General features: G+C 35.0%; 2 protein-coding genes and 1 pseudogene across 2 annotated transcripts; 2 read left to right on the forward strand and 1 right to left on the reverse strand.

Annotated features, from left to right (window-relative positions):
• Window positions 1-2,567: 2,567 nt before the first annotated feature.
• LOC122292121 (protein SMAX1-LIKE 7) lies at window positions 2,568-8,900 on the forward strand. Its single transcript, XM_043100348.1, has 3 exons — window positions 2,568-4,371; window positions 5,960-6,203; window positions 6,822-8,900. Exons 1-3 carry the CDS (start codon window positions 3,191-3,193, stop codon window positions 8,676-8,678), a joined length of 3,282 nt encoding a protein of 1,093 aa, XP_042956282.1. The 5' UTR covers window positions 2,568-3,190; the 3' UTR covers window positions 8,679-8,900.
• A 116-nt stretch (window positions 8,901-9,016) lies between these two features.
• Window positions 9,017-11,803, forward strand: LOC122292132 (annotated as a pseudogene).
• Window positions 11,804-24,491: 12,688 nt separating this feature from the next.
• Window positions 24,492-27,461, reverse strand: LOC122292141 (jasmonate-induced oxygenase 2-like). Its single transcript, XM_043100364.1, has 3 exons — window positions 26,538-27,461; window positions 25,919-26,249; window positions 24,492-24,958 (listed from the first exon to the last, which is right to left on the reverse strand). Exons 1-3 carry the CDS (start codon window positions 27,056-27,058, stop codon window positions 24,686-24,688), a joined length of 1,125 nt encoding a protein of 374 aa, XP_042956298.1. The 5' UTR covers window positions 27,059-27,461; the 3' UTR covers window positions 24,492-24,685.
• Between the last annotated feature and the right edge of the window lie 35,890 nt (window positions 27,462-63,351).

The following is a 63,351-nucleotide window of genomic DNA, read 5'->3' on the forward strand; positions in this document are numbered from 1 at the left end:
CAAATCTTCCCTAAAGGGACTTTTGGAAACAATTTTCATCACATCTCATTTCATTCTTAAATATCATTCAAATACAAATACTTTTAAACTAATCGTTACAACTTTTTAAAACTAATTGTTACAATTTTTTCCAAGCTTTCAAACAAAAAATAATTCAACTTTTTTAAATTTCAAAACAAAAATAATATTAATAAATAATATATTAACAAGATTTTAACTTTATAATATTTTTATTGAATTTTCTCTATCTCATTTCCCAAAACTCAATAAATACTCAATTCAAATTATTTTACTACTATTTACAAACCATCTTACTACTATTTACAAAATGGTAATGATAGGCCTAATACCATATCACTACCCATTTACTACTTATAAGGTATTAGGAATTTTTAATTTTTTTAACATTTTCTTTTAAGTGTTTTTTTAACATCCTTGGCCATTAAGAGAAAATTAAAAAAATATATAATTTTATTAATAGTCACTTCTTTAATCATTAAGTAAAATTTAAAAAAAAATCAAATACAAGATGAGTAGTAAATAGGTAGTAAAATAGTAGTAATCCTATTATTTTCTTTTACATTTTAAATTATCATCTCATCTCATTTTTCAACTATTCCTTAAAAGTGTTTTAGAGACATTATACTATAATGTAAAAAATAAAAGAAAGTGTTGCAAACTTGCAGACGAACACTTTCCATGTTAGTAGCAAGATAATAATAAATGAAAAATGATATTTGCAGTCGTAAAATACGTAAGTATCATGCAATTCATTTAAAAAATAGTTCTTCTACACAACCACCTATTATTATTCAACCTCCGCATACCAGCTTACGTGGCATTGATTTATTTATTTTAGATATGAAACCTGCGTTTTGACCAAGGAATGGAGGTAGGTTACACTTTCACGTTCTCATCCTTCATGAGTTCTCCTTCCTCTGTTTGAACTTCACACAGACTCTCTTCACATGGCGAACCCTAGTTCTAGGGTTGTAAGACAGCTTCGTTGGCCCAATAAACCTATTTCCATTTTCTCCCATCTCTACCACCATTGTCAATACCCAAAAAGCTCTAGTCTCTCTTTTTCTCTCTCTTTGTTCATAACTTTTGTTTCATCGCTGGCCTCTTCCATGCTGTAAGAACCATATCTCATTCCCCTTTCCCTCTCCTCTGAGCTACTAAAAATCCTTGACTTGGATTGGCCTCCAATCTCCCAAAAACTCCACTTAAGCTTCTCACACATCAAGCCAATACCTTCCTTGATCATCTCCACACTCACTGCCCCAATGACGGCCATACGGTCCTGGGGCTTAATCTCTTGCTTATCTCCAACCCTAGTTCCACTCACACCAATGAAACCATGTCCTACTTCGTTAATAACTTTGGTCGATGCAAGGATTTCAAGGTGATCCACAAAGTTCTTGTGAATGGAGTTGGACTCGTTGGGCCTAAAACCCTGGAATCTGCCATTGATAGGTTCATCCATGCGGGGAGGCCAATTAATGCTGTGTCATTTTTATAGAGGATAAAGGTTGATTATGAACTCAAGCGAGACTAAGAATCACTTTTAATGGTAATGGAGAAGCTTTGCGGTAATGGGTATGCGAGTTACACTGAACGAATGGTGAAAAATTTGGCAAAAGAATTTTTCCTCAATAAGAGAATTTGCGATTTGTTGGTGAAATGTTGGTGCGTGGATGGGAAGCTTGGCAAGGCCAAGAGATTGGCTGAGGAGATGTACATGGGAGGGTTTGAGATTGGGACAATGGCGTACAACGCAATTCTTGATTGTATTTGTAAGATTTGTAGGGAGAATGATCCGTTTTGGCCCGCTACTATTTGCTTCCATCACAGAGGGATATGAGAGGAGCGGAGAAATTGAACCGTGACATGGTCAATCAAACTGGTTGATTACATAAGATGTGTGGTGTGAGTTTCATTAAACCGAAAATTGAGTAGATTATTTTTTTAAAAAAAATAAGTAAATACGAAATTTATATAAAATAACAATTTTTTAATTATAAACTTTATTCTTTTTCAAAAAATTTCGCAACCTTTTGTATCTAACCTTACTAATTATGAGAAATCTTTCAAAAAGAAAACAAAGGTTGTTTTTGACCACCGAGTCAACCGTGTCGGAGGATGGGTAAGCTTGGCCGGATAGGTCATAGCCGAGGGCGGACTGTGTTTGGTATTTTGGCGGAAAAAGGCAGCTGAAAAGGTAGGCAAAAGTGAACAAAGAAGGTAGGAACAAAAAAAACACATCAAATCAAACACTTTTTTAACCCCCCCTCACCCCTTTTGAATCTCTCTCCTCTTTCAGAGACTCTCGTGCATGTGCTTGATGAATAGTTTGTGTGGGAGGAAGGAAGAAAACCTTTCGATGGACGAGGCCCCCACATTCTCCAACAAGATTCAACAACATATGCTTTCAGAGACTCCAATATGATGATGAATGGTATGTGTGCGGGAGAGGTTGTGGGGTTACTTCTCTCCCTGTCACTCTCAACCTTTACAAATTCAATTTGGTTCTTCAACTCGTCCGGCTCCAAACCATGGCAGCTCCAACTCGGTTGATTTTGACAGCTCTTGCATTTCCATGTCAAAAGCTCTCAGCTTTATTTGCTTCATAGGCAACGAATCCGAGTGAAGTTGTCCTGACCCAGTACCGAGTCAACTCATTCATGTCAACTCAGCAGATTCTCGCACCACGCTCCAAGAGAAACGATCAAATTACATGAAAGCACAGATAGTGACGCTGACTGTCATTGTTGCCCCACTCAAACTATGAAGTGGACGCAGCATATATGATATCTCTCTCTCTCTCTCTCTCAGAGAGAAAAGCATATGACGATGATGATGATCTTAGTCATAATACTCGAGTCCAAGAAATAGAAGAAAAAATGTATATATCCGTGATGTAAAGAATCTATTCTCACCGCCTGTTTCTTCCCAGGTAGGACCCATCCTCGTCCTCACCAGGCCCCCACCTCACACCACCACAGCTCTCTCTTCCGTCGCTCTGCCAATAAATAAATTGAGAACCCCTACAAGAAACATAAATTTATGCCCCAAAACTTTAAAAAGTACATTTTTTTCGCTTTTATATATTGTTGTGTGTGGAGTTAATAAACTACAAAACATATATAAATATATATAGATATATAAGTATTTTATATCTTCGCCGGAGATGCCTACGCCGGTTAATGTTGCCAGGCAATGCTTAACGCCAGAGGCAGCCCATGCGCTCGACGAGGCGGTGGCAGTCGCTCGCAGGCGTGGACACGGCCAAACGACGTCGCTTCACGCTGTGTCTGCCCTCCTTTCCCACCCCTCGTCCACCCTACGCGATGCCTGCGCGCGTGCACGTAGCTCCGCTTACTCGCCCCGCCTCCAATTCAAGGCTCTGGAGCTGTGCCTGAGCGTCTCCCTCGACCGAGTACCCTCGACCCAACTTGCCGACGACCCGCCTGTCTCGAACTCGCTCATGGCCGCGATAAAGCGCTCGCAAGCCAACCAAAGAAGACAACCCGAGAATTTCCATCTCTACCATCAGATTCCGCAGCAGTCTTCGATTTCCTGCGTGAAAGTGGAGCTCCAGCATTTGCTGCTATCGATTCTCGATGACCCGGTAGTGAGCCGGGTTTTCGGTGAAGCGGGCTTTCGGAGCTCCGAAATCAAGCTCGCCATCGTTCGACCACTCCCTAACCTCAGATACTCGCGCTCCAGAGGTCCACCTTTGTTTCTCTGCAATTTGAGCGAGTATTCGGACCCGGGGCGTCACGGCTTCACTTTTCCTTTCTCGGGTTTCCCCGGGTTTTGCGGCGGAGACGAGAATTGTAGACGGATTGCGGAGGTTATGGACAGGAATAAGGGAAGGAATCCTCTGCTTGTGGGTGTATGTGCTTACAGTGCACTCCAAAGCTTCACAGAAGTAATAGAGAAAAGAAAGGACAGCGTTTTGCCAGTGGAACTCTCTGGGTTGAGTACAATTTGCATTGAAAATGATGTCTCAGAGTTCGTTACCGAGAATTTTGATAAAGGGTCTCTGAGTTTGAAGTTTGAGGAGGTGAGCTTGAAGGTGGAGCAGAGTTTGGGACCTGGGTTGGTGGTGAATTTCGGAGACTTGAACGCATTTGTAGGTGGTGACGATGCCGCGGGTGAAGCAGCAGGCTATGTCGTTGACCAACTCACTAGGTTATTGGAGCTTCATGCGGGGAGAGTGTGGTTGATTGGTGCCGCCGCGAGTGACGAGTCGTATAGGAAGTTTTTGCGTAAATTTCCATCAGTCGAGAAGGACTGGGACTTGCAGCTTCTGCCAATCACTTCTCTCAGGCCGTCTTCCATGTCTGAATCATACCCCAAGTCCAGGTAAAGTGCTCTGGTTTTAGTATCGGCAGGGTACTTCTAGTTTTGTGTTGTATTATTATACTAGGGTTCTTTTATTTATTTATTTTTTGTGTTAATGTGAGCGTAATGTCTTTGTTTGCGTCTGAAATTAATATCGTATAATCTTGGTGGTAGTACAATACTAAATTTAGAATTGTTATTCTGAAGGACCACGGGCACTATTTCATCGAACTTCTAAATACAGAACATATTCGATTACTTCTTATAATTGGTAATCGTCACCTTGCCTGCCGTCGCTCGTAATTCCTAACATTTTCTTTTTCATAATCACAATCTTCGGAGGAACGGGATTACACGCCAAATAGTTGAATTAGCGAATGTTGTACTATGCGTTTCAGTTTTTTTTTTTTTTTTTTTTTTTTTTTTTTTTTTTTAAATTTTATTTATTTATATTTTATTATTATTATAGAGAATTATCCTTATCTCGCATGTGTAAAAAATTTGTGGGTTTTTTTTTTTTTTTCACTCGTGTCTGCACATAAATTTTGGTTTATTAGTTTAGTAGTAAGTATCGGATTATCTAATCCATCTTGTTTTGGATTTATGGGATCCTGTGTTCTACATCATTTAGAGTTGGTTACCCGGCTATGTAGTTAATCAAGGATGCACGGGTTAGGGTATTTTACATTAAGAACGGTGAATTCTGGGATTTCAAGGGTATTCAGAGCTAAGTTGAGCTTGGGTTTAATTTCTTTCTCCAGTTGAGCTTGGGTTTAATTTCTTTCTCCAGTTAGCGTTCATATTCAGTGTGGCATGTATATGAAGCGGTCCAAGATTGCCGGCCCGAAATCATGCATGAGCAGCAGTAGTTTAGATGTTAGGGTATTAGATGGTCGTGTCCCTCAAAGGATCAACCTGGTTTAATTCATAAGTAGATGTAGATTGATGCCATAATCATAATTTATCAATTCCCATGGCTCTCTCTCTCTCTCTCAGTTTTTTTGTGCCGTTAAGTGTTGATGAAATACTTTAATATTTTGGGTTTACAAGCTTCTTGAGATGGAGGCCTAAGGTAATTTCTACCGAGAAATGTTTTAGCCACAAAAAGATCTCACAAACTGACGTGACTTGATGTGATACATTAGATTGTAAAGTTACTTTTATTGTAAAATAGATCTAACGTATCATATGAAAATATGTCCGTTTATGTGTTTATTTTTATAGAATCTCTATATTTCTGTAACACTTTTCATTCCTATATCACCTATAGCTAGCCCTTCTCTTGGCTGCAGATCCATGACCATGTCCCCAACTTAACCCAATCCAAGCATGAAGTTTGCTATCTAAGATTGTAAAATATCTGTTAAGGCATCCTTTTACTGTTTGCTTACTTGCTCATACCCCACCATGCATGCTCAATCAAGAAAAGTTGACCACGGTAGCAACTGGCAAGGGGCTTAGCAACTTGTTAGGACTATGTTCAGTTTTGGATTTGAGGAATACGCTAGTGTTTGGACCAACCATCTGTGCTCTCCCTTGCCTTAAAATTTGACTCAGATTCCTGTGTGCCCATAGATTTAATAGCGATGTGGTTTTGATATCCATACAGCTTGCTGGGGTCATTTGTTCCATTTGGTGGGTTCTTTTCAACACCTTCTGACTCAAAGGTTCCATTGAGTAGCTCATATCGATGTGTTCCCCGCAGTCTTCAGTGCAATGAAAAATGTAAGCCGGAAGTAATTGCTGTTTCAAAGGGATGTTGCACTACTTCAGTTGCAGATCAATACAAATCTAGCTCACCTTCTTGGTTGCAGATGACTGAACTTGGCTCTAACATGGGACTGGATATGAAGGTGTGTATTCCTTTCGCATAATTCTTCAAAAACCAGTAAAGATTCACCTTATGATGACTTTAATCTATTCTCCTGTTTGTCAAGTGGTGTCTGCTGGGGTGGAACCAAGGCTTCTTTTTCTCTTCCTCTCTTGGGCAGGGGATTTGGGACTAGGGTTTAATTGGTGATATGTACAATATGCCTCTGCCATTAGGACATTTCATAAAATTATTGTAACTTAACTTCTTATGTTGCTGTGCCCCTCCTAGTAGTTCATGCAGATGCCCATTCACTGATATAAGATGTCATCTTGTTACCACGTGAACCTTTTCAATAGGTTTATTGGTGCAAAGAAAATTATGATTTCCCAAAAATAGTTTCAAGTATCCTATAGAAGTACATTATGGGATGAGATTTATGTTGTTAAAAATGGGGTGACTATCCAAGATGACATATTTGATGGGGGTCATAAACTTATGCAGTGCTATGCTTTTTGTATAACGCTTATAGTCCACTTTCTGTTGTGCTTTGATTCCATAACCAGGTCATGCTCTTTCAGTTGTGTAAACAACGAAAGCTTCACTTCAAGAATATTCTACATAATTGTGTAAAAGCTAGTTTATTATCTCTTCAGTGCAGATCAAAGATGATGGAGCGGTATTGAATGCCAACATCATCGGAGTGCAGAAGAAAGGGGACAATATATGCCAGCATCTCCAACAAACTCAACTATTCCCTGAAGCAAACAAGTTTCCAACTGTCTTGGGCTTTCGATTTGTTGAAGACCAGAAGGAAAACACTGATAATCACAGTAGCAATAATACCGATGCAGCTTCAAATGAAACAAACAGCGTGAAAGTGGATTCATGCATGTCCATGGATGTTCTAAAAATTGCTACATTACAATCAAGCAATCCTTTTCCTGTGGTTAGCAAGGCTAAGAATGAGTGTTTGCTATCAGAACAATGCAAACCACCTTCAAAAACTGAAGATCTTGAGTCAGGTGGTTTCTATTCTCTTCCTTGCAGTTTATCCAATTCAAGTGTGGGTGATGGTAGTCGAACCTCTCCCACATCTGCAACTTCTGTCACAACTGATTTAGGACTGGGAATATGCTTTTCTCCCATTAATAATAAGCCAAAGAAATGTATGCAGAAAAATGTAATAAATATTTCACGGGACATCTCAGGGAACATCTCTAATCATCCCACTCAATCTTCCTGCTGCTCAAGTCCTGACTATGGGGGGCAGTTTGACCCAAGAAATCTCAAGATGCTATTAAGAGAATTGACTGAGAGGATTGGCTGGCAAGATGAAGCCCTAGCCTGCTGCCGAGCAATTACTGAAAAACGGCATAGAGAAAGTCTGAGGACGAATATATGGCTCCATTTTATTGGACCTGACAGATTTGGTAAGAAGAAAATTGCTCTTGCCCTTGCTGAGATATTTTATGGAAGCCGGGAACAATTTATTTGTGTCGATCTGAGTCCCCTTGATGGGATAATCTATACAAACACAAACTTTGATTGCCAAGAAATGAATGGTTATGATATAAAATTCAGGGGGAAGACTCTTCTTGACCATCTTGCGGTGGAGTTACGGAAGAAACCCTTGTCTGTAGTCTTCCTTGAAAATGTAGATAAAGCTGATGTGATGGCTAGGAATAGTTTGTCTCAGGCCATTCGGACTGGTAAACTTTCGGACTCACATGGAAGAGAAATCAGCATTAATAATGCGATATTTGTGACAACTTCAACATCCTCGAAGGGAACTAGTCTTGGCAGAATCAGGAAAAAACCCTCAAACTACTCTGAGGAAAGAATTTTTGGAGCAAAATGCTGGCCGATGCAGATAAGAATTGAACAAACCTACGTAGATACCACAAAAAACCAAAACATGAATGCATTGGATACAATGAGAAAAGAAGTATCCAATCCAATCTTTGTGAACAAAAGGAAGCTTATTGGTGGCAATGAATCTCTGGAGCAGTCAGAAATTTCAGAGATGGCCAAACGGGTGCAAAAGGGATCAAGTAGGTACCTAGATTTGAACCTTCCAGCTGAAGAGTATGAAGCTTGTGATTCTGATGAGTGGAACTCGGAGGATTCCATCATTGAGAATTCCAATGCTTGGTTACAAGATTTTTGTGATCAGGTGGATGAAACCGTGGTTTTCAAGCCATTTGATTTTGTTGCACTTACTGAGAAAGTATCTAGGGAGATAAAGAAGTGCTTCTCCAAGATTGTTGGCTGTGACTGTTTGCTAGAGATTGACTCTAAAGTCATGGATCAATTGCTTGCAGCTGCGTACATATCAGATGGGAGCAGTGTGGTGGAGCATTGGGTGGAGCGAGTCCTCAGCAGGGCATTTGCAGAAGTTCCCAAAAGATACAGCCTCACTGCTCATTCTGTTGTGAAACTAGCTTCTTGTGAGGGACTTTGTTTTGAGGAGCTAGCACTTGGAGTTTGCCTTCCTCCAAGAATTATTCTTAATTGATGTATCACAAAAAGCTTATTAGTGTAAGTAGATGTATAGGTGTAACCATTTAGCATTTAGTAGCCTTTGTTTAGCCTGTTAATCCCATAATTTTGTTGGGTCCTTTTTTTTGTGTTTCTTTTCTCCAGGTTATGGTTGTGTGTGATATGTAATCTGAGGCTTGTGCTTTTGGGGTTATATTATATGTACTAGATTCAGTTGTCTCGTTTCCCCTGTGCTAAATTTTGATTCTCAATTTGGGTTTCTAAGTTTCACAATGGTTTGGGAAATATTAATGTTTGAACCTGACTGAGCCTCCTTGAAGCCACCGATGCTGGTGGTGCTGGGGTAAATCCTTGGTCACTGACCTAAAACCCAGGTTGATCCCCCTGTAAATTGTTTGTATTTAAGCAAAATGACTTCCTTTCTTCGTAGTTCTCGCTCCGTTGAAGAGATCTTCAAGGACTCAGCGCTTTCTGCCCTTATTCGGGCCCTAATCCCTGGTCCCTACCTACCTACCTCTGTGTGTGTGTGTGTAAATCCTTCTGTGTTTTTCACTGCTACATTCATCATCTGTTTGTTTATATGAAAGGTGATTTCATTTGATGTTTATTTTTTGTTTTCTTTTGTGTGCTCTCCCAGATATGGATCAATTCATTTCGCACTGCGATCCAGGTCTGTACATTTTCACTTTTTTATTTTCTTTTTAGCTTTTTTTGACCTTCTGTTTGGGTGCCCAGAAAATGAGGAGGATGAATGGTTAGAAATTTTTTAATTTCTTTTTTTGGGGTGCTATTTTTGTTTAGCAAAGAGGAAAAGATACTTACAAGTGAGAGTAGTAATCAAAATGGGTTAGAGTTGAGTGGAACGTTGAATAGCCTAGAATTTTGATTGTTGCTATTTTTTGCTTCCCACTTTTTCTCACAAACAAAACAGTGCATTAGCGGTAATTCCAGGGCTTTTTAGTTAGAATTTTAGTTTTGTTTTTTTGTTTGTGCCATTCAGTCTGCATTTAGGTTGCTTTACAAAATTAGTGCTTCTTTTTCGTTTTATCTCAATTGCAATTTATATGAGATTCAGAGAAGGAGAATTTGTGTTTGTACGGACATCCAAATGAGACGTGGGAGGTGACTGCTAGCAGAGGAAGTTCTGCCTGAGCTTCCAGAGCCAGCTCTGGGCATCATTTTCGCAAGAGATGGAATGAGGCGTACAGATTGGCTTTCATTGGTTGCCATGGCCCTTGCATAGTGATTGTTGGTTGCTCTATGTGGCTTTCTACTTTGGTGCTTGTCAATGAGAGGTACACTCTTCTTTCTTGCCTCAAATTCCAGTCATTTTGTCCCAGGCAAGCATTTTGCAGAGCTTCAGTTTCCCTATATCTTGAGAGCAAGAGCACCCCCAATGTGCCACCTACATCCGTGCCAATAATTGTATCTCCATATTGCCCAAGCATCTTCTTTTCAATTCTTGCATTTTCTTTTACCGCAAAGCATTAAACATAGAGGCACATAGACACACAGTCACAACTGGCTAAGTTACATGTGCAGTGCTAATTAGATGTGTTAATAACTGAAGGAAGATGCAAATGTCTTTGGAAGTTATTTGGCCAAAAGGTAAGATATGTCGTGTGTTAGAGGTAGGCATTTTGAGTCCCCTTGCACCTACACTTGTCAGAGTTAAGAACTCTTCTGTTTAGCCACATTACTATCCACATTATCTAGTGATGTGTCATGTCATATGTAATCATGGACTAACTAAAGTAAAGGGTTAGCCAGTTAAATGGTTCGTATATGCAGTGCATCCAAAATCTGTGGACCCCGATGTAGAAACGTAAACTTTGGATCATGCTACGGGGCCATCCCATTTGACAACCAAATTTGACTACTTCCAATAATATATATATATATATATATATATATCATTTTTTCAGTTTTATTTATTTTCCTGAATCTTCTTAAATGAAAAGTCAAATGGGGTTCTAAGTGGCATTTTCCTTCAAACTTTTACCCAAAATCTTCTGTTTTTAGTGCTAAATTTTTATTGAATGAAAAGGTAATAACATTGGCATGTATATGGACTTTATTAAGTTTATTTAAAGATTTGGCTAAAGCAATGATTTTGAGAAGCTGCAGGTGCCAGGGTCACTCTGCCAGAAGCACATTAGTGCGGTGCACTTCTAATGGAAGAAGTTGGCGTCATGTTGATGATATCCTAAATTTCCGTTGGACATTGCATGCAACAACATGAGTACCATCTCGTCCGTACCGAATGCATGGTTGATATGATGTGACATTGCTTTTATGTGGAATCAATGCATGCAATCATGCATTTGGAATGAACGCCTTGTCTGTCCAATCTGCCTTTATTTTTAGAAGCACAAGTTTAGATACCTTCCTCCCTACCTATTTTCTATGTTTCCACTCTCTTTTCTCCCTTCTAATTTAATTTTTTTTTATCTTCTAGTATCATTAAGTTGGATGGTATGGGAAGCCACCACAGCTAGCAGTCATTGGTTTTGATATACAATGTCTTTCTACTTTGAAGCCTATTTGTTTTGGACATCATGCTTCTTTGTTTTCAATGATATGTCCTGGGGACCATAATTAAGTGGTTTATTATGCCTTTTACTCAACAGAAACGTCTATTTAGCCTGATAAATGATCTGCCCATTGTCTTCGAAGTTGTAACTGGAAGGAAGCCAACCAAAGACAAGCCCAGTGTGGATAGTGGAACCAAATCCAGCCTCCAGGAATAGCGCAAAGGTAAAAAAATTTCTGTGTTATATCTATCAGTTGAGCACAGTGAAACCCTTTGCAGGAGCTATGGGGGTTAATTATAATGCTGATGAGTTTTGGATTGGTTGTAATATCTGCAAGAGGTGGTTCCATGGGAAGTGCGTGAAGATAACCCCAGCCCGGGCCGAAAAGGTGTCAAGCGGTACAGATGGCCTTCTTGAAGCACCAAGAGTGGCAGGCAGTAGTATCCAATGTAAAGCTTTTTGAGAGGTGAACCTCATTGTTTTGGTTGCAGATACTGTTGTAATGAGCGATTGTGCATGTATTAGACTTTGGGAACTATAATGTTTATCCATAAGTATAATTCTTCGGCCTCCGTTGAAGATCGAGGGTCAAGAGCCCTTCCTCCCATTGTAGATCTAAAACCAGTTTGATTTCTTCTCTCAATTTATCTCATTTTAACATTTAAATACTATTTAACCACGAATATTTTTAAATTTTAAATTTATTTATCAGAATTTTTACAAACTTCTAAACAAAAAAAAAAAAAAAAAAATCAACTTTTTCAAATTTCAAAATGAAAATTATATTTATAATATTTTTATTTAGCTTTTTTTTTTCTCTCAATTTTCCAACTTCATAAAACATCTTAATTCAAATTATTTTACTATTATTCACATATTTTTCATTTCTTACGTGCCATATCTTTTCAAATATTATATATATATATATATATTTATTTTAATAATTTTATATTTATATTACAAACTTAGGGTAATTAAAATAAAAATACTACTCATTTAAAAACCAACAATTACATTCCTTGATAGAAGGAAGCAACACTTACAAAACAGTGGATAAGGGTCTTGGCCCATCTATATATAAAAAGCATGCAATTCTCCATTAGTTACATTCATTGATGTAAATAAAGATAGGTGGAAAATTTTACCAAATACTCTCCATATAGAAAAATATGAGGGTTTCACAACTAAAAACAATCAGTTTCTGCGAATACTTAATCAACGATGGCTAGAGATAAATGTTCTAACAATTATTTTATTATTAAATATTCTCTAAAAAATAATACTACATACAATTATAGAATATACAAATGTCATGTAGTCGTTTTGAAAAAGAATGTGATTTATTATTAAAAAAATAATTTTTTCTATATAGGTTTTGTATGTAATCATTTTGATATATGTACTCACTTTTATCAAAATGATTACATAATATTTGTATACTCAATATTATAACTATCATTTCTCTTCTCTCAAATCTCACTGTTTGTACCATATGGTTAAACAATATTTTTTTTTCTACCCGCAATTCAAAGTAGACGTACATTAATGTTCTGTGGAAAGGAATATAAAGATTACTTCCATTTTTTATTTGTTGTTTCTTTCGCGATTTTGTTACAATTTTCTCAATTTATATACGCAATACGGGGTGAGGGAGGGAACCGAGCCTCGTAGTCGCCATTCTTTTTGGGATAATGTTATCTATAAATTTTAAATAGATTAATTTTATATAAATTATTTATAAAAGATTGAAAATAAATTTTTTTATAATTTTTTAAAATAAGGATTATTTTTTTAACAAAAATTTATGTATGACTTACTTATTTAAAACTTCTATAAATTATTTATCATTTTGCTGCTCTGGCCACAGAAAATATTAGGTGACATCTGTCAACAACCTAACTGAACATGCATTTTCCTGGTACACCCAATACCCATTCTTCGACCGACTACTCTGCCGACATCTCTAGCAGTAGTAGCTCAGACAAAAATGCGGGTTTTTGTGCGCACATGTTACTTGACATTCTTGCTTGCGGTGCAGACTGACGTCAGACACTTTTCTTAGCCCAAATTCTTTTCCCGAATTCGCTTTCTTTAAACAAAAAAAAAAAAAAACCTATGTCATTCGAGACTTATCGCTGTAATTACCGTTCGGTAACTTATTTTTTATTTTACTTAATAATTAAGAAAGTTGGTTTAAATATATTAATATATTATTTTTATTTTTTAAAATTATTTAAATATATTAAAAAAATTCTCAAATGTAAAAAACAGTAACAATGAGCTATACTACCAAGAGGCTCCTTTTATAATATAAAACAAATAAAAAAAATTTATTTCTTTTTATCAGTAATTTTATATAATATTAGAATAAGGTCTCATTTAGTTATGCAGTTGAGATGAGACGAAATATTTTAAATAATAATAAAAATTTTTATTTAAGATAAAATAAAATACTTTATAAAAAAATGTGTATTTAAATAATGAAATAAGATAAGATAATTTTTATTTTTTTAAGATTTAAAAAAACTGAGTCCCACGGTTTGGAGAGACTAGATTTTATACTATTAATTTACTGTTAACTTATTGTTCATTGTCAGTTTGACATTATTCATTTACTGTTTTGCACCAATTACTATTTTTGTCAGTTTTGCACTATTTATTTTACCGTTGTGTACCGTTTACTATTTTACTTGCTGTTTATTTCCGTGAATGTTTTCAAAACTTATATATGAAATAAAACGATTGGATAGGCAAAACATCATTACCTAATAGAAAAGACGAAAATATCTCATCTAGCTAATCAAATTGGGCCTAAAAGTTCTTAATTCAAATCTCGACTCTACACTCTATTTTATTTAATTAAATATTTTACGTGTTGGACCATCCATTGAGAGAGTCTGATCCAAATACGAGGAAAGTGTTAAAATATAAAATAAATAATAAAATCTATCTCTTCCTATCAACATAAACTTTTGAAACAAATAGCGATTTTACATTTTTTACCTTTATAAATAAATAAATAAATGTGTTTACAATATATGCTCTTGGTTTATTCAAGTTGGATTTCAATACTTCATTTTATGACTTTTTAACTGAAAAGGTTGTGTTTGTTGTAAAATAACATTGTAAAATTGTATGACCACCTTGAGCTAGCCGTCAAATGCACAGTGTATAGTGCCAGCATAGTACTGCATAGTAACTGGCATAATAAATGGCCGACATCGCACAGTGTGCATAGTGCTAGCATAGTACTGCATAGTAACTGGCATAGTAAATGGCCGACATCGCACAGTGCATAGTGCCAGCATAGTACTGCATAGTAACTGGCATAGTACATATGCACAGTACCAGCATAGTACTGCATAGTAACTGGCATAGTTCCCTTTGTACGCCTATATATATCGTTGAATTCTTTAAGAAATTCATAAGTTTCATAACTTCTCTGAGTTCTATCTCTCTCTCTCTCTCTCCTTTCGATAGTTTTATAACACGTTATCAGAACGAAAGTTCTGACGATCTTGAAGCTAATAGTCCTCTACTTCAAGTAAGTTTTTCAATATATTTTTATATTCTTGATTTATATATGTAAAAAATGTCAAATCTTACAAAATTAGAATTCGTTGCTCTTGACATTTCTGGGAAAAATTATTTATCTTGGATCCTTGATGCTGAGATCCATCTGGATGCGATGAACCTGGGAGATACAATTAAAGAAGGAAATCAAGGGTCCCTGCAGGACCGTGCTAAGGCAATGATTTTCCTTCGGCACCATCTTCATGAAGAATTAAAAACTGAGTATCTAACGGTGAAAGATCCACTTATTTTGTGGAATGATTTAAGGGAGAGATATGAACACCAGAAAACTGTAATCCTCCCAAAAGCTCGTCATGATTGGATGCACCTGAGGTTGCAAGACTTCAAGAGTGTTAGTGAGTATAACTCTGCACTCTTTAAAATTAGCTCGCTATTGAAATTATGTGGTGAAAAAGTCACTGATGATGACTTGTTAGAGAAGACATATACTACTTTTCATGCCTCGAATGTGCTCCTGCAGCAGCAGTATCGAGAGCGAAAGTTCAAGAAATATTCTGAACTTATATCTTGTCTTCTATTAGCTGAGCAAAATAATGAGCTTTTATTAAGAAATCACCAGTCACGTCCTACTGGTTTTATATCATTCCCTGAAGTGAATGGTACTAGATTTACATCATTCTCAGAAGCGAATGGTGCATCTTTTCAAAGAAAAAGAGGGCGTGGACATGGTAAGAAAAACTATAGAAGTGGAGGTCCTAGAAGTGACCACACTAAAGGGAAAATAATAGATATACACCGTACCACCAGAAGTGGTTCAACTCAGAAAAGGGCAAAGGTCCTCAAAATAAATTTGTAAAGAAATATGAAGATGAATGCCATAGATGTGGTATGACTGGACATTGGTCTCGTACCTGTCGTACAGCTAAACACTTGGTTGACTTATATCAATCTCCATAAAAGAAAAAACAAAGAAATTTGAAACAAATTTTGCTGAACCATCATATGCTTTAAATTCTATAGATGGAGAAGATATTACAAGTCTTGATGTTTCTGATTTCTTTGAGGATTCTAGTGGTAGAGTTGATCATGGAAGTGTTCCTTTTTAATTAATGTATTTCCTTTATATTATTGTAAAATATTTTTATTCTGTAATGTTTTTTTTAGTAATGAAAGTTTTATATATTTTGTAGAATCATGAGTCTTATTGATGAACTTTCTATCTCCGAGATGAATAATAAAGATGTATGTCTGGCTAACAGTGCTACAACTCACACAATTCTTAAGGATAAAAAAATATTTTCAAAATCTAACATTGAGTAAAGCCTATGTTCATACCATCTCCGGTTCATCGAATCTAATTGAAGGCTCCAGAAGAGCTTATATTGTGTTGCCTAATGGCACCAAATTTTGCATTAATGATGCTCTATTTTCTTCACAATCCAGAAGAAATTTATTAAGTTTTAAAGATATACGTCGTAATGGTTGTCATATTGAAACCATTAACGAAGACGATAAAGAGCATCTTCTCATTACTAAAATAATTTCGAACCATAAGCTCGTATTAGAAAAACTGTCTGCCCTCTCATCTGGATTGTATTATACAAAAATGAGAACAATTGAATCACATGTTGTAATGCACCAGAAGTGCATTGATCCCAAAATATTTATGACTTGGCATGATCGCCTTGGACATCCTGGATCAATAATGATGAGACGAATAATTGATAATTCGTATGGGCATCCCTTAAAGAATCAGAAAATTATCTTACCCAATGAATATCCATGCTCTGCATGTTCTCAAGGTAAATTGATTATCAAACCATCTATCTCAAAGGTTGGTTTTGAATCTCCATTTTTTTTACAAAGGATTCATGAAGATATATGTGGGCCTATTCAACCATCAAGTGGACCGTTCAGATATTTTATGGTTTTAATTCATGCATCAAGTCGATGGTCACATGTTTGTTTACTTTCCACTAGAAATGCTGCATTTGCTAAACTTCTTGCACAAATAATTAAGCTACGAGCACAATTCCCTGACTATCCAATTAAAAGTATTCGATTGGATAATGCAGGAGAATTTACATCTCAAGCTTTTGATAATTATTGCATGTCAATAGGAATAGATGTTGAACATCCAGTTGCCCACACACATACTCAAAATGGTTTAGCTGAATCATTGATTAAAAGGCTTCAGCTAATCGCTAGGCCTTTACTCATGAAATCAAATCTTCCTATTTCTGCTTGGGGACATGCTATAATTCATGCAGCATCATTAATTCGAGTTAGACCATCAGCATATCACAAATATTCACCATTACAGCTTGCATTTGGTCAGCAACCAAATATTTCTCATCTTCGTACTTTTGGATGTACTGTATATGTTCCAATTGCACCTCCACAACGTACAAAGATGGGCCCTCAACGTAGACTTGGGATATATGTTGGGTTTGATTCTCCATCTATTATCAGATACCTTGAGCCTCTTACAGGGGATATGTTTAAGGCACGTTTTGAGGATTGTCATTTTGACGAATCCATTTTTCCAACAATGGGTAATGAGAAGTCGGTGCCTGAAGCACGACAAACATTGTGTAATGAGAAGTCGGTGCCTGAAGCACGACAAGAAATTACTTGGGAAAATAAAACTCTTTCCCAATTTGATCCTCGTACAAAAGAATGTAATCTAGAGGTTCAAAAGATTATTCATTTGCAAAGTGTTGCAAACCAATTACCAGATGTATTTACTGACACTAAAGGTATGGTAAAATCATATATTCCTGCTGTTAATGTTCCAGCAAGGATTGCAGTCCCTGAAGGACAAATTGCCAAAATAGCAATAGGCGAGTCTAAGATACGCATGAAGCGTGGACGGCCTATTGGTGCTAAGGACAAAATTCCTCGGAAGAGGAAAATACAAAATGAATTTGGTACTCCTGAATAGTCCATACCAACACAGGCCATAAGAGTAATTGATGCTCATGAAGAGAGTAAATCTCCTGAGAAAGAACTTCCTGAAGAGGTATTTCATGAAATGTCTTCCCTTGAAGAGGGACAGGTACCTGAAAATAACGAGATCTCGATACATTTCATGAATACAGGAGAAATTTTGAATAGAAATAAAACTGTTGTCGACAACATATTTTCATATAAAATGGCTCTTGACATTACCAGAAGTAATGAAGAAATTGAGCTAAGAACTGTCGAAGAATGTCGACGTAGAGATGACTGGCCAAAATGGAAATCAGCTATTGAAGCTGAATTAAACTCGCTAGCAAAGCGAGAGGTCTTTGGACCAATTATACAAACACCAAAGGGTGTAATGCCCGTTGGATATAAATGGGTATTTATACGTAAACGTAATGAAAGTAATGAAATTGTGCGATATAAAGCACGACTTGTTGCACAAGGTTTCCTGCAGAAACCGGGGATTGATTATGAGGAAACATACTCTCCTGTTATGGATGCAATCACATTCAGATATTTGATTAGTTTGGCAGTTATAAAAAGATTGGATATGCAGTTGATGGATGTGGTCACCGCATATTTATATGGATCATTAGATCATGACATATATATGAAAATCCCTGAAGGATATAAAATGCCTGAAACTTCTAATCTGAGTACATCCAGAAGTATGTATTCTATTAAGCTTCAAAGATCTTTATATGGGTTAAAACAATCCGGACGCATGTGGTATAAACGCCTTAGCGAATATCTATTGAAAGAAGGATTTGAGAATAATCCAATATGCCCATGTGTTTTTATTAAGAAATCAGACTCCGGATTTGTTATTATTGCGGTTTATGTTGATGATCTAAATCTTGTTGGAACTCCTGAAGAGATCAGAAGAACCGCTACATATTTAAAGAATGAATTTGAAATGAAAGATCTTGGCAAAACGAAATTTTGTCTCGGCCTGCAGCTCGAGCATTTGCCAAATGGAATTCTCATTCATCAGTCAAATTATACAGAGAAAGTCTTGAAACACTTTTACATGGACAAAGCTCATCCCCTGAGTACTACAATGGTTGTTCGATCACTTGATGTGCAGAAGGATCCATTTCGTCCTTATGAAGACAATGAAGAAATTCTTGGTTCTGAAATACCTTATCTCAGTGCAATTGGAGCCCTGATGTATCTTGCAAATTGCACTCGGCCTGATATTGCATTTTCAGTTAATTTACTTACAAGATATAGTTCCGCACCAACTCGAAGACATTGGAATGGCATTAAACATATCCTTCGATACCTTCGAGGTACGGTTGATATGGGATTATTTTATCAATATGGTTCAAGTCTACAATTAGTTGGATATGCAGATGCAGGTTATCTTTCAGATCCACACAGAGGTAGATCTCAGACTGGATATGTATTTACTTATGAAAATTCTGCTATATCATGGAGATCTGTCAAACAAACACTATCTGCTACATCTTCAAATCACTCAGAGATCATTGCAATTCATGAAACAAGTCGAGAATGCATTTGGCTAAGATCAATGATCCAACATATTCAAGAAAAGTGTGGTCTTCCAGTGATTAATGATAGTCCAACAACTTTATACGAAGATAATGCTGCTTGTATTGCTCAAATTAGAGGAGGATGTATCAAAGGTGATAGAACCAAACATATTTCACCTAAATTCTTTTATACTCATGAACTTCAAGAAAAAGGTGAAATTAAAGTCAAGCAGATACGATCAAGTGATAATCTGGCAGATTTATTCACAAAAGCATTACCAACTGCAACATTTAAGAAGATTGTGCAGAACATTGAAATGTGGAGACTTGAAGACCTTTTATCATGCACTTTTCAGGGGGAGTAACGTCTTGAAGATGTAACAGCCCGCTAGAAATTTAATTGTGAAATTCTATTAACTTTAGGAATCTCGTGAAAAACCCATAAGTTTTCACGAATCCATTAATCGTATAGGTTTTTGTCTAACTACATAGTTAGTGTTATTATTTACTATGGTATCAGAAGTGTATTTTTTGATTATTGGAGATAGTTAGAAGTGTCAAAATGTATTATGGTTTGTGCCATTAGATTCGGAAGGTTATTTAAAGTCTTATGGCGCAATAACATTTTTTTCATATTTTCGGACAAAACGTCTGTTCAAAACTGTAGATATTATTGGATAAAAAGAAATATCTTGAGGTAATTTTCGTGAATATTATTGGGTAAAAATATTTTGAGTTGATTTTTATAGATATTATTAGATAAAAATATCTTAAGTTGATTTTTGTAGATATTATTGGATAGAATATTATGAGATAATCTTTTATAGATATTTTGGGTAGGAGAAAACCACACTTAACTCTCAACTCTAGCCTTATCACCTCCCTTATCTCGTCCATAAATGTGTCCAGCCAGCACCCATGAACTTATCTTCAATTACTCCTTCTAATAAAAGATTATCAAACACTCTCTCTCGGACAGATTTTAGGAGATCTTTTGCATGCCCATTTCGAAGCTGTTGTAAGTGTTTTATCATAAAGTCTCCTTCATATAAGTTGTTCCTTTTTGAGTCTAGTTTACATGGATATCTTATTTGCCCCATTTGAAGATCATTTGGTCAGTCAAATATTGTGTAAACTATAGAAAGGTCATTCTGGGAGATAAACTGGAGAATATGTTATAGTTTGGAGTTTTTGACCAAGCTAATGGATAGATATTGGTCCGAAATTTTTATGGAGTATTGTTAACATGTATATGTGACTATTGGTTGAGGATTTTTGCATGATTAAAGGTTTTGATGAAAAATGTTCTTAGATTTAGAAACTTAGAAACTGGAAGAGGAAAAACAGTTTCTGTTTTGAGAAAGTTTAACTCTTTGGTGGTCTAAACCTATTCTAATGACTTTGATAATTTTATTGGAGGATCCTAAACATCTTATATACATGTTATATTATTATTTTGAAGATATTTGATATTAGTTTCAAAGATATGAAATTTTATGCAAAGAGATATTCAAATAAGTCAAAGTGTGGATATTCTTGGCTAAATTTATGTTTTGGTTAATTTCTAACCATATGATCTTGAATTAGAAGCTTATATATATTTTAGGACATCTTTTTAAACCATGTGATGGTTTGGTTTGAAGATCATATATTTATAAGTTATAGATCAAGAGATTTATCAAAACTAGTTGAGGGAAAAGTTTATGTTTTTGGACTAAGTGTAAAACCAAAAACTCCAAATGTTATTTTGTGATTTTGGTGACTTTAGTTTGATGATTTAAAGCATGGTTGATGTTAGGATGATATTATGAATATGTTAGAAGTAAGATTTGATTTTTTGAAATTCTTGGAGATGTTTTGATTTAAGGTTAAAACTTGTGATTCAAGTGCTTGGATCTTTTTACAAAAAAAGTTTGGTGTTGATTATTAGCTTTTTCTAAATGGATGTTTTAAGTATTGGGATATTTTCAGTTTGGTGCATATTATTGCTAAAAAAAAAATTATCCGCTGCGAATATTGCATAATGTTAGATGCATGTTAGGATTATTGCATCTTATATGTCATGAACGGGGGCAGGTAACCTTGTGTTGCATGTCTCGAAACTTCAAATGTCCGTCCGATCCCAAACGGAATTTAGGGGCGTCACAGAAGACTTATGTTGATTGTACTCTTTTTCCTTCGCTAAGGTTTTATCCCACTGGGTTTTCCTTCGCAAGGTTTTAATGAGGCAATCTTAAAGCATTTTATGGTACACATGAATATTGTACTCTTTTTCCTTCGCCATTGGTTTTTTCCCACATGGTTTTTCCTTGGCAAGGTTTTAACGAGGCATATTCATTATATGTGGTCATCCAAAGGGGGAGTGTTGTAAAATAACATTGTAAAATTGTATGACCACCTTGAGCTAGCCGTCAAATGCACAGTGCATAGTGCCAGCATAGTACTGCATAGTAACTGGCATAATAAATGGCCGACATCACACAGTGTGCATAGTGTCAGCATAGTACTGCATAGTAACTGGCATAATAAATGGCCGACATCGCACAGTGCGCATAGTGCCAGTATAGTACTGCATAGTAACTGGCATAGTAAATGGCCGACATCGCACAGTGCGCCAGCATAGTACTGCATAGTAACTGGCATAGTTCCCTTTGTACGCCTATATATATCGTTGAATTCTTTAAGAAATTCATAAGTTTCATAACTTCTCTGAGTTCTATCTCTCTCTCTCCTTTCGATAGTTTTATAACAGTGTTTATATATATATATATATATATATATATATATATATATATAAATATATTGCCCTTTAATTTTTAATTTTAATTTTTTAAACTTATGCCTTTAAACTTGTCTCCTCTCATTTCCCTCTTCTTGTTCCTTTAATTTCCTCCTCTCCACGATGATTATGAAACTACACCTCCACGCGCAGTGGACCGGACGTAAGTTGTCATAGCCATTGAGGTGAAGCCCCAGTGCTTGCCCGGGGTTTATTATTAAAATATATATATCTATATAAATTTTATATTTATATTTTATTTTAAAATGAGATTGTAAAATTTACACAATCTAAAATTATAAATATTATTTATCTTTATCAAATATATCGTCACTAACCTTTTTTGTTTTGACCCAAGAAACTAATCATGCCATGAATGAATTCATTTAAAAAAAAAAAAGGAAGGAAGGAACTTTAGGACTGCTTGCTAAATAAAATGTAAGGAAGGAAAAGGAGAGAGGAGGTGGAGAAGGAGAAATTAGTAATTAAATAAAAGAGTACTTGTAACTTGTTATCGCTTGGAAATAGTCATGTAAAGATCAATCATGACTCATTTTAGTGGAAGCTGATAATTACTTAATTATTAAATATTGACACCTTTCAATAGAAAATAAAACCCGTAGAGGCTCGATCGAGTCACTGACATTAAGCAATGCCTAATTATACGATACGTGGCATTACGTGCATATATACCACAAATAAAAGTACCAATGTAATTTATCTAATCGATCCCAAGAAAAATTTAAGATATTTTAAATAAATTCTATTTCCAATTTGAGAAAATACATATGAAAAGGTAAAAAAAAAATTGATTTTATTTTTTATATATATATATTTTCTTATATACAAAATATTATTTTAGAAAGAGGGCGTGGTACCAATCGATTAAAGTATTGACAACATGAGTAGATCAGTACTACTTTTGCGGGCCGGGGCAAGTGGGATTTAGATAAAAATTAAAATAGCCAAAGGCAAGGTTGTCCTGATCTTGGATTTTGTTTTGGTCGTCATGATGATCATCAAGCAGCATATTATATATGTAGGCTCTTTGACACATCATCATCAATTGTCCACCACCAGAAGGTTGCTGGCCTGGCTTCCTTCTGGAATAATATTTGTAATATTAAAAGCCATTAATTCTAAGGCTCTAAAATTCAAACCACCTAAACCGCCCTTACGTCAAAGTGAAACTTAAACCATTATATTTTCAAATCGTTACGATTAAATATTAATATAATTAATACATGATGAGTATGTGATCATAATTAACTTTCCTTTATATATGTATTAAACAATGACTACGAGCTATATATATTGAATTTAGTATCTTAAAGCTGGTCATTAACAAAGCATGAATGGAGTACTACTATACATGAGTTAAAAACATGTGATTTATTTTGCTGGAGATAGAATTATTATTTTGACAAGATCATCCTTAATATATAGTTCATTATTTGACTAATTTAACGATGACTGGTGTATTAGAAAATGGAGCAAAAATGAAGAAAAATCAAAGCAACAAATTAAGATAGACTACGTGTGATTATAATTATAATTTATATATATAATATCATCAATTTCTCATGTGTTAGTGCCGGTCCGTTGTTTGGATATATAATGTTCTCTATACAATGGTGCTGATATAATTAATATAATAATTATATATAATCCTCCATTTTTAGTCGATCTGTACGTATTCATGAGTTGACATGAGCTAGATCATGAAAATGATCGATCATCTGTATTAATATAATAATTATATATAATAAATTACCAGCTCATGATCTAATCCAATGTCAGTAAATATTCTCTCTCGTAGGAAATATCCCTATATATACATCCCACCAACCAGTCAAAGTTGCAATATTGTAAATCATAAAAAATTCTCCATTATTGGCAAATGTAGATCAACCTCATTCAATTCTCTCTCCTTTGCTTTAAATTCTTGATGTCTTCTTCATCAGATATAGTTTGGTCCTTCAAAATTATTATGAACCACAGAACTTCTTCTTCCAGAACTATATATATGCATATACATATGTGTATGATCTCATTTACGGCCACCCTCTTTTACTAAATCTATGATATTATACAAATCAAATTAATCTCTTTGCAACTTAGAAGAATGAAAAAGAAAAACTGTTAATTAATGTGGCTTTCAAAATAAAAGGCAGTTAGAAAATGTTGATGAAGAGCGCGCGCGCACATATATATATATATATGTAGCAAAGGATAATCATCTTACCCTTACACATCATTAATTTATTACTGTCGTACGACCTAATTAACTTTTTTTTTTAATTTTTAAAATTTTTTATTTGAATTTAGATTAAAAGTATGTTCTAACATGACTTTGTTACATCATTTTAAAAAAAAAAAATCAATCAACCAACATAATTATATAATAAAATTAAATGATTTAAGTCGCAGGGAATATTAATTATTTTATCAGCTATTTGTTGCCACGGGTTGTGGAAAAGTACTGGGAAAAGGCCATAGAGAAGAAGAAACTCAGGACCTTGGATTGTGGAACCTGCAAATATTCGTGATAACTCAATTAAATGTGGAGACGGCCAATCAATCCCGAAACTTTCGGTATTCCGTTCAAATCCTATCTCCATTTTTTTTTTCCCCGATTCAAAGGAATCGGCCTTCAGGATTACAAGATCATGTACAATTAAATCACTGGCCAAAGAAGGGGATGTTCTACATGTCATTTACATGAACAAAACTCGTATGTATTTTGCGATCTGAGTGACTCCACTTGGGATTTTCCCCGAGGACCCCTTAATCTTATGAAAAGCCTATATTCATCGAATGTCATAGGTGGGTATAGAGCAGGTCTGTCGTGTGCCACAAGCTCCTTTGCTGGCTCTATGGGTATGTCACTCTTTGGATTGTAGAAAAAGGCAAGAGAGACACGCTCTTGGCCTGAATTTACTATCACTCTATGCTCCACGCTCTTGTAGATTGCATTGCTTAGAACCTGGTGATCATCATCATCCATTATCAATTAAAACATACGACAACTGATCAAATATTGAAGGTCATTATGGCGAGAGACGATCATGATCTAATACGTCAAGTCATTATATATATATATAATTACCATCAATCAAGGGGGTGAAAATAATTTATGTTTATATTGGGGGGACATCCAGTACGTACTAGCTAGGGTCAAGGCCGTGTCCCCATCAATTTCAAGTTTTAGTTAACATGTTAAAAATGTGGCTTTGCTTTAGCACTAAACGCTACTAAAAGTCATGAATCGTAAGATAGCAAAAAAATGAGAGCATATCACAAATACTATTTGGAACGTCGGCAGCTTGGAGGGAAAAAGAGTGAAATGGACATCTAGTGTAAAATAACACTAAATTGTGAGAAAAATAACAATGAGATGATTGCTTAATTGTGGATTTTACTGATCAGTTAAAGTTCAAAGAAAAATAATAATGGAGAGATGATTGTTTGTGAGGGGAGACTGCATGCAATTATCCTTAAAATTTTTGTGCGAAGACCTTATCCATGGCGCTCAGAACGTACGTATGTGATGTTATCCGGCTGAGTTGTGTTTGTAGGTCGCATCATTTTCAGAAGAATTTATAATAAAATTGTTTGTATCAAAGCTCTCCTTTAAAAAAAGAAATAAAAAGAAGAGTTGAACAGAAAAGTTGAATCAGAAGGCCAAATTGAATCATTCGCAAAGAAAAATTCAAAACTCACTCCTCCTCACCAAGAAAAAAAATATTAAAAGAAGAAGGAAAGAAAGGAAAAAGACAAGATCTAGCTAGTGGCTTTTCAAGTGGACCAAAAGTTACTGGAGCGCCCATCAGAACACGACCATACCATGTGCCTATATATGGTTCATGAATTCTAGCCAAACACTTCACATCGCATAGATAATATTGGATATAAAGGAAGGAAAAAAAAATGTATATATAGTTACCTGAATTTGATCACCAATATTGACGATAAAAGCGTGGCGAGCCGGTTTGACAGTAATCCAATTATTTTCTCTCCGGACTTGAAGACCGGGGACTTGGTCATCTGGAAGGAGCAGTGTCATGCCACCTGGGTCCGAATGGGATGACAAACCAAGGGTCAGGTCAGGCTGTGGACACTTTGGATAAAAGTTCACCCTCAGACAGGCCCCTATGTTTTGGCCGCCAAATGCGTTTTGAAGAATATCCTCTTCCAATCCAAGGTTTAAAGACAAGAGTTTCATTAACCTCCCGCATAGGTTCACTAGCTCTTTCCCATACTCATCGAGCACTTCCCTAAATTAAGTTGCAAAACCCATTCCTTCAAGTCAATTTACTTAAATATACAAGTAAACAGAGTATCATATTATATAGTTAATACATATCATGCTAAGCCAGCTGGCGGCCTAAAAAGATATGGATCAGTACCATAGGTGACCGGCCATTATATATATATATATAGCATATGCCATATTGCATGATCTTTGAAAACAAAGAATAAGCAATTGGGAAAAATCATTATTAATATAGGAAGAATTTTAATGAAAAGAAGAAAAAAACTTGTTAATATGGCTAAATAACAACCTGCAATCAGCCGGGAGCGCAGGCCATTTGTTGTAGTCCTTCAACGACAATGGAAGGTAGTGAAGAAAATAATAATCACTCCAATCAAGAATGGCACCTTTTTCGACCCCTAGCCGGCTACCATAACCTTCGTAAGTTTTTGGGGAGTTAGCATAAGGTTGCTTCATCTCCAGGGGAAGGTGAAAGAACTCGCGCCAAACCTCCCGGGCACGGTCCATGAGTTGGGGACAGACTCCATGGTTGAGAATCTGGAAGAAACCCCACTCTCGGCAAGCTTCAGATATTTGACCAAGTATGGTGGTACGAAGATTATCATCGTCTCCATATAAGCCTTGAAGATCGATGATTGGGATGTTAACATCGTCGCGAGGCGCATCAGCAGTAGTAGTAGTAGTAGTGCTGTTAATTGTTGGCCTTTCAAGTGGCGGCTTGATATATCGGTCAGGAATCACTGGTACTTCACTTTCGGATAAGGATTGGACGCGAACTATGGGCTCGGGCCAATCTACTGGGCTATTCATGATGTTAATTTAACAAGTATAGAGCCTATCTATATAGCTTGGTTTGGCTACCAAGCTCGATCCTATATATATGCCCTTAAATAAAACAAAGCTATTGATCAGTAAAACCAATTAACGAGTCCCAAAGTTTCAAGTAATCCGGAGAGAGAGAGAGAGAGAGAGAGAGAGAGAGAGAGAGAGAGAGAGAGAGAGAGAGAGAGAGAGGTTGGGGTCTGGATGGGGGAGTTTGAGAGTGGTAGTTAAAGGAGGGGCATGCAAGGTGGAGAGGTAGGAGATGAAATGGACGTAAAAGAGAAACGTGAAATATATGGGGGATTTTTAAAAAGTTGTGTGGGGAGGGAAGGGAGTGACCGTAAGAAAGTGGAAGGTCGTGTTAATGGCTGTTTGTTTGTCCAACATGACTAGCAATTTGTGTGGATTGTATATATAGGAGCCGGTACTCATGAGTGTCAAGTCCGCGTCTTATTATTCATGATGAGGTTGACAGGCCAACATTCAGCGAAGATACGTATAAATATAATAATGTGTATATATATAGATAAATATAAAATAAGTGAAATCAATTTAGCCATTTATAACTCATGTCTAATGACCCTAGAGAAGGATCTGTCCCCATTTCGGCGCCGTGCAGCACTTGGTTTCCTTTATTTTGTTCAATCTATATGTGCCACACATTATTATTGATAAGGAAAAGTAAAACGGCACCCAACTATCTATCTGTTTGACTGTTAGGAACTTGCAGGCTGCAGATATGATTAATGAAATATTACAAGAGTGGGCCTCCGACTGCCATCATAAACGTACAGGACATTTTGCATTATATATACCCGCTCACAAAGTATAACAACAAAGGAACAGGTAAAATGTTAAAAAAAAAAAAATGTACTGCAAATTAAGCTGACGAAAAAATCAGAATAATCAAAAGAAATAGATCGAGTCATTTGGAATTGAGTCATTTATATATCCATAAATTAAATCTTATACGAATCAAAATGCAAAACGATTTTTATGCGCTCAACATGTCAGAAAAAAAAAAAAAAAAAAAAAAGAGGTTCTCCAAACATGAGATCAGCCTCAAGTGATGCAGATCAGTACATATCAAGTATTCGTTTAATTGGAAGCTGGATACACCCGTGAGATTGTTCAAATCATGTCTGTTTCCGCATCGTGTATTTGCATATGGTTATAATCTCTGTGACACTTTAACTGGAAGGATATATTCAATATAATATGGTATCTGCCAACAATATATTTATACGTACGTGGTATCGCATATATACATACATGTATATATATATTGATTCTAATTTATTAATAGAATAAAGATTAAAGCTGGTTTTCTTAACAGCTTATAAATTCATTCAATGGGTTATAATTAATGTAGTTCATGTGCTAATTGTTATATATCGGTTTAATTATTATATATAGCTTAGAGTACTCGATCGGGCATTATAATTACTGATCCGGCTTCTTTCCTATATACCAGCTTCTCCTCCAAAACCCATTTAATTAATCCCTAGTCTTTTATTAATTACCATATCAATATATAATTTGAACTGCATGCAAAAGAACAAATTAAAAGTAGTGTACTACTGAAACTCTAATCTTTACGTTAATCTTGGTTAATATTAATCTGCTCGCATTGAAAGCAATCGTGAAGAACTAAATATTATGATCTGTTATTGGCTAGCGTGGCATCATCTGCAACTTGGAAATCTCGCTGTACGTACGTAGTACCCTAAGCGGACCCGGGGTTCTGCATGCCGGACCAGGACTAGTACGTCATCATCAGTACATGATCAAGAAAACACATATATCGATCAGGTCATGGACATTTACGATCCTTTAGGAAGCGTGTGAGAAATGTCATCACAATTTCTCGGCGTACGTGCTATATGTGTGTATGTGTGTGTGTGTGTGTGTGTGTGTGTGTGTGAGAGAGAGAGAGAGATAAGACGTTATTCAAGCTATGCATATAACGCGGTTTTTCGTATGGAATGTACGTAGGTATATATATCTCATAAACGTGGACGCCAAAGGACAGGCGATTTGATGGCTTTAGCGACAAAACGATCTTCTTCTCAAAGAAAAAGGAAATAGAGATATTACAGAGCTAGGGCAAAATAAAAATCCAGCTTAAAGGAGAGTGTATAATCATCATGGTAGTTAGAATATTAGAGGTGAGAGATAAGTGAAAAAGGGGAACCACCCCACCCCCCGGGCCTCCCGATGCTCCGAAGAGATTGAAAAGACGAGTCCTACCTATGTTTAATTAATTGCTACCTCAACATGTCCATCTTTTATTGTTAGTCAAATCTTATATCCAACTCTCTTTTTTTGTAGTACTGTTAAACCATAACACTTTCATTTCACCAAAGATTTGACCCAACTCTCTTTTTTTGTAGTACTGTTAAACCATAACACTTTCATTTCACCAAAAAAGGTTGCATACATACAATGAATATATATACATGAGAGAAACAATATTGGATCGAACACATGATCATATCATGACCAATTAAGGACATCATCAACAAGCAGTACTCCACTAACATTTACCTTAATTAATTATTAACGCCCTTTCCTTCACCTCTCTTCTCTTTCCAGCTCTCTCATACATCATGCATACGCGGAGAGATCTAGATCTAAATCCAGAGCGTCCGATCAAACAGAGCATTAATTGATCAGAAAATGTCATTATTAGAATCTCATTAAAAGTACCTAATTATTATAAAAAGGTACAAGCAATAATTTCAAATAACAAGTCTTAACGGCATCCATGCAAATTAAACGACCGCATACAAATAATTATATGCTGCATGCATGCGTTTTGGCGATCGAGGACACCTGCAGATGCATGCAGGATGGAGCTTGGGAAAGCTATCAACCTCCACGTACAACTTGCATAATTCCCTCTTATTACAAACTGAGAGATGAAACTTCCAGAACTTAGGAAAACTAAAGATGATCTTATTCAGTCAGTTATAAAAAATTACACGAAACACTATTTATATAGACAAGCTCGATCTAAAGAAAAAGAACTGAAAAATAACTAACTGACTAGTGCCAGCTTAGTTGTACAATGAATAGAAAGTGTAATAGTCCCCTTCAAGATGGACTATAGATATTCAAAATACCCATCTTGGATAACAAAGCATAAAACAAAGGAAAACTTATAGCGTTAGTTAGTAAATCTGACACTTGATGATCTGAAGAGACATGTAGTGTCCGAATAGAACTAGCTTGAATCTTATCACGAATCAAATGACAATAAAGTTCAATCTGCTTAGTGCACTCGTGAAAAACAAGGTTGGTAGCAATGTGGAGGGCTACTTGGCTATCATGAAACAATAATGTAGCTTGATCATGCTTTACCTGCAAATCCTAAAATAAGTATCCAATCCATGTGAGCTCACAAAAAACAAAAGCCATAGACCTATATTCGGCTTCAGCAAAAGATTGAGAAATAGTCAATTATTTTTTAAACTTTCATGAAATCAAAGAATTGCCAATGAAAACACAATATATGGCCAGAAACTGATCTCCTTGTATCAAGACAACTTGTCCAATCAAAATCAGCAAACGCCTTTAAATATAAAGGAGACAAAGTTGGAAAAAAAATAAACATTGTCTAGGTGTGCTTTTAAGATAACGTAAAATGTGATGCGCAACTTAAAGATGAGGCTCCCAAGGACTGGCTAAGAACTGACTAAGGTGATGCACTGAATAAGTAAATTCAGGTCTTGTATGGGTTAGATACAACAACATGACAATCAGTCTTCTATAAGAAGTGGGATCAGACAGAAGAGTTCCATCAAACTTGTTCAGCTTCAAATGAGAATCCATTGGAGTTGAAACAAGTTTGGAACCAGGAAAATTTGTGTAAGATAATATTTCTAGGGCATATTTACATTGACTAATGGAAATATCTTGCTTAGAATAAGCTACTTTCATGCCCAAAAAATATTTAAGTTGGCCCAAGTCCTTAAGTTTGAACTAATGATGCAGCTAAGCTTTGGATAGAGTAATCGAATCCAAATTATTACTAGCTATCAAAATATCATCCGCATAAACTAGTAATGCAATAAAGGAAGAGCCTTGCATTCTAGTAAATAAGGAGTAATCAGATTTTGGCTTAGTAAAACCATGAGTGAGAAGAGCAGCTATAAACTTATTATTCTGCTACCTAGAGGTTTGTTTCAAACCATATAGAAATTTCTGCAACTTACAAACACGAGTGTCCCTTTTCTACCATAATCAAGAGGCAATTTCATATAGACTTCTTCATTTGAAAAACTCTATGAAGAAAAGCATTATTAACATTTAAGTGAATCAAGTGCCATTTAAACATAGCTACCAAAGCAATAATACACCTCACAGCCACCATTTTTGTTATGGGAGAAAAGGTTTCAAAGTAATCTAATCCTTCCTACTGTGTATACCCCTTAGCTACCAAGCGTGCCTTATATCTTTCAATAAAGCCATTAGCATTTTATTTTATCTTATACACCCACTTACATCCAATGATAGTTTTATGAGAAGGAAGATCAATAAGGACCCAAGTGTTATTAGCTTCTAAAGCAGCTAACTCATCAGCCATAACATCTCGCCAATGAAAATGCTTAATAGTTTGATGATAGAACTTGGGTTCAACATGTGAAGAAATGGCCAAACTAAAAGCACAATGAGTAGAAGACAAATTGGTATATGAAAGAAAATCAGAAATGTTATATTATTTACTTGATGTAAAAACTTCAAAACTGGTGGAACGTGTAGAAGATGATGAAACAGTAGAAGGAGCAAGAAAACAATGGTAATTTTGCAAGTAGCCGGGAACCTTGTGACTTCTGTTGGATCTTCGAAGAGGAGGGAATTGACTTCAATCATGTAAATCAGGGAGATTCGAAATAGAAACAAAATCTGTATTTGAAGATGGAGCAGATGAACTAAGAGGAATAGAAATATCACTGACAGGTTTAGGTTGGAATAAATTTTCAGAATTTTCTGAATAAGATGGAATAGACAATGTATGAGAAGAATTACAATGGAATGGAGAAATAGACTTGTGGAAGATAACATGTCTAGACACAAACAAAGAATTTGTGACTAAATCAAACAATTTGTAACCTTTGGTACCATAAGAGTAACCCAAGAAGATACATTTGCGAGCTTGCGCAACAAATTTTGATATGTTATGAGTGGAGGTGGAAGCATAGCATAAGCATCCAAAAGCTCTAAGATGATTGTATCTGGATGGACTATGATATAGGAGCTCATGAGGAGATTTATTGGACAATCAAGGATATGGAATTTGTTTATGAGATAAGCAGCTGTTAAGATACAATCTTCCCATAAAAGAAGTGGAAAATTGGATTGAAATCTAAGAACTCTCGCCATATAAGAAATATTTGTAACATAATGAGAAGAATAATGAGAAGAATTGTCATTGGAGACAGATGGCTTAATATTGAGTAAAGCTAATAACTTCTGACATTATTTGTGAAGAATTGAGAATTGTGTATTTAGATCTAAGGGAGTACTAGCACAAAGTGCAGAGAACACTTGATTGGCAAGTGACTTTTTTCCTTTCATCTTATACCCAAGTGGAAATCCGTGAAACTTGTAACATTTATCTATCATATAATTTGCAAGCCCACAACGTGTACAAACAGGCCTATTTTTATGAAAATGTTGTTTGTTCAAGTTAGACTTATAAGTTTCCTTGGCAAGAAAGCTTATTGATGGATAGAAGAGGATCCATGAGTAAGATTTGTCCACGTACACGTGAAAACCTTCATTTAACCCCATAAGCAAATGCATAACATGTTGGCGTTGCCGATACGCAAGTAAAACTCGTAAAGTACCACATGAACAAGAAGGTACATGATTATAGTACATGAACTCATCCTACAAAGACCTTTAAATCCTGTACAATATGCACTAACCAAATAATTTTCTAGTGAAATAGATAAAAAATCCTTTTCAATTTGATAAATACGAAGCCCATTACTCTAGGAAAAATGCTCATGAAGATCATGCCACATCTCCTACGTTGGAATGGCATAAATGATATTAGATGCAATTTCTTTAGAAATAGAGTTGAGGATCCAAGATAAAACCATGTTAGTGTAGCGGAGCCAAGTAGGGTAATGACGATCAGAAGTATCATAAGGTTGTGAAATCGAACCATTCACAAAACCGATCTTGTTCTTGACAACCATTGGCATTTCAATGGAACGAGATCACTAGGCAGGGCGGAACCAGAAAATCTGGTTTGGGGGGCAAGTTACAAAGAAATAATTTTAGAGGAGTCAAATACTAATTTTTATATAATTTACTTTATAAAAACACCTTTAAAATTGTAATTTTTATATGATTTTAAAAAAATTTCGGAGGGGAGGCCTTGGCGCCCTTATTAGTTCCGTCCATGAGACCAGGTAGGGTAATTATCTCCCAACAGTAATCGCAATATAACCAAAAGAGATATAAGAGAATCACCATTTTGGAATGATATAGACTTGCATAATCCTCTTCCAAAAGAGATCCAAGAGAATCACCATTTTGAAATTCGACTGATGCCATATTACAAACTGAGAGATGAAACTTCCAGAACTTGGAAAAAACTAAAGTTGATCTTATTCAGCCAGTACTTAAGAATTACACGAAACAGAACTGTTTATATAGACAAGTAAAGAAAAAGAACTAAAAAAATGACTAACTGAATGGTGCCAGCTAGGGCTGCTGAGCTGCACTACATAAAGTGTAATGCCTCTCATTACTGATCTTCACGCGTGCGCAGATCGTATATATGTTTAAATTACTTGGGAAAGCTGTCAACCTCCACGTACAACTACAACGTCATACATTATTATTATTCCAATTTCGGTTTAATATTCAGTTTCCATCGTTTCTGCACCTAAAAATATCAATAATATTTATTTTGTGGTGATCATTCATGATTAGTACGTACGCTTGCACGATCGAAATCATGACACAGTACTGACGTGCATGCACGGAACAAATATATTGAATTTCACTTTTTATTTTTTATTTTTAGAACGTTAATTTCTTTAATCACAAAAAATTTTATAAAAATAGATTTATAAATTAATATAATTTAATATGATAGAGTATTATATTTATTTTATAATAAAAATAATTTTATAATCTAACGTATTATATATGTCAATATATATATTAGAAATTTATAACTTTATTTTTATATCATCTCTTTATAATTATAACTTTTTTATTTTATTATTACTCTTACTTTATATTGAATTATAGAAACTAATTGATTGGACGCACCCAATTGTGTGTACGTACGTATACAGTATAGACATTTAATGTATATTTGAGATCGCGTTGAGAAATATAATTTATAATTTTAAGATTTATAATTTAAATAATAAATTCTACATTTTAAAAATTGTTTACTATTTGATAAATATGTATCTAAAATATTTTTATAATTAGTTACATTAATTTTTTTAAAATATACAGTTATTAGCATAAGCTTCTCGATAAATGCTTTAATTTTATGCTTTTTAAAAATGTAGACTTTTAACTTTTTTTCAATAATTAAAACTCTTTTTATAAATTTATCAAACATATTTTCTATTTTTTTAAAGAGTTTTTAAACTGTTAAAAGTATTTTTTAAATTTTCAAAGTCAATCCCAAATCAGAAATTATGCAAGTGAACGGCCTGACCGAATTAATTAAACCAGCTTAATTGTAACCTGCAGTGGGGAAGCCGTCTTCTCCGATCTCTGCTCATTCCTTTACCTGGCCTCCGGTTCCCCGTATCTTCCTGGAAAACGTATCTTCCAAAGATTTCCTTAAATATTGATCCTGATCTCAAAAGCAAAGGCACTGAATTGGGACGACCTACCTCACCACCCGATGATCACTTTCAAAGAAAAGTCTCAAAGCATTAAGCATATCTTATCGAGAAATTAAAATCATCAGCATTATTAAAATAAAAAAAAAATAAAACTAAATCTCAAAACACAGTCTCAATCCGGAAATTCGCTATTTGCGTGTTATCGCCATTCGCCACAACATTTCTCTCTCTCTCTCTCTCTCTCTCTCTCTCTCTCTCTCTCTCTCTCTCTCTCTCTCTCTCTCTCTCTCTATACGTAAATTTCAAACCATCATGAATGACATATTAAATTCTTGCTGAACTTGATCATGATCATCAAAAGATCGTGGAACTTACGGTATTTAATTGGCGCCACTCCCAGGATGTCACATGCAGGAACAATTAACCTACACTCCTGCATGTACAAAGAATACTAGCTTTGCATTGATCATGTACAGTATACCTACCAGTATAACTTGTCCTTCTAGCTATAGCTAGCCGCCTCGCCTCTAGCCACAAAACCTAGTTATACTTATTATGTAACAAGTTATTGATCTAAAAGGGGATTCCTACATTATTTTTAATAAAAACATATTATACCCTAATTTTATTTATTATCAGGAACACCATAATATATATATACACAGTCGTAAAAGCAACTCTCTAATATTTAATTAAGCTGGTATGATAAGCTCTGCATAAAGAGATCGAGCTGTTACCTCAACACAGATTAGCTGATCACCCTCGTCATTTAAGCTATTAATTAATGCCTGATGTCGCGAGCGTACGTAGTAAAAACTCTGGAATATTCAAAGTGCTAATTGTTTCGGCATTGAGGCCTGCTGGAATATTTAGACCCTTCAATGAGTTGCAGATCAACCCCTGCTATTCTAACGTCTAAGTACTACTAGAAATCCCGACACGAGGCCGGGTAAAAACCGTCTGATAATTAGCAGTCCTCGAGTGCCATTAACTACGTCCAACGTATTCTCTCAATTCAGTATATGAAAAATGAATATTTATGATTAATTATTTACAATAAGAATGATTATTAATGATGAAAACAGATTCATTTTAATAATAAATAATATTTTTATAGAAAATAACTCGTTAGAAATAAACAATTTAATTTGAGTGATTTGAGGGAATCTTTTCCCGCCTCACGATTCTATTTTAACGTACGTATTAGCTAGCATAGAAAAACTCATAAACCTACAATATTTAATGGATCGAGGTGGTGCCAGCCATGCCACCTGTAGCCTAACTTAGCCATGCCATGAACCCATCCATGCATGCATGCGTCTTCAGACTTACCCGGCCCAATTTTAACGCCGATTATCTCCAAACTCAATGGCTATTAATTAGTTGTTATAGTTAACCGGCCTTCTCACGAAGTTTTACATCAGCATTACGTACGATCAGAAATATAATGTCATCCCATAGATAATAAATCAGTAGCGTGATGGTAGCAATAAAGATTCCTAGCTTGTTCTCTTTCTTTTGATAGAGGCAGGAAACTAGCTAGCTAGATTCGTGCAAGATGGATCACCTTAACCACCACTTCTTTTTTAGGCACCATCATTTCGGATATAACTGCTCTGTTATCTTTTAATGAATCAACAATCTTTTAATTTGTCACTTCATCATCTCCTTTGATGATCTAAGCATACATGCATGCATGGGAAGCATCGATCATGAATAGCTAGCTGTTGGACTTTGATAGATTTAGACTAGTTCCGTAAGTTACTATTGATTAGATGATGATCATGCAGTATCTAGAGATTAATAATTATCATGGTTTGATATTGCATATATCTATATATCTCTATTAGCTCGATCGTTAACCATGTAGTCGACAATGCGTGCAGACGTGTGTGCATGTATCATGTATATGTTGTATGCAAGATTCCAATGAGAATGATATTGTCCCTTTACCGCCACGCAGAATAATGAAAATTCCATGGCCTGAAATCCCATCGCCTGTCTCATACCGTTATTTTTAATATGACCGAAGTTTGATGTCCATTGAAGGCGTAATATAAGCGTTAAAGTCAAAGCTTGATCTCTATTATTCATTTGAACAATTTCTGCTTGCACAGCATGTGAGTGTTGTTTTGTTTGTTTGCTTTGGGAACAAATTACTTGAAACGTCGCATTAACCATTATTAAAGAAAAAAGAGGAGTTTAAGAAAACATAACCTTTGACTTTAATGATTTAATATGCTTTTTACACCTTTCGTTGGGACCATCCCAGTTGGTGCATGCATAGCGCCAGTTTGAGATAAACAATGGGAGAGATAATGTTGATTTTAATACCATTAATTAATATCCCAAGATGATTTCTTGTGGATGGCTCGATCTCATCATGTGAAATTAGGCACAGTTGCTTGCGTTGTGCTCCACTTGAGCTCCGTGATGGAGACTTGACAACTTCTGAACAGACGTGCAACTTTTTTCCTTTTAGTTTTAGCTGTCGACAACGTTAATTTGGAGTTAGGACTCTAAACATAAAGAATGAATTAATTGGCACATGTTTTTTCTGCACAAAGTCGGAAGTATTGGACTGAGTTTTCATTGAATAATTCAATTGAAAGGGAATCAAAACCAGATGTGCTTTTGCTGATTGTGTGCAGAATTATTGAACCTTTAGCCATCCTATGTTTGTTGAATGCTTGTATTTTTAGCTAACTTTGCGGAGTAGATGTGAAGCAAATCAGATTTTTTTTTTTAAAAAAAAATCTTTAATAGTTCAACCATAAACTCCCCCAATTATTTTATTATCAACTCTAACATGGGGATTCTTTGTCAGATATGGAAAAGAACGAAGAATTTATTCCAACGCTTCTTTTTCCAAAAGTATCCAAAGGGTAATCCCTTTTGGTATGGTGTAAATTATTTTGGGTTTTTTTTTTTTTTTCCAAATTCTATTAGGCATTTTTCTTGGTTATACTACTCTAATTTCTAAGGTCTAATTTAGTTAGTCAGATGATATGTGATAAAAATTAAAAATTTAATAGAATATTATTAAAATTAGGAGTGCTACCTATATATGCCCGCGCATCCCGAGAGAGGGGGCCGGTAACCCCTTTCCCGCACCCCACATATGCGGGAGTTGGCGAACATCCATCTGCCTCGTCCCCTGCCCACTTTAATGACATATTGTAGATTAAAATTTATATATATAACAATAATTTAAAAAAATTGATAATATAAAAATTATATTATCTATTTTTACAAGAGTGTTAGGCTTGTAAACAAGAGTGTGGGGCTCAAGTAAGACTCTTGTATAGCCTTACAGTTCTATATAAGGCTAGTCTAGGAAGCCAATGCAATGCACACTCACAAGTCTAACAAATTGTAATATATATTAATATATACAATTTGTAAAATATAAATATATATTTATAAATGTAAAAATATAAGTGAGGTGTGAGGCGGGAGAAATGTTAATGCAGTTGGGTCTTGCCCGCTCCCTACCCCTACTATGGCCTCACCACCTGCATCTGGTGGAAATTGGGAGTTCTCTGCCCACTTGTAGTTATTATTTTTATTTTGATATTTGAAAAAATTAAATTATTTATTATATTTTATATGAAAATTTGAAAAAATTATAATAATTATATTAGATAAGATAAGATAAGATGATTAAACCAGGCCTAAAATTAACATACTAGCTTCTTTAGTAATGGAAAGAGAAAGGAACTTATTCCCCTTCCCTGAAATTCGAAAAAAAAAAATATATATATATATATATATATAGTCCAGCACCCACAATTATGATGGGCCCAATGGGGAAACCCAGCAAAGTCCCGACTAAGCAGGTTTGAGTAAGTTAATTGTTTTCCTGCCCTCTATTTAAGTATTGTAATAAGCCTTCTAAGCCCAGCTAGATAAGGTGGATCAAGGTCTGCCCAAGACAGGAAACTTCATATTATCTAACCTCACCCAGTACCAAACCATCCCTGTATGGTCTAACTCGGGCAAGCTTAACTGCATTAACATCATTTAGGGCCGGAAGCCCAGAACTTGAAAACGAACAACAAGGTAAGAAAATGTTAATTACTTGGTACAGTTTCGACCAATATTACACGGTGTTAAAAACATTATTGTTGAAACGAAACTCTCCATCCTCTACTATTTTAATTATTATAAATTTAATCTTTTTTAAAAAAAACTAGTTCTTATAAATGTATGTCAATTAAAATTAAATGATTTGTTGATTAGTAGTCCAACACTCAGATCAAATTTGTTTATACGTGCGTTGGCTAGGTGTCACGCATCCTTGGCTGAAAACAAAAATAAAAAATCTATCTGTTTATACATTAGTTAGTCGTTACCTGTCAATGACTTGAACGTTATGTACTATATATCTGTAAAATCAAATATAATTCTCACGAGAAGCCAACAAACGTACGAGGACATCAGTTATTATATATATATATATATATCTATACTAATATATAAAGTGCGAATCGCTTAAGAACAGGATTTTCGTCTAATATTTTTATTTCTAATTTTGCCCTTAGTTTTATTTGACAATTACAGTTATTTGCATTCTACTTTTATTCTACCGATAGTTCTTTTGGTCTTTCTCTATTCTCACAAACTGATTTAGCTTTTCCTATTTTATTTTCAGTTTTGCCCCTTAATTTTATTGTCCAGTTTGTTGTCTTTGGTGTCGTTTTGATTCGCCGACTTGATTTTAATGTCTTTTTACAGTTAAAGCTTATCACTTTGTCTGATAAAATGCAATCGGATTGAAATTTAAATGTCAATATTTCTTTCATTCCGTATCTTCAGTTATCTATTCTCCGTATTCTAACCTTTAAAAAAAAATATCCTCGACGAAGTTAATCGTGAATCTCAACAATTGTAGGTATGTTCTTGTTGTTTCTCTCATTATTGCAAGGATGAATTGTATTGTATGAATGTTGTTACAGTGTGTAATTAGATAATTTGCATATGCATATGTCGTGATTTCTTCTGATTTCTTTATATGTTCTGAGAACATAAAAAAAAAAACACAGTTAAGAGTGAAAAAAAAAAACACAGTTGTTCCTCACCTTGAGAGCCAATAAACAACAGATCCAACCGAAAAACTAAAAAATAACCATAAGAAAAAAAAGTTCCTCCACCAAAGAACAGATCCAACCGAGAAACCCAATAATATGCCATTAGAAAAAAAAAAAGAAAAAAAAAAAAACCCAAACAGTCAACAGAGTTCCTTAATACACACGAGATAGTGAAATAAACTCACCCAAGCAACAAATGCAACCAAGAAAGTCAAAAAAAAAAAAACTCCCTTTCAACAAAAAAAAAAAAAAAACTCATTCAAAAATAAAATTTCAAAAATAAAACTCTCATCTGGTCTTATCTGGTCTCTTTCACCACCAAGTGCTTCCTCCTCCCCAAGCCCGAGGCCTGTAGTCCCTTTCTCTTCCCTCGCACAGATGGTCTCTCTCTTTACATCTCTTTCCTCTCATTTGTCCCTCAGATCTGCCATCGACGGCAGCTCGCAGTCATGCACGTGCACACCCACTACGTTACTATTTTAGATAAAATATTATATAATATATATTATCATCATCTCACCCACTCCGTTACTATTTTAGATAAAATATTATATAATATATTTTATCATCTCACCCACTCCGTTACTATTTTAGATAAAATGTTATATAATATATATTATCATCATCTCACTCACTCCTGTCTATAATAAATAAATAAATAAATAGATACTGAATCCAACAACTCCAGCAACTTTCACCCACCAACTCCCACTCCTGTCGGGAAAGAATTCAAAATTAATTGCCGTGCACACCCACTACGTTACTATTTTAGATAAAATATTATATAATATATACTATCATCATCTCACCCACTCCTGTCTATAATAAATAAATAAATAAATAAATAGATACTGAATCTACCAACTCCAGCGATTCTCACCCACCAATTCCCACTCCTGTCGGGAAAGAATCCAAAACTGATTACCGTGCTGTCTAACCACGATGCACCCAACCATACGGTGATGTCGTGTGACCTTGACGTGGTGGCGGCAAGGGGGCCATAGGGTCACAACCCAACAAAAGAAACAGGACCTAGGGGCAAACAACAGAGAAAACAAACACATACCCAACAAACAACAGAAACCCCAACTGCGATGCATCCCAACTAGACGCTTACATTGTTTAGCTTCGGCGTCCTCGCTGCATGTGGGGGTCAATAGCCCTAGGTGGCCCAATCATGATGCAACCCATGGTGACTAAACCGACGATGATTCTGTTGTGGGTGTGGCCATGGTGAGAAAGAACCCACGGTGACTAAAAGAGAAGAGGGGAAGAAGAAAAATGGAGAAGGGTTGTGGCAGGTGCTATGGGACGACAATGGGAAGAGAGGGATGAGAGTCTGAGTTGAGAAAGCGAAGAAAGTTTGCTTTGCTTCCCGTACTAAAACAATCATCCAACTTTTCATAAAGGAGTACTCATATTTATCATTCTCGAAAGTCCTTTTGCTGAAGTAAATTAAAATATATATTAGGCATGCATAATGGTTGATTAATATAGAATAAAGAAGACGACTTGACGTGTGTCACAAACTATATATAATTGTAGTGTTATTTTGCGTGCATTAACGTCACAACATCAATGAAAAGCAATTCCACAAAGTAGTCATGATCAAACCCACCTAACTTGTATTGGAAGCCAATCATCTCCATGTACCAATTGTCAAAAAGTTATCAATCCATAACTACTTTTCCAAATGAAACTAAGAAATTGAGAAATATTGTTTTTTTTTTAATTTTTCATCTCGAATCATATCAACTAATAATTGATCATGTATTATATTTTAAGGGATATATAAATATTATAAGTTAATTACTTAACGATTAATAGGCTTCTAAAAATATATACACCATATATATAAATCGGTATGTTTGGAGATGACATATGTATATAATGGAAGATGGAACTTAATAAATAATTGGGCTTATATATATGTTTAACTATATGCCATTAATTATATTAGATTACCAAATTAGTTCTTTTCATTCTTTATTAGTTCTTAATTATAAATAGTGAAATTATTTATATCATATTTTTTGTTTATCATTAGAATAATTTTCATCAAGCAGCATATACCTAAATAAATTATCTTTTAATATTTTAAATTATTATTATAATTTCATGTGCAATTCATATACCTAAATAAATTATGTGATAAAACATGATAATGTAAGTCTATAAACACATGATAATGTATTTTTTTCTCATAGACCCCACAGCATTAACGTCACAACACCAATGAAAACCAATTTCACAAGGTAGTCATGATCAAACCCACCTAACTTGTATTGGAAGCGAGTCATGTCCATGTACCAATTGTCAAAAAGTTATCCATCCATGACTACTTTTCCAAACGAAACTAAGAAATTGACAAATGCTGTTTTTTTTTTTTAATTTTTTATCTCGAATTATATCAACTAATAATTGATCATGTATTGTATCTTAAGGGATATATAAATATTATAAGTTAATTACTTAACGATTGGCAGGCTTCTAAAAATATATACAGCATATATATAAATCGGTATGTTTGGAGATCGGTATGTTTGGAGATGACATATATATAATGGAAGGTTGAACTTAATAAATAATTGGGCTTATATATATGTTTAATTATATGCCATTAATTATATTAGATTACCAAATTATTTCTTTTCATTCTTTATTAGTGATTGCAATTTAATTGTGATGGATATTTTGGAGTATTTTAGAATTTTTTGAATAGTAAGAAAATAGAATAAATTTAAAATAGTTTTAATATAATTTTTATTTATAAATTTATATTAATTTTTATATTTAAATAATGGATAAAAAATTTCAAAATTTTAAATAATGTTTTTTTTTTTTCTATGTGGGCTGATGATTTTTAATAAGAGAAATACTATTTTGCCGTCTGAAGTCCACCGCTTAAAATTCTTTTAATAATTTTATGAAGGTCTTGTCCTACGGAAATACACAAACATTGATTTTTGCACCAAGTTCAGATGAATTGTTTCTGTATGGGGTTCCACCAATGTTAGGTTAGATGTCGACTTGATCGCGACTCTGCTCTAATCATGTACAGGTCTACCAATTATAACGTTATGAGCCAAAAGTGAAAATAAACAATAAAAAATATCAATGAAACTCTCATATTACATGCCCTTCTTGATCTCATGATTCTCTGTTGATCGTAAACACATTTCCAATTACCTGTATTCTTTTAGAAATATAACAATTAAAGTGCACAGCATCTCTCAGCAGCTTAAGTTAGGTTTCAATGCTGATGTAATTTCAAATAATTTATAAATAGTTATAAAAAAATTTTAATAATAATAAATAAATAAATAAATAATTTGTTAATAATAGTAAACTAATTTGAGACTACATTTATGAGATTACTTCACTTCTCAGTTCCATTTTTACAATGAGAAGTGTATAATCATAAACAAATTTTATAAAAATAAATTTATAGATTAATATCATTTTATACCATAGATTAAATCTAATTTATAATAAAAATAATTATAAAATATATAATATTAAATTACATTAATTTATAAATTTATTTTTATATGCTGTTAAATACAATAAGGATTTGAGTTTAAAGTAGGTAATATTGGAAGATCAATTATGTTGCAAAAAATATGGCAATATGCCTTGGGGTTTGATATTTTATTTAATTATTGGTACCAAATTAATATGATGATGCCGTGGTTCACAGACCCAGAATTTTCGATCCATACACTGAGATCGATTGAGTATTATATATTAAAAAAATTAGTGTTACAATATAGTTATAAAATATATAAGTATTAGTCGTTTTAAAAAGAAAAAGAGATTTATTATTAAAGAAATTAATTTTTTATATAAAGCTTGTATTTTTTTAAGAAGTAGCAAAGTATTTATACATTCACGACTATAAATATTATTATTTTTGAATAAATAAAATAGAAACTTTTTATAAATTATCTGTAAACGAAAAATGATAAACATTTTTTTAAATGAAGTAACAAAGTAATGATCCAGGCGGATTAACAAAAGATTTATATCAACTAACAATAATGATAAAAAAGTTGATGAATTCTTATAATTAACTGTTTGTTAGGAATTAATAGTAAAATGTCATTTTGCTTACTAATCACTTCAAAACTATGGTTATTGAATTTTTTTATAGCCTTTTATTTGTTTTTATTTTTTTTTGTTTTATATATTTTATTAAAAATATGTTTGATAATAAATTCCATTCAACACATTAATTCTTTGCTTGTAAGTTTTTTTTTTAGTAAATAGTGAAATTATTTATATCATCTTTTTTGTTTATCATGAGAATAATTTTTTTTTTATGTTTATTTTTTTTTTGTCAGATTTGTTGTTTTTGCTTTTGTTTGGCTTTTCATCAATCTGGTTGGTATCAATTTGCTGTGTCAACTTTATTCCTCTGTTTGTGCTCCACTTCCTGGTACGTTCTTTTCTATCTCATTTAAAAAAATATTATTCAATTTTTTTAGTTTATATAAGTGCGCTTATAATTATGATAAATTGATAATATTATATCATTGTTATGTTAATATTTATTTTTTTTTATTTTTTTATAATAAAAATAGTTTTTAAACTTAGTGCAATTTTAAAATTGTGGTGAAAAATATAACTTACAATTTTAAGGTTTTTAAGAAGTAGCAAAGTATTTATACATTAACGACTATAAATATTATTATTTTTTGAATAAATAAAATAGAAACTTTTTATAAATTATCTGTAAACGAAAAATGATAAACATTTTTTTAAATCAAGTAACAAAGTAATGATCCAGGCGAATTAACAAGAGATTTATATCAACTAACAATAATGATAAGAAAGTTGATGAATTCTTATAATTAACTGTTTGTTAGGAATTAATAGTAAAACATCATTTTGCTTACTAATCACTTCAAAGTTATGGTTATTGATTTTTTATACATAAATATAGTATTTAGTCTTGTTATTTTCAAAATTTGTTTGAAAACTTTTAAAAATTTGATAAACATTAACTTATTAACACAAACATTATAATAAAAAAATAAAACAAAATAGCATTTCCATTTATTTGTGGTTTTTTTATAGCCTTTTATTCGTTTTTATTTTTTTTGTTTTATATATTTTATTAAAAATATGTTTGATAATAAATTCCATTCAATACATTAATTCTTTGCTTGTAAGTTTTTTTTTAGTAAATAATGAAATTATTTATATCATCTTTTTTGTTTATCGTGAGAATAATTTTTTTTTTATGTATGTTTTTTTTGTCAGATTTGTTGCTTTTGCTTTTGTTTGGCTCTTCATCAATCTGGTTGGTATCAATTTGCTGTGTCCACTTTATTCCTCTGTTTGTGCTCCACTTCCTGGTACGTTCTTTTCTATTTCATTTGAAAAAATATTATTCAATTTTTTTATGTTTATATAAGTGCGCTTATAATTAGGATAAATTGATGATATTATATCATTGTTATATTAATATTTACTTTTTTCATTTTTTGATGTTCAATTTTTTTTTAGATTACGCACCAAAATCGACACAGAATTTACAATTTTTCATAAATTTATGCCGATTGGTAAGACAATATTATTAAATGTAAAAATATACTTAAACATTATTAACACCATTTTTATTTTATTTTATCTAACTTCTTTTATGAATAAATCCAGAAGAGAGTGAAAACAATCCACGAAGAAAAAATTGGTATAGTATCCAATCAAACCAAAAAAAAAAAGAAATCTGTCGAAAAAAAAGAGAGAGATATGCTGAGTTGAAAAATCTTCGACATAATGAAATGCGAAGGCAAAGACAGTCTCAGAATGTCCTATCTCTTTCTTCAAACAACAATGAAGGGATTTGTATAAGAGAAATTGGATCGTTTTCGAATATCAACTTTTCTGGAATTAATATCGATAACAATACCTCAACTTCAGTATTGACCAATCAGATTTATTCATAATTATTTCTTACTAAAAGAAATATTTCCTTCAATTCCTTTCTCGTTCTATTTAATAAATATTAAATAATGTTTTTATAGGTTAATTATCTAAATGAAGACGAATTCAATTTTCAAAGAACGTCAAATTCCAATTTAGATAATCTACAAGCTAACACGTTTTTTCGTTAATTTTTACATTAATATTTAATATCTTATCTTTAATAATATTATTTTTTATTTTTTTAAGATAGAAAAACGACAAAGAAGATCTCCTTATTTTAGACAAATATTACACACTATAATTATTGAACCAAGTTATTTACCATTAGTACCGTCATGTAAATATTGTGGAGTAAAAAAATTTTATCATGAACCAAACAGTTTTTGTTGTGCAGATGGAACAATATCGTTAGCGTTTAGTCAAATTCCTAATGAACTATATCAGTTATTTACTTCTAATTCAAACGAATCTGAAAATTTTCGTACATACGTGCGTACATATAATAATAAATTTGCCTTTACATCATTTGGAGTTAAGTTTGATACAAATTTATGTAGAAGAAACAGATAAATTTACACATTTAGAATTCAAGGACAAATCTTTCATTACATTAATGATTTAATTCCCGAAGATGGATATCCTTCATACTTGCAACTATACTTCTATGATACTGAACATGAATTAGAAAAATGTGTTAATGATGCAGAAAGATTAGATCCTTCCATTATTAGTCAATTGATGGATATACTCAGAGTTAATCCATATAATCATTTCTTTCGAAACCTGAGTAACATTCCAAATCTCGAAAATCATGTAATTCACATAAGATCAGACATTGGATTAGATCAACGTGTTTATAATACCCCATCAGTATCGCAAGTTGCAGCTATTTGGACTGAATCTAACAATTATGCAGAAGAAACAAATCGAAATATTATCGTTTATAGTCATACAGGTCAAAATCATATTATTCAATATTATTTTGGTTGTTACGATCCACTTCAATATCCATTATTATTTCCTCTTGGTGATTCTGGTTGGCATGAAGGAATCGAAAAAATAAAAAAAGGAACAATATTGCTAAACAATCAAACATCAACATTAAATGATTTACACAAATCAAGTAATGCAGATGAATTATTTCGAACTAAAGAAGAAGGTAATAATAATTTTAAGGGTTACACTTTATCCCCTCCAATTATTACTTAATTTACAATGTACCCCTAAAATTATTGATTGCATCAAAATATCCCCTCTTATTTTCAAAACGTCCCAATCGCCCTCTTCCATCTACAACAAGCATTAAATTGAACGAATATGTCATTTGTGTGCTTTTCACGTGTATTTCCTTTGATGCAAAGACAAAATTACCCTTCACTTCATCAACAACATTGTCGTTTGCATTTCCCTCGAAAACAAAAAGGGGTTAGTTGATCTGCTTTCGTATTTTTTTATCCCCACGAAAATTTCTCTTTTCACATTGTCTTCAAATTTTTTCCATACATCTCGCAAGTCCAATGAAAGCAGGTCGGTATACATGATTTTCGGATATTAACGAAACCAATTAATTAAGCAGTATTTCTGTCTTTACATTGAAGGAGATGCTTATTATAGATGAAAGGCAAGGGAGATTGGGCTGTTTTGAAAATAAGAATGGGCATTTTAATGCAATCAATAGTTTTGAAGACATATGATGAATTAAATGATAGTCGGATGGGGCAAACTATATTTAACTCTAATTTTAATTATTCTAATTTTCTTATCTTAAACTTTTATATGTTTATATTTCTAAATTTTCTTCCATAATTTTTGTAGTTTTAAAGAAGAAGAAGAAACAACCAACAATTTTATGCCGTGAATATTATTGTTTCAAATTACAAATAAGACAATATAACAAATCAATTTTATTATTATCTGGTCGTTTATTACAACAATTTGTTGTTGACATGTATATTAAAATTGAAATATCAAGATTAAATTATTTTCGTTCGAAACAACAAGAAATTAGATCAGATATATATAAAGGTATTGTTGATAGTATTTCAATTGGAGAAACTAATGCCTCTAAAATTGGAAGATGAATTATCTTATCTTCATCTTTTATTGGAGGTCCAAGAGATATGCGCAAGAGATATATAGAAGCAATGGCATTAGTTCAACATTTTGGCAAAACTGATATTTTCTTAACTATGACATGTAATCCAAGTTGAAAAGAAATTTTAGATGAATTAAAACCACATGAAGAAGTTCAAAATCGTCCTGATTTAATTACACGAATATTTAAAGCAAAATTAGAAGATTTAAAAAATGAATTATTTAAACGAGAAATTTTTGGTAAAGTTGCAGCATATGTTTACACAATTGAACATAAAAAAAGAGGCTTACTACATGTTCATTTTTTGATAATACTACAAAAAGATTGGCGAATTTATGCACCTGAATATTTCGATGAAATTGTTTCAGCAGAAATACCTGATAAAACAAAAAATGTACACTTATATAAAAGTGTTGTTAAACATATGATGCATGGTCCTTGCGGAATATTGAATCCAACTAATATATGTATAAAAAAAATGGAATTTGCAAAAATCAATATCCTAAAAAATTTACATATAAAACAACTGTTGGAATTGATTGTTTTCCGTTATACAAACGTTCTAATGACGGAATAATTGTGAAAGTTAGAGGATAAAATTTAGATAATCGTTGGGTTGTACCATATAATCTATATCTTCTTTCAAAATTTAATTGTCATATAAATGTTGAAATTTGTTCTACAATTAAAGCTGTCAAATATTTGTATAAATATATTTACAAAGGACATGATCGTATCGCTTTCAATTTAATCAACGACGAAAATAATCAACAAATTGATGAAATTGAACAATTTCAATCAGGTAGATGGATTATACCACCCGAAGCTACATGGAGAATATATGGTTTTGCACTTAACGAAATGTATCCATCAGTTTATAGTTTACATCTGCACCTTGAAAATCAACATTTAGTAGCTTTTCGTGCACATGAAAATTTAAACAGCATTTTAAATTCAGATTTGTTAACAAAATCAATGTTAAATGAATTCTTTTTAACAAATCAAATTGATCAAAATGCACACAATTTATTGTACAGAGAATTTCCTGAAAAATTCGTTTGGAATCAACAATATAAAATTTGGACTCCAAGAAAGAAAGGAAATGTTATAGGGCGAATTGTTAGTGCAAATCCAATTGAAGGTGAAAGATATTACTTGCGAATATTACTGAACCACATTAGAGGGCCAAAATCATTTGAAGATTTAAAAACAATTAATGGTATTGTTGTACCCACATTTCGTGAAGCAGCTAATTTACAAGGTCTATTGAACAAAGATAGTAGTTTAGAAGAATGTTTAGAAGAAGCTTGTTTATACCGAATGCCAAATAGTTTAAGACGTCTTTTTGCAACAATTTTAATATATTGTAATCCTACAAATCCAAAAGAATTTTGGGAACGATTTGAAAAAGAAATGTCTGCAGATTTTTATTCAACAAATACAACAGCAAAAAATATTAAAAAAATGGTACTACAAAATATCTCTTTTACGCTTGAATCAATGAGAAAGAATATAAATATGTATCATCTTGCTCCAATTGATATATTCTCTGATGATGAAGAATTTAGACATAAAGAAATTGATGATGAATTAACTGTTACAATTTCACAAGAAGATCTGCTTGCATCAAATCATTTAAATTCTGAACAAAAACACGCAGATGAATTAATTCTCAAAACTTTACTTCTCAACAAACCTGCTGCATTTTTCATTGATGGTCCTGCTGGCACTGGAAAAACATTTCTATATAAAACACTTTTTGCTGAAATTAGATCAAAACATATGATAGCACTTGCAACTGCATCATCTGGTGTTGCTGCATCAATTTTACCTGGAGGCCGAACAGCACATTCACGCTTTAAAATTCCATTAAATATAGAAAAAAATAGTACATGCAATGTTAACAAACAAGGAAATCTTACTAAATTATTGCGTCTTGCAAAATTAATTATATGGGACGAAGCACCTATGTGTGGAAAATATTCTATAGAGGCAGTGGATAAGATGTTACAAGATATAAATGATACAAACCTTCCTTTCGGTGGAAAAGTTATTGTTTTTTGTGGAGATTTTCGTCAAGTATTACCTGTAATTCGAAAAAGTACAAAAGAAGAACAAATTGATACACACTTAGCCCGCTCTCATTTATGGTCTTCTTTAACCAAAATTAAATTAATAGAAAATATGAGATCTAGATTGGATCCTGATTTTTGTCGTTATTTAATTGAAGTTGGTAATGGTAATGAACCAATTACTGTTAAAGATATGATCAAAATTCCAACAGAAATGCTTATTCAATATAACAATGATGCTGAATTTTTAAATTGTTTATTAGAAGCTATTTTTGAAGACATATCAAATTATTCAAACAATTTAATTGAAATGACAAATCGAGCTATATTAACACCAAAAAAATCACTCAGTTGATGAAATAAATGCCATAATCATTGAAAAATTTCCTGGTGATATGGTGCGATATTATAGTTTCGATAAAACAATTGATACATCTGAACAAGGTGTAATCGAAGATTTTTTAAACACTTTAACACCAAGTGGATTGCCACCATATGAATTATTGCTTAAAAAGAATTGTCTCATCATGTTGTTTAGAAATATAAATCTTTCAGAAGGTTTATGCAATGGCACACGATTGATTTGTTGTAATTTTAATCGTAATGTTATTGATGCAAAAATTTCAGTTGGCCATCACAAAGGGAAAAGAGTTTTTATACCCAGAATTCCATTCTTACCAGATATAAATGAAAATAATGGTTTTCCATTTAAACGCACACAATTTTCCATCAAATTAAGTTTTACAATGACAATAAATAAATCACAAGGACAAACATTAAATTCTGTCGGAATATATTTACCCGAACCAGTATTTTCTCATGGACAATTATATGTAGCATTATCAAGAGCCAAAACTGGCAATTCAGTAAAAATTCTTATAAGACCAACTACAATTGATAACTATGAAAAAAATTGTACAAAAAATATTATGTATAAAGATTTTTTGAAAATAACAAACTCATTATAATGCTATATAAATAGTCATATTTAATATATTCTTTAGTCTGCTCAGTTAATGTTTTTCAAATATTGTTATCATTTATACATTCTATTGTTTTTTTTAATTATATTATACTGTTTATAATATATATAGTAATACTTCTCTATCTTCTAATTTGTAAAAACAGCAAATATGCGAACCGTTTATGCATCAATCAAAGACATTATTCCAGTTACCAAAAACTGAAAAGTAAAAATGCTCGTTGCAGAAAAATCTCCAAAAAGGATTGCACGAAACTCAATAACAAAATATCAGAATCTCACATTAATAGATCCTCAGGTATGAATCATTTTGTATTTATTATATTTTATACATTTCAATCTATAAACATATTTTCTTATTGTATTTATTATATTGTATTTGCTATTGATATATAAATATTTATTTCTTTAAATCCAATTGATTAATTCTTCAATTTTTTTTATAGGAAAATCGTTTACAAGCAGTCATATTTGGTAAAGATATCAATCTGTGCGATGATACATTGCAGGTTTTTCAATCTTATTATATAGGCAATGCATATGTCAAAGCAATAGATCCAAGACACAAAATCGAATCACATGAATATCAATGGATCATCAATTCGAGGACAATTATTGAAAATGTTGAAGATGACGAACCAGTGCTAAAGGCTCCAGAGTACAATATCATCCATTTTAATGAACTTGATGCTTATAAGGATACAGATTCTGAAATAGGTAATAACTATATAAATAATTATTAGATATATTTATATACTTTTGTTTCATAATGAACTTACAAAAAATATTTTGGTGAAATAGAGATTCTAGCTATTGCAATCCAAATGATGTCACCCAGAGAAGTCAACACTGTTAATGGAAAGACAACATTTCAAGATATACAACTTATTGATGAGAGGTTTAAATACATCTCTAATTACATTTATAGCATTTTTTATTTAACGCATTATAATATTTTTATTATTACAAACTTAATTCTATTTCTAATTTGTATAGCCTGAAGCCTTTAACTTTAACAATGTGGGCTCGATTTGTTCATGACGAATGTTAACAAATTTCAAACATCATTGCAACAAAACCAATAATTCTTGAAATGCGAATTAAAGTTGGTTCTTATAATGGTACTTTTCATTCAAAATAATACTTTTGTTAATTATTTATCATGTATTTATATATTTGCTAACACATATTTATAATACAGGTCTATCTTTATCATCACAAGTGACAAGCGTGTTTACCATCGATCCTCTTTTAGCAGCTGCGGTTTCGTTACGTACATGGTAAATTATATTTTTTAAAAAATTATTTCAATAATTAATTTTATAAAATCTAAATTATTTATTGTTTCATTCATTATAAAATAATATCGTATAATTTTAACATATATTATTTTTTTTATTACAACCATCGTTTTAATTATTAATGTAACTTTTTTTTACTACATACATTACCTTAATTATTAATATAATTTTTTAGGGCAACCCAAAATGATGCATTACTAGAAGAAATCATTGCCAAGGGTTTCAATACATCAACATGATTGAGTTCAAGCAATGCCATGCAGACAATAACAAAAATTTTTGAAATTGCTGAAATTTTAGATTCTACAGAGGCAATGACGGTATAAATTTCTTTTTTAAAACTAAATTATTTCTTTTTATTTAAATTCACTTTATTGCTACATTCATATTAGAAATTTATTTTTTTATTTTTAATGCAGAAATCAACATTCACAGTTAAAGCAAAATTTTTATTACTCGACTTGCATCAGCCGTTCTACTATATGTCCCGTGTCAACTGCAATAACGTGACTGGATATGATTATAATGAAAAGTTCTCGTGTTACAATTACAAAAATATGAGCATCGGACAGCCACGGTAAAAAATTTATTTCAATACTTTAAATTATCATTTTTTACATAATAAATATAAAATAATAATTATAAAAATTATGCAATAATGATATTCTCATTAATTATAGTTCTCGAGCATATTTGGAAATAGAAGATGAAACAGGATGCATAACAGTTATTGCCTTTGGATTGGTGGCAGAAGAAATTTTGAATTTTACAGCAATTCATCTATTAGAGCACACAGGCGAAGTAATAAATCTCTTTATAAATTTAGTCAAAAAAACATATTACACTATGTTCTATATTTTTTCATTATTACAGGAACACTACCATATTTAGCAAACATTGCAAGTGCAATTTTAGAAAAAGAATGGATTATACACTTGCGTGCAGAGATGAATCAATATGGACAATTACGACAGAACAAGCTCAATGTTCTCTCTGTCGAATCTATAAATTAAGCTACGCTATATATACTCTAAATATCTTTTTGTTAAACTTATCACTTTTATTATTATACCTTTAAATAGAACAGTGACATGTATGTATAGTTCATATATGTATAATTATATACTTAAATGAGACACTATCTTGTATATAAACTTTAAATTTGCTTGTTTACTTTTGAACTCTGTTATAATTATATACATAAATAGGATACTAACTTATATGTAAATGAATTTGTGGAATTGGACGTGTAATGACCCATGAAATTGTTGGATTTTATTGTTGGGTTATTAATTTCAATATGGTAGTTACGTCTGGTTTTGGTATTATATTGTTCTGGATATTTAGAATTTTAGAATTTTTTACTCACAATGTACTTTATGTGGTTATTTTCTAACCTGTATTTTACTTTTCCAATGGTCTAACTTTGTTTTTACAAATATTTAAGATTTATTTTGAGATTTCTTTCTGATATGTCACATTTCTTTCTTTCCCATTTTGAGATTTATTTTAACTTTTCAAATGGTGATTTGTTGCGTTGTCTTTTGCCTTGTTTAAATCTTTTTTAGGAGATTGTTCATTGGTTCGCATGTTCACCTGGATTCAAAAATTGTGGATATAACTCTTAAAATGAGAGTCTCTATCTGACATGATCGTCTTAGGCACTCTATGCAATCTGAAAATCTCTGCTATATAAATTCTAGTCAATCTTTCTAGAAAATTTGTATTCTTGATGGGTATGAAGTGACCACTTCTCGTTAGACAATCAGCTATTACCCTGATAGTATTATTTCTAGCTGAGGTATTTGGAAAGCCCACTATAAAATTCATCGAAATCGAAGTAAGTAAGAAATAGCAAGTTAAGGAAGAGATGTTGCTTACCACCTAGGAAGAGGACTGATTATTGCGATTATAAAGAAGTAAGTTAGTCCTAGACCAGTAAAACTCCTTGAGGTTTTTATTAACTTGAAAATTACCGAGAGTTTGGATATGTATGATTAAATGCATATTTATATGAGTCATTGGATCATGTCATATATATGAAAATCTCTGAAAGAAATAAAATGGAGCACATAAAGCATCTACCAGAAGATAAAAACACAAATATGAATATTTGTTAAATATTATTTTATTATCTCAAAGCAAAATTACAGAAATTTGAGACTTTTTGACTCAATCTTTAAACGCTCTTGCTCTAAAAAATCTGCATGCCTTTCCTATCTAAAGGAGTAGCCACTCAAAAAGAAGATTTAAGCAAATATTTTAAATCTCTATTATCTCGCTTTAGTACTTCTATCTTCATGTTGGACTCCAGAAGAAGCCGCTGAAGGATAGAAATATTTTCGTGGAGTTTGTCAACCCCACCAATCCTGGATTGTAGTCGTTGAGAATATGCAACAATAGTTGATGAGTATCGGGTGCCGAGACTCACAAGCTCGTAGATAATATCATTATCTCACTTATTAGTCAGATCATTATTGGATTGCATTATAGCACCTACGGAAGAAGCAGAAACAACTGGTAAACGAGGTGCAGAATACCTCATATATTGGTAATGAGAAGATTGCTGAGCCATTGCAAAATGAGAAAGCAGAAAGAGATTGCAGAGTGTGATGACCCGCTTTTGAGTGTATTTTCGCTGAAATAGTTGTTTTTATTTTAATTAATATTTTAGTTATTTATTTTAATTTATTTGCGTTTTAAAATTGTTTTTAATTTAATTAATGTTTTGTTTTATTTCTTTTGGTTGTTTATAGTTTTTAATCTCTTTTCGGCGATTTAGTGTTGTTTTTCCCGGACCGAGGACTGGACCTCGTCTTTTCCCTACATCTCTTTCCCTTTTTCCTTTTCTTTTTCCTTTTTCTCTTTTTCCTTATTTCTTTTTCCTTTCTTTTTCTTTTTTTTCTTTCTTTTCCTTTTTTTCCTCTCCCCCGCGTCGAGCCCCCCCGGTCTCTCTCTCTCTCTCTCTCTCTCTCTCTCTCTCTCTCTCTCTCTCTCTCTCTCTCTCTCTCTCTCTCTCTCTCTCTCTCTCTCTCTCTCTCTCTCTCTCTCTCTCTCTCTCTCTCTCTCTCTCTCTCTCTCTCTCTCTCTCTCTCTCTCTTATCTCTCCCTCACGTCGGAAACTTCTTACCCCCGGTGTACTGCCGTCCGGCCACCGTGTGGCTCACCGCCGGCACCATTCTCTTCGTCTCCCTCCGGCGCACCACCCCACCGATTTCCACCCCCATCCGGCCGGCCGTTTGGCCGGAAAAGCTCTCCAAAGGCTGCACGGATTTTGCCCCGATCCGCCGCCGTCGCTCCACCTCCGGCCACCATTTTTTAACCACTTCATCACCGGTCCCTTGCCATCCTAACCCACCTATTTCTGGCCTCCAACGACCACCGGAACAGCTCCTACGAGCTAGCTTTCCTTTTTGGGAAATCCGGCCTATTTCCGGCGATTCCGCCACCACCCACGGCCAACCACCAGTTCCAATAGCTTCACAACCATCCTTAGACCATTCCCTATCAATCCCAAGCCCTAGTTTGTCCCTGTTCAAAAGTGGATTTTCACAACCCACGGCCACAGTGAATTTTCACTGTGACGTTGCTTTTTCGCCGCCGTTTGCAACGCCGCGAGTTTTCTAAAATTTCCATATAGCGCTGTAAGTATTTTCCAAACCCTATTTTCAGATTTAAATATATATTGCTCTTTCAATAATTTAATCTGCTGGTTGGTTGATTCCGGACTGAGTACGAGGAGTTCGGGGGTCGGATGGATGGAGGACGGAGTTGCTTGTTTTATTGTTTTATGTTGTTGGATTATTTTATTATGCATTGATATGGCATTACATGGTGCATGCACGTGTGTTTTTGTTTATGTGTGAAAAGCCTGTGTATTGGCGTAAGTGGTCTTACGAGTGCGTGTGTATCACGACCCCAAGCCGGGATGGGGTATTATCCCGGTGGAGCTCCTCTGGTCACTCGGGAGCGGAATAAACTGAGTGATATCCCCTGAGTTGTCGCTAGACGACGGGAGCGGGGTCTAGGGGTTGCTTGGCTACGAACGCGCCGGGCGCGGAACCGGGCATCGCTCTACGCACCGACTCCGTGGCCCTTCGCTGGTGAGGGCTAGAGGATGCTTGGCTACGAACGTGCGGGGCACGGAACTGGGCATCGCTCGTTAGGTGTCACATGCGTGGTGGTACTCTGCGGTGTGGCACTGGAGCCAGGGTGTGCGGATGACCCCTAGGGGAGGTCATGGTGCATACGGTTAATATGGATAATGGTTTGAGTCGGATAAAGGCCAAATGTGACTTTTGGCGTATTTTTCGGAAAGGTTGTGTTTTTGGGCCAAATAGGTTTTTGGCGTGTGTGGAAAATTATGTTTTTTTTGGGTTTTGTGCATCGGGCATGCTTCATGCATTTTGTTTGAGTTCTATATGTTTTTATCTGGTAGTGTTTGGGTTTTACTTACCTGCGGTACCATTTTTGGTTCCGTAGCTTTGGGTGCAGAGTTAGAGGACGAAGAGGAGAAGGCTGAGCCCGAAGATGCGGCTCCGCCGGGTTGCTGATGCTATGCTTTATGTTTGGTTTAAAACTGTATTTGTGTTTTTGGTAATGTTTTATCTATGTATGTTTTAAACAGCTTGTATTACGTTAAGAAAAATTCTGGTACTTAGTTATGACTTTCGTTATCCGCTACGTGTTCTTTCGTGCACATTTGTTGCCTTGCACACACTTGGCACCCGTCGATGGGATGGTGACCCGGGTTGTCACCATCCGGACGTCTCGATTTCCCCGTGTTCGGGCGTGGGGATTTGGGGGCGTTACAGGTGGTATCAGAGCGGTTTGACTCTGGGTAAAACCACATGTCCCGTAGGCAGTACCAGAATGCTTTTTAAAGTTGTGTTTTAAAATTATGTTAAGTACAATTGTTTTATTTGTTTTATTTGTTTGAGCTTGTTTGTTTGTTTGTATTTATTTAGTTATGTTTTTGCAAGCTGGTTTCTTTTGTTTCTTGCTGTGTGGTGTTGGTTTTGTTTTTGTTGGTTTTATGATGGTTTTATTTGTTTTCTTAAAGGAGGGTCAAGAGTGGTGTTGTGGCAGGAAAATGGGGAGACCAAGGAACCACGGGACAATACCTCCAGGGATGACTCCATAGCCGAAGCAATACGGTAGATGACGGAATTTATGCAACAGAGTGCGAGGTCTCAACAAACGGGGCCTTGGCCACAACAAGGACCTTGGCCACAACAAGAGGGTCCCTGGCCACCATCAGGAGGGCCTTGTCCACCATCAGGAGGGCCTTGTCCACAACAAGGAGGGTTTTGGCCACAACCAGGAGGTCCTTGGCCATATCAGGGAGGGCCTTGGATGTATCCAGGAGGGTCCAGTGGCATGGTGCAAGCCGGATGCACCTATGAGCGCTTCCTAGCGCATAGGACTCCACACTTCACTGGAAATGAGGATCCACTTCAGGCTGGAAGATGGATCAAAGATCTGGAGAAAACCTTTGAGGTGTGTGGATGCACTGAGGCACAGCAAGTACTCTACGCCAGCTATCTCTTACAAGGTACCGCTTCAGATTGGTGGGATACCAAGAGGGTGTTGTTGGAATCTGAACTGGGATCTTTCGCTGCGGTGACCTGGCAGCGTTTCAAGAAGGAGTTCAATGACCGCTTCTTTCCCGCATCGGTAAGGAAGCAAAAGGCAAGAGAGTTCTCAAATCTGGTCCAAGGGGGCGCGACAGTGGAACAGTACGCCCGGAGGTTCATAGAACTTGAGCGATTTGCTCCTCACCTTATCGCCACTGAGGAGATGCGAGCAGATCGTTTCCAGGAGGGGCTACGTCATGACATACGCCGTATGGTGGTCAGCCATCGGATATCCACTTTTCAGGAATTAGTGGATGTGGCCACCCTTGTGGAGCGGGAAAATAATCTGAGTGTGGGCTCCCCTCCAGGGCATAAGAGGCGAAGTTTTTCTGGTGAAGGAAGCAGCTCGGGTTCGCCCCAGAAGTTTGTTCAGCGGACCGGAACTCGACCTCAAACGTCCTCAGGTGTTCGTATGGGAGGACGGGTGCCTATTTGTGGAGCTTGTAATAGAGCTCATGAGGGCGAGTGTCGGATGAGTAGCGGACTCCAGTGTTACCGGTGCGGCCAAGTGGGACATATCGATCGGGATTGCTCCGTCAGAGTTCAAGGAAGCCGTGGAGGTAGACACGGTGGAAGAACCAACCCGAGACAAGCAGTGCAAGCCCGGGTTTATGCTGTCACACCCGGAGAGGTGGATGATGAGGCACCAGCGACCCATGATGCTGGAGTAATTACAGGTATGGTTTAATTTAATTTTAAGTTAGATTTAATTCTTGGTGTATGTGGTTTATTCTTTGCTTTTTGGATTTCATGGGTTGATGTGTTTGGTTCAGGAAAAGTCTGTTTGTATGAGTTTTATGCTTGTACTTTGTTTGATTTAGGTGCTTCACGGTCGTTTGTATCTTCCACGTTTGCTCGGGTGTGTAATTTGGTCACGGAACCGTTGCCGAAGTCTATGGTAATGGCTCTACCCGATGGTGAGATGGTGTGGTGTTCCAAGGTTGCCTTGGGATGCCCGTTAAATTTTGAGGGAAGGTTCTTGGATGCCGATTTGGTGGTGTTCAAGCTGTTGGGCTTTGACATCATCCTCGGGATGGATTGGCTATACCGATATTCCGCGAGTATTAATTGCAGAAGTCGGATAATTAGCTTTCAGCTTCCAGATGGCGATTGTTTGGAATTTGTGGGGAGTAGATTAAAAGAAAAACCGATAATTATATCGGCGATTCAGGTAAGACGAGAGATTGCATGGGGAGCGGATGCATTCTTGGTGCAGATGGTGTCCACGCCGTCTGAGAAGAAGTCTTTGGCAGACATTTCAGTTGTGGAAGAATTCCCCGATGTGTTTGTGGATGACTTGTCCGGACTACCCCATGTTCGGGAGATGGAGTTTGTTATAGATTTGGAACCTGGAGCGGCTCCTGTGCATAAAGCTCCTTATCGCATGGCACCGGCTGAATTGAAAGAGTTGAAGACTTAGTTGCAAGAACTGGTAGAGAAGGGATTTATTCAGCCTAGCACGTCGCCGTGGGGTGCACCAGTTTTATTTGTTAAAAAGAAAGATGGAACCCTCCGTATGTGCATTGATTATCGGGAATTGAACAAGGTGACCATCAAAAATAAATATCCTCTCCCGCGGATAGATGATTTGTTTGATCAGCTTCAAGGAGCAGCCGTGTTCTCTAAGATCGATCTGAGGTCGGGATACTACCAGCTGAGAATCAGAGACCAGGATGTGCCTAAAACTGCTTTCAGGTCGAGGTATGGGCATTATGAATTTAAGGTGATGCCGTTTGGGTTAGCTAATGCCCCTGCAGCTTTCATGGATTTGATGAATCGAGTGTTTCGACCTTATCTGGATTCCTTTGTGGTAGTATTTATTGATGATATATTGATTTATTCCCGAGATGTGGAAGAGCATGTGTATCATCTTAGTCTGGTGCTTGAGAGGTTGAGAGAACACCAGCTATACGCCAAGCTCAGCAAGTGTGAATTCTGGTTGGAAGAAGTTAAATTTCTTGGGCATGTAATTTCTCGGGGCGGAGTAGCTGTTGATCCTAGCAAGGTAGAAGCCATTTTGTCATGGCAGCGCCTGACTACAGTACGCGAGGTCAGGAGTTTCTTGGGGCTCGCCGGTTACTACCGAAGATTTGTAGAGGGTTTTGCTCGCCTATCCAGACCTCTCACAGCTTTGACTCGGAAGAATACAGAATTTGTTTGGTCAGAGAAATGTGAGAGAAGCTTCCAAGAATTAAAGAACAGGTTGACGACGGCACCAGTGTTAGCGCTCCCAGAACCGCATAAGCCATTCGTAGTCTTCAGTGATGCGTCTAAGTTTGGTTTGGGTTGTGTCCTTATGCAGGAAGGACGGGTTGTAGCCTATGCATCTCGTCAGCTAAAGGACCATGAGAAGAATTATCCGACGCACGATCTAGAATTGGCTGCGATTGTTTTTGCCCTCAAAATCTGGCGGCACTTCTTGTATGGGGAAGCTTGTGAGGTCTTTACCGATCACAAGAGTTTGAAGCATTTGTTTTCCCAGAAAAATCTGAATATGAGGCAGAGGCGATGGCTGGAGCTAATCAGTGACTATCAGTGTGAGATCAAGTACCATCCGGGGAAGGCTAATATAGTTGCTGATGCTTTGAGCCGGAAGTCACATTTGGAAGATGAAGCCGAGCCGTCAGAATTGGAGTCGTTGCTTTGTGGGATGAGAAGGCTCCTTATAGAGAGTTCGCAGCAAGTAGAGATTTTGTCTTCAGTTCTTGATATTCGGGTAACTGATTTTGAAGAATTGAAAACTCTCCAAAGAAAGGATCCGAAGCTGCTGAACATCAGGAAAAGAGTCAGAAAATCTCGAGGGTCGTTGCATTATAGCATGGATAATGATGGGATACTTCGGTTCTGAGATCGCAGAGTGGTCCTAAAGGACTCAGATTTCAAAGAACGGATCATGGCGGAAGCTCATGCGGCCTCGTATTCAGTTCATCCCGGCAGTACAAAGATGTATCGAGACTTGAAGAAAAATTACTGGTGGGATGGAATGAAGAAGGACGTTGTCTTATATGTGGAGAAATGCCACACATGCCGTCAGGTGAAGGCCGAGCATCAGAGATCTGCAGGCATGCTCCAACCCCTCCCTATTCCTGAGTGGAAGTGGGATGACATCACGATGGACTTCGTAGTGGGTTTGCCGAGAACGCCTAGTGGGAAGAATTCTGTTTGGATGATTGTGGATCGGTTAACGAAGAGTGCTCATTTTCTGCCTGTTAATAACACCGGCTCTTTGGGTAAGTTGACCCGTTTGTATGTTAGAGAGATAGTGTGGCTACACGGCGTACCAAAGAGTATAGTGTCGGATCGAGACCCGAGATTTACGTCACAGTTCTGGAAGAGTTTGCAGGCAGCTTTGGGTACTAAGTTGAAGTTCAGTACTGCTTATCACCCGCAGACAGACGGCCAGTCAGAGCGCACCATTTAGACCCTGGAGACATGCTGCGAGCATGTGTCATGGAATTCCAAGGAAGTTGGGAAAACCATTTGCTGCTCATCGAGTTTGCATACAATAACAGCTTCCATGCGACCATTCAGATGGCTCCCTATGAAGCTCTTTATGGGAGAAAGTGCAGGTCGCCCTTGTGTTGGGATGAAGTTGGGGAGAGTAGGGTAATTGGACCCGAAATAATTCAAGAGATGCAAAGCCAAGTCCGGATCATTAGAGATAAAATGGCGGCAGCTCAGAGTCGTCAGAAAAGTTATGCTGACACCAGGAGGAGAGAGTTATCTTTTGAAGTTGGTGATTGGGTTTACCTTAAAGTCTCTCCCATGAGAGGTGTTAAGCGTTTTGGTAAGAAAAGGAAGTTAGATCCGAGGTACGTCGGCCCTTTCCAGATTCTGGAGAGAGTAGGGTCCGTCGCCTATAGAGTTGTTTTGCCAGATTATTTTGGGGATGTTCATGATGTCTTCCACGTATCATCCCTGAAGAAGAGCTTTGGACAGCAAGAGCCACGCTTCGTCGACCCAGCGGGTATTCAGTTGCAACCGGATCTCACTTATGAAGTTGTTCCGTCGCAGATTTTGGATTGGAAGGAGCAACAGTTGAGGTCCAAGACGATACCTTTGGTTAAAGTGGCTTGGGGAGATCCGTTAGCTCAAGACTTCTCTTGGGAGCGAGCAGCGGACATGAGTGAGCAGTACCCGTATTTGTTCGAATAGAGAAGGTATGTGTCTTAATCATGATCACAGTTGGTTTATGGGCTTTCTTGTGGCTTGCTTTAAGTTGGTGGTTGATCTGCAAATTTTGAGGACGAAATTTGTTTTTAAGGAGGGGAGGATGTGATGACCCGCTTTTGAGTGTATTTTCGATGAAATAGTTGTTTTTATTTTAATTAATATTTTAGTTATTTATTTTAATTTATTTGCGTTTTAAAATTGTTTTTAATTTAATTAATGTTTTGTTTTATTTCTTTTGGTTGTTTATAGTTTTTAATCTCTTTTCGGCGGTTTAGTGTTGTTTTTTCCGGACCGAGGACTGGACCTCGTCTTTTCCCTACATCTCTTTCCCTTTTTCCTTTTCTTTTTCCTTTTTCTCTTTTTCCTTCTTTCTTTTTCCTTTCTTTTTCTTTTTTTTCCTCTCCCCTGCGTCGAGTCCCCCCGGTCTCTCTCTCTCTTCTCTCTCCCTCACGTCGGAAACTTCTTACCCCCGGTGTACCGCCGTCCGGCCACCGTGTGGCTCACCGCCGGCACCATTCTCTTCGTCTCCCTCCGGCGCACCACCCCACCGATTTCCACCCCCATCCGGTCGACCGTTTGACCGGAAAAGCTCTCCAAAGGCTGCACGGATTTTGCCCCGATCCGCTGCCGTCGCTCCACCTCCGGCCACCATTTCTTCACCACTTCATCACCGGTCCCTTGCCGTCCTAACCCACCTATTTCCGGCCTCCAACGACCACCGGAACAGCTCCTACGAGCTAGCTTTCCTTTTTGGAAAATCCAGCCTATTTCCGGCGATTCCGCCACCACCCACGGCCAACCACCACTTCCAATAGCTTTACAACCATCCCTAGACCATTCCCTATCAATCTCAAGCCCTAGTTTGTCCCCGTTCAGAAGTGGGTTTTCACAACCCACAGCCACAGTGAATTTTCACTGTGACGTTGCTTTTTCGCCGCCGTTTGCAACGCCGCGAGTTTTCTAAAATTGCCATATAGCGCTGTAAGTATTTTCCAAACCCTATTTTCAGATTTAAATATATATTGCTCTTTCAATAATTTAATCTGCTGGTTGGTTGATTCCGGACTGAGTCCGAGGAGTTCGGGGGTCGGATGGATGGAGGACGGAGTTGCTTGTTTTATTGTTTTATGTTGTTGGATTATTTTATTATGCATTGATATGGCATTACA

The sequence above is a fragment of the Carya illinoinensis genome, chromosome 1, assembly GCF_018687715.1.
Source record: "Carya illinoinensis cultivar Pawnee chromosome 1, C.illinoinensisPawnee_v1, whole genome shotgun sequence".
NCBI lineage: Eukaryota > Viridiplantae > Streptophyta > Magnoliopsida > Fagales > Juglandaceae > Carya > Carya illinoinensis.

Coding starts and splice junctions, on each gene's coding strand:
- LOC122292121 (XM_043100348.1), top strand. CDS start 3,191: ATGCCTACGCCGGTTAATGTTGCCAGGCAATGCTTAACGCCAGAGGCA. Junction 4,372..5,959: donor GAATCATACCCCAAGTCCAG/GTAAAGTGCTCT, acceptor ATATCCATACAG/CTTGCTGGGGTCATTTGTTC. Junction 6,204..6,821: donor ACATGGGACTGGATATGAAG/GTGTGTATTCCT, acceptor TCTTCAGTGCAG/ATCAAAGATGATGGAGCGGT.
- LOC122292141 (XM_043100364.1), bottom strand. CDS start 27,058: ATGAATAGCCCAGTAGATTGGCCCGAGCCCATAGTTCGCGTCCAATCC. Junction 26,250..26,537: donor GCGCTCCCGGCTGATTGCAG/GTTGTTATTTAG, acceptor AACTTAATTTAG/GGAAGTGCTCGATGAGTATG. Junction 24,959..25,918: donor ATATTGGTGATCAAATTCAG/GTAACTATATAT, acceptor GATGATCACCAG/GTTCTAAGCAATGCAATCTA.